The sequence below is a fragment of the Ptychodera flava genome, chromosome 1 (genome assembly GCF_041260155.1).
Source record: "Ptychodera flava strain L36383 chromosome 1, AS_Pfla_20210202, whole genome shotgun sequence".
Lineage (NCBI taxonomy): Eukaryota > Metazoa > Hemichordata > Enteropneusta > Ptychoderidae > Ptychodera > Ptychodera flava.
In genome coordinates, this window is record NC_091928.1 from 7,985,301 (window position 1) to 8,057,389 (window position 72,089).

The 72,089-nt window shown below is 37.5% G+C and overlaps 1 protein-coding gene across 1 annotated transcript; it reads left to right on the forward strand.

Moving 5' to 3' along the window:
* The first annotated feature begins 9,897 nt into the window (after positions 1–9,897).
* Positions 9,898–49,864, forward strand: LOC139130568 (ankyrin repeat and SOCS box protein 3-like). The gene is made up of 14 exons (XM_070696348.1): positions 9,898–10,025; positions 31,078–31,295; positions 32,246–32,404; positions 36,891–37,049; positions 37,705–37,892; positions 39,798–39,911; positions 41,070–41,267; positions 44,190–44,340; positions 44,534–44,695; positions 45,420–45,529; positions 46,111–46,165; positions 46,496–46,524; positions 47,152–47,242; positions 49,045–49,864. Exons 8-13 carry the CDS (start codon positions 44,313–44,315, stop codon positions 47,182–47,184), a joined length of 417 nt encoding a protein of 138 aa, XP_070552449.1. The 5' UTR covers positions 9,898–10,025; positions 31,078–31,295; positions 32,246–32,404; positions 36,891–37,049; positions 37,705–37,892; positions 39,798–39,911; positions 41,070–41,267; positions 44,190–44,312; the 3' UTR covers positions 47,185–47,242; positions 49,045–49,864.
* The last annotated feature ends 22,225 nt before the right edge of the window (positions 49,865–72,089 follow it).

A 72,089-nucleotide genomic window follows, 5' to 3' on the forward strand; every position in this document is an offset into this window, starting at 1 on the left:
TTTGCATCATATACCGGGGCAGACAATTCCTACACTAAAGCTAGGCTACATATGATATGAGTCTGTTGGACTCAGTTTGTACTGCCTATCGCGTCAAATCTAGATATATAGAATTTAAAGGGGAAGTTCACCAAGGATGATTTTTACATATGTGCTAGCTTTGTGGTCACTTACCCCGAAAAGCTATTTTCGCCATTTATAACTTGCACGATTTTTACAAAAACCGATAGAAATAGTACAGGAAGTTGCCCATGTAATTTGAATCATGGGAAAAAGCGCCAAGCTTGGAGCTTGCATAATGTGACATGGAAGGCACCATTTTCCCATGGGTATGGCATTGTCCACTCACCCATGCTTAAACCAGGCTGTGCGTATTTACATAACTTTTGTTTATACTGAGTATCCTTGCATTAACGATGAATCACTTATAATAAACTGCCCACTGTCACATTTTGTGTTGCTGTGTACTACTGTGTTACTGTGAATGGACAATGTGGGGGCCATACCCATTCGAAGATGGTCCCTTTCATATCACATGATGCATGCTCCAAGCTTGGGGCTTTTTTCCCATGATTCAAATTACATTGGCAACTTTCTGTACTATTTTTATCATTTTCGTAAAAAATCGGGCGAGTTATAAATGGTGAAATAGCTTTTCTGGGGTAAATGACCACAGAGCTACCACATATGTGAAAATCATCCTTGGTGAACTTCCCCTTAAATATCGTTTGATCTCCATGTACGTGTTAATACATATTACAGGCGAATATATACGTGTTATTACATATTACAGGCGGACGACCTTGTAAGTTCACCAGTCGACGTTTTAAAGTACAGTTACTGTCTAATTATGCAAAGCTCCCCGTGAATATTTATGTTGCAGAATGGTATTCCACGTCGGCGTAGTGCTGAATTATCTTGTTTGCCACCTTACACAAACAATTCTGCACATACATGTACACGTACGTTGTACAAATCTTTCAATTCTCCGACAAATTATTTTAAAGGGACATGACGTGTCCTGTTCACACAAGGTTCGCGAAGTGTAACAGCCATTGCTTTGTTAAACTTTAAATTCACAAGTTTCGTTTTAGTTTGTAGATCTTTGTGTGATAAAATGTGACCTGTGGGAATATATATTCCCACTGCCAGATCAATGGCGTCATAATAATTATGTTACAAATTTAGGATAAATGTAGTCATTTGACTATATAAGCCGCCGATGCACAACGTCACAGGGATGACCGCTATGTCAGATCAATTACAGTTGTAGGCACCCGTTCAGTAACTTCACAGTGATGAGGTCGTTGCGCTCAGTCACGTCTCTCCTTCATGTTAGCTCCTGGCAAATCGGTAATAAGCCTAGCAACAGCAAGATCTTTAGTAAGAATTGTCAGTTGCACTTTGGCTTATATAAATTTTTCTCAACAATCATTGATCTCCTAGATCACGACCACTCAATGTGATTGTTTTTACAATATGTATGATTAATGAGTCCGTGCTTCATTTGTTAATTAGTGTGTCTGTGGTATTTTACAAGAGTGATGGGAGTCAAAATACTGGAAAACCATGAGAAATTAATTAATATCTTACCGTTTTATTAAAACTAAACTTCAAATGGTTTGTTATTCTGTGGTGTTATAATAGCTGACCTTTGAATAGTAACCTTTGTGAACCCTGCTTTACTTTGAGTGCCGACACAATAAAGGACATAACATTATTTAAAGTTGCTTCCCCCTTGTGATGGAAATAACCTGTTGTTGCAGATAGGCTTACGCACATCCTGGGCCATGCCATTATTCTAGTAAATACGATGACAATCGTTAAATAAACTGCAAATAGTCAGCATGTTAGATCTGTTTTGGGTTAATCTGAAGGTTATAGTACATCTCAGGTAAACAGTGGACGCCTTTGTCACTGCTAAAAGACCGGTTTACGTCCGTGAATAATAGCTTATGAAATCTTTCACATTTAAAACACATGTTCATAATTTTAATTGTTTACGTCACTATGTTAGGAAGAATGGGATGTTCAGAAATTTGTCTGCTATTTATACATTTTCAAGAGTTAAAAATAGTGAAATACCACCCCCTAAGAGCAACAAACACTGCGTTTTTAAGTCATACATTTGCTTGTGTGGTTGTCATGAGAAACCATTCAAAACCCATGCTATTAATCATTAAATGAACAAATTGATTAAATATAATGTTGATTAAATTCTGACACCACGATGGGTTTTTTAGTAATGCATGCTTAAAATATTATGCAGTTACTTCCTCTTTTTATCATTTAAGCTCAGTGCAAATACAATCCGAACACTCTTGGTGTATCATTAAAGAGATACATATTCACAAAACCTCGGTATGTAAAGCAGGTCCGGTCTATCAAATCACTGTAAATATTTTAATTTATCAGTTGATTCAAGAGTGTGATCTCTTAAGAATCCACTGGCAGATAGATAACTATACAACGCAACTAATTAAATTAGTCGGTTTTGGTTGTAAAAATAAAGTTACCATAATTCCGTCTTATAAAGTTTCATCATACATTCAAAATTGATCTTGTTTAGTTGTGATTTCATATTGTTTGTTACAGCAAATTCTAGTCGAAATGTGTTGAATTGAGGGCGCAGATACATGTATCTCGACGTTAACGGCCAAACTGTTTACCGGCGGATAGGCCAGTTACGGGAAACTTGAGTGTGCGATAGGCTGGGTTGACAGTAGCTTTTGATGTGCTCGAGATCGGATCGGCATGACACAGATCCATAGTGTTAAAATAAAACTCACTGACAATACACGCCTAGGTGATAGTAGACAGAATCGCATCCTACATGACCAAGCTAGTGGATGCATGTTAAAATGAAAATATGGCGATCAAATACTTTAGCGTCCACAGACCAAGGTAGTTTGGGACATAGGCCAAGCAAGATGACCAAGTGATATGTGACACTCGTTTAAATTCTTTGCCTGTGTGAGTCAAAGGGCAGGCAATCGAGATGCAACTACTTACTTAACTGACATACAGGTTTCCCCTACGCCTACCCGTCGTCAACGCCATGACAGGATGACAGGAGATACAGAAACGCAACAAATATAAAATTAGACATCCAGCCAGCGCATCCTAGGTGGACGTGGTCTATTCAAGCCAAACGACGCAGCACCACACCTACTGTATGTTACGCTCGTATTTAAAAGTTTAGCATCAGGTCTGAGTAGCTTGTGTTGCGTGACGAAGTCCATACAAAATGGGAAACGTTGGAACTGGCGGAATATGTGGACAGAAAGATAATATAAACAGAAATTGAAAGCAAAAAGTAAAGACTGACTCCCGAAAACGTTACTAAATTATTCGTACCAAATCTTAAAATTGAGTTCATTAAGTGGAAGCGCCGGAGAATATATGAGACACGAAGCAGCTGAATATTTTCTCTGTCTTCTGTTCTAATACGGCAAATTTCGTCGAAAAGAGGAGATTATGATCAAATTATGAGAGGAGGAAGCTTTAACGATAAAACGTTAACAATGAAAAGGAGGAGGGGATACATGTATCTCAACGACAACGGCTTGTTTGGCGTTGAAGACGGGTAGCGTAGGGGAAACCTGTATGTGCGAAAGGCAGGATTGACGGTAGCTTTCGATGTGCTCGTGATCGGATCGTAATGACACAAGTCTATTGTGCTACAAATGGAACGTGCTGCCAATAAACTACTAGTTGATAGCAGACAGTATCGCAGCCTACTCTACCAAGCCACTGGATGCATGTTAAAATGAAATAACGTGTTCAAATATTTGAGCGTCCACCGACCAAGATAGCTTAGGTCATAGGCCTGCCAAGATGACCTAGCTGATACATGACGCCAATAAACCCCTGGCCTGTGTGAGTCGAGTGGGCGGGCAATCGAATTGAAACGAAGGTGGTAGATAATATTATAGCAGATACAGAAACTTAAGAAACAGAAAATTAGACACCAATCAACTAAAGCCTAGGTGGGAAAGGACAGATTCAGGCCAAAACAATCCGATTGGTAGGTAATCGTGCAATAGCGCCACACCTACAGTAGTTTATGCTTGCACATCAAAGTTTAGCATACAAGCGTCTTGGTGGCTTGTGTTGCGTGACGAAGTCCATACAAAACGTGAAACGTTGCCATTGGCACAATATGTGGACAGAAAGATAACATAAAAAGAAAGCAAACTGTAAAGAATGACTCCCGAAAGCGTCACTACGTTATTCGTTCCCATTCTTGAGTTTATGAAATGGAAGTGCCGGATAATATACGAGACACGAAACAGCTAAATATCTTCAGTTCTAAATAGGGCAAATGTCGTCGAAAAGAGGAGATTATGATCAAAGTTTGCGAGTTGGCAGCTTTAACGATCAGCAAGTTAAATTTATCATTCATTTGACGCCAAATTGTTTCGGTGATAACGGTGTACAGGTTTGATAACTCTTTATTCCACCGTGACAACACCTGCTTATGCAGCAGGAAAAATTCGTCTATATTCGCAGCTTCTATTGTGTCCAGAGTCATTACCAAAACAACTTATGTTTCATTTGTACACGTCATGAGGTAATTGCACCCTACAACAAATGTGCATTTCTGTTTTCGCCTTGTTTAGAAACATGCTTCTGAGCTGTACAAATGTAATTGTACCACAGTGTCAGTGTACTCTCATACATCGAAGTGTTTTGGCAAATTGAATATCAGTATTTCAATTATATGATGTGACCTGCTCGACACAGAGCCTCTAGCTCATCAAAATCGATGTTCTTATATGGCAAAGGACATATCGCGTCCGTCATATAGGTCAGTGTTCACATTATTGTTTTTAATCATGAAACGTCCAGGTCAATCAAGGGAATAGTCTCGATCTGAGGTCGATGACGGCTAATATCATTTCCATGACATCGATGTGACCTTAAAATGTCACCTTCAACCATAATCTCAAGTGTGAAAGTGCGACCTCTCTGAGAAAATCCTCGTAATGTTTACAAATATAGGCATATACTTTGACCACAACGGTGTAGTATTTCTTAAGTTGCATCATATGTAGCGGGGCAGCCCATTGTGTCTCGTTGAAACATTTTTGACGGAATGTAACTTAAGTTCTGAATTTTTCATAGGTGATTTTCTTTTAGAGAGAAAAGATAGATTACAGAGATTTGGCGGTGGCCTTCTCACTTATATCAGGTCTAGCCTACCTTATGATAGGAGACGAGACCTTGAACATGATGACCTTGAAATTTTGTGGTTGGAAATTAAACCACCTCATACTCGAAGTTTTTTGTTTTCTTCCATTTACCGACCACCTAACACAAACCATGATACAGATGTTGCTATTGTAAATAATTTAGAAAATGCCTTCCTTGAAGGTAAAGAAATGATTATTTGTGGTGAGGTAAATATTGATATTCTTTCTGATCATGGTGTAAAGCACTTCATTTACCAGTCTCTTGTAATGCTTGATATGACACAGATAATCAATGGTTACTCGACCGCCTTCAAAATCCTGTCTTGATCACATCTATGTCACCAACCTTGAAAACTTTTTCAATTCTAGCATCACTAGCATCAGGGAGATAGGTCTATCTGATCATTTCCCCATTCTTACGAGCCGTAAATCGAATGCTTGTAGTGTCAAGTCAGGTTCCCGCATTTCTGTCAAGTATAGATCTTTTAAAAAATTTGTTGAGTCGGATTTTCTCTCCGATTTGAGAACTGCCCCGTGGTACTTACTCTGACATAAATGATGTTAATGCTGCATTTGAAGTGTGGATTTCTATTTTTAATCGTGTCTGTGATTGACACTGTCCTATCATTGAACGACGGGTAAAGCGTTTTAGACAACCAAAGTGGTTTTCTGTTGACATTTTAAACACGGTAAAGAAGCATGATTTGTCTCTAAAACGTGCGAGAGTAAACACATCTAACGCGATTGGACCTAATTTGGGATAATTGGATAGTGAAGTAATGTCGATTTAATCTACAAATGTTTTCTCATCTGCTTTTCTTTTTATATTACATACTTCTTTTTATGAGTAAATTGCAATATTGCAACATTCAGCTATATGGCATCTAACACTTTTGAGAATTTGCAAAATATGAAAATCCAATTATCCCTAATTAGTTCCAATCGTGTTATCTGTGGATTTTTGGAATGATTACAGGCATGAAAGCAATAGAGTTGTGCATCCCATAATGCGTGCAAAGAAATTGTATTTTACAAATACTCTTACAGAGAAGCAGTCGAACCCTGCGACAATATGGCGTATTTATGATAGTGTAATGAATCCTTATGTGTCACGCAGTCCCACTTTTACATGTGGTGATGTTTTCTTAAAAGTAATATTGATATTGCAAATGCTTTCAATCAGCATTTTACTGGCATTGGTAGTTCTGATAACCCGTCAATTACTGTTAACTTTGAACAACTTATGACTTTTGTCAAACATAAATGACTAATATTCCAAGATTTAAAATTCCACTTATCAAAAAATGTTTTTTCTTATTTATTAAAAGCGAAATCAACTGGTGTGGATAATGTTAACTTTAAATTGTTAAAAGTTGGTGCTCCTGTAATTTCTGATATTCTCACTTATCTGTACAATTTGAGCTTGCGGTTTTCTGTCTTTCCTAACGTTTTCAAGTGTGCGAGAGTTGTTCCTTTATACAAAAGGGGAGGTAATGTTAGTAACATGTTAAATTATCGGCCGATTTCAGTTTTACTGGCCCTTTCTAAAATTCTTAAGAGACTAGTACATAATCACCTTTATAATTGTTTGATACGTACAAACTTGCTTATTGACACACAATCTGGTTTTAGAGAAAACTTTTCCTGTCAAACGGCGTTAATAAGTCTCACGGATGAAATCTTGCAGAATATGGACAAGGGGTATATGAACAGTCTTCTTTTACTTGATTTATCTAGTGCTTTTGACCTTATCAACCACAATATTTTATTGCAGAGACTTTCTTGTTATGGTTTAGCAGAAACTGTTGTTGCCTGATTTACGTCTTACCTTTCTAATCGCCAGCAATTAGTCAGTTATCTTGGTTGTTCATCAGAGAAACGTAATATTACAGCTGGCGTCCCACAGGTCAATCCTAGGTCCGTTGTTATTTTTGCTTTTTATAAATGATTTATCATTATGTGCCGATACTTCAACTTTACACAAGTATGCAGATGATCAAAATTTAATGGCAAGTGGAAAATCTATTGATGATGTTATATTCCGAAATCTACTTTAAATATTCGACAACGGAGTTTTCATTATCGTGCAACTAGATTATGGAATTCACTGCCAAATGATATTAGATTAGCTTCGACTATTGGAAAGTTCAAGGTGTTCTGAAAGAATATATAACAAAGAACATTCCGCTGTAATCTTATTTATCTATTCTTAATTATCGAGTCCCGGTGAAAATTACTCATTTGAGTAACACAAACGCTCATTAAAAGTGTAAATAAATAAATAAAATAAATAAATAAATAAATAAATAAATAAATAATAAATAAATAAATAAATAAATAAATATTTAATTTCACTACTAAAGCTAGGCTATATGTGATATCAGCCTATTGGACTCGGTGTGTTCTGCTGATCGCATGACCAAACCTGATAATGAGGATTCAATTAAACATCCGGTTTCATCTCCATGCACGTCTTATTACATATTACGTGCGATCGGCTTTGTTATCAGCTCACCTGAAGACCAAACTAGTGTACATATGTAATTATGCCAGGCTCCCAATGAATGTTTATGGTTACAGCAACTGGTATGTCATGACGGTGTAGAGCTGAATTCTTCGCCATTATCCTTACAAAACACATTTTTGCCCGTTCATGGACGCATATGCTGTGCAAATCTTTCTGTTGTCCAAAAAGTGCTTTATAATGGCCTGACGTGTAATATTCGCCAAACTTATAAAAGTTTAACTGCGAAGAGCAATATCCGTTGCTGTTTTAATCGTTCAGTCCATTCGTTTTCGTAGATAGTCTGTATCTTTGTGTGTTCTACTATGACTAGCAGAACTGTCTGTGTACCTCATATTCCATTTTTACTGCCAGATCAATGACTTCATATAAAATTATATTACAGGTTTCGGCCAAATGTATATAAGCCATCGACGCACACCGTCACAGGTATGAAGTTTGGCCGCTCTGTCACAGCAATGATAGTTATAGGAGCGCGTTAAGTAACTCACCACTGATGGGCATTGTGCGCAGTCACGTCTCCCCTTCATGTTTAGCTCTTGGCAAACGCTTTGTATTCGCCTAGCAACATAAAGATCTTTAGTCGGGATTGTAAGTTGCACACTGACTTGTACAATATTTTCGCAACAATCATCGATCTCCTAGGTCACGACCGTTTAATGGCTGTTTCGTACAAATATATATGATTCGATGGCTTCATGCATCATTTTTAGTTATATTCCTGTGCATTTTACATGGGAGAAGGAAGTCAAAATACTGGAAACCCATTCGGAATAAAATGATCGTCTTACCGCATTTAATTTGATTGACCTATTAAACCCCATAGGTTTGTTAGACTGTGGCGTAATGGTAGTTTACCATTAATTGAAACTTAACCTTCGTGACCCCCCTATTTACTTTGAGTGTCGGCACATTAGGACATAATATTATTCAATGTTGCTTCCTCCTTGTGATCACAAAACCCGTTGTTGTAGAAGACAGTAATGCAATTCCGGGCCATGACAACTGAATACCGCTTATCTTATTTACGATGACAATCGTTAATAAAAGACTGTTAATAGTCAGCGTGTTTGATCTCTTTCTCTTTAATCTGGAGTTATAGTACACCTTAGGTAAACAGCAGATGCCTTTGTCGCTGCTAATAAGACCGATTGAAGACCCTGAAGAATACCTTATTATGTCTTTGTTAGATTTAAAAACACATATTAACAAAAATACATTTTACTTGATCACATCACTTTATGAGAAGAAATGAAATGTTTAGAAATTGGTGTGCTCTTTTTACGTCTTCAAGCATGTTAAATATTGAAGTACCACCATTTTCGCGCTACTACTACTGCGTGTCATCTCATACTTTGTTGGTGTTGTTGTCATTAGAAACGATCCAAAACCCATACTTATTAATCAGTAAGTAAACAAATCGATTAAAGTCTTTTTATCGCGACCAGTTTTTAGTAACGCACATATGCGGCTTAACGTATTTTGCAGTTACTTCCTCTTTTCGTTTTAGCTCGGTGAAAATGAAATGCTAACACTTTTCGTTTATACGCATTAAAGAGATTGTGTAAATTACGAAACCTTAGGAAGCAGGTGAAACAGGTCCGGTCCTAAATATATCGGCAAATAGATTTTATATTGTCAATCGATTTCAAAAGTGTAACGTCTTAAAGATGCATACATGAAGATGCCAATGCAACGCAACTAATTGAAATAATTTCCTTTGGTTAAGAAATAAGTTGCTACGATTTCACCTTTCCAAGTTTCAATATACATTTAAAAATAATCTTTTTGCTTTGATTTTGCCTTCTCTGTTACATCATGTTCGAGTTGGAAATATGCTGAATTGATTCTCAGGTACTGATAAAACAACTAAGATGGCTCCTAACGGCATGTTCGTACCTTTGATGGACATCATTTGTAGGTTGAAGAGTTGTTATTTCAATCGCAACATTTTCACATGTTCACGTGAAATATTAGCCTAGTGAGACTCATCTGTTAGAACTAGGATGCACCAAGCCACTTTTAAGAACTACTCAGGTTCGGTCTAATACACGGACAACCTCGAATAATATATTTTGATTGGTTGAATGAAGCGTACCAAACCAAATTAAGGTCATACAAGGTACGTGTATTTACATAGTCGAGATATATACTGATACATCAGTGAACCATTGTTTTTTCTGCTTGAAGGGTTAAACAGTTGAAAGATACAGCCTGCATAGTCTATTTGTTAATGCTGCTGAGATCGTTGACCGTCATTCACAGACAAACACTCCCCAGGAGAGGCAACAACGAGACTGTTATCTGTAAGTAATGACTTAAGGCACTGCATCATGCGGGCCAAATTTCATTATAATCTTTTCTACAGGTAAAAGTATTCTGTGGCCAATAGCACTAATGCCGATTGGTAGTGATCTTATTTGTGATGGTGACGATGTTGATGATGAGGATGGTGGTGATTACGAGAATGAATTTGACGACACCATCATTATTATTCACCTTATAGCATCAGTATTCTCACCTCTTTGTAAATTGGTGCCTTTAGCTGAGTGATGTTGATAAAACTGCTGTCTTGCCCCGAGAACAGGCGCTGTACCATGTGGGTAATAATCTGATAGGGAATTTACTACGTTTTCACCGTTGCTGAATAGTTCTGCAGTTCGAAAGAATCGTCCCTGAATGAGCTATAAGTACAGTTTAGCGAGGTGTTAATTAGCTCACGTGTGTCTGTCTGTCTGTCTGTCTGTCTACACAATAACTCAAAAACGCCTGAACAGATTGAAGTCAGATTTGATACTTAGGTACCATATGCTACTTGCAAGAACTGAATTGAATTGGGTTTATTGACAGGTATATTGAAAAACATAATACAATTAATCCTCGTCAGAGATAGTTACTCTGACAGTAGACAGTATACACGTCTAGTCTTATCAGTTGTCTGTCTGCCACTCCGCGTCGTGTGCTCAATTGAACTGCTGTCAGAATATACAATGTGTGTCTTTGTTCTTGTGTTCTGGTTAGTGATTATCGTTTGGACTGCAAATGTTGCATAAGATCTCCTTGTTCGTTGTTTTGTCACTTTAAAATGAGACAGGTAAAGGTACTATTGTTTTACACAACTTCATAACTGTAAAAAGGAATGCAGTAATACATGTCAAACTGTATTATTTCTTGCGTCCAGTAGTGTCTGATAAATGTCATCACATGTCGAGTCATCAGCAGTCAATTTCAATGCTTGATAACTAAGTTTGTAATTTTTTCAAACTCATTTGTATATAACACATCATTCATTTCATTCAGGGGACACATTAGCAGGTCAAGTTGTTCTGTTGAGTAAATGCTAACATTTTCTAGTCTGTTTTACTGGATATCCAACATTCTGTGAAGCGTACTACCATTAATGAACCTGTCGTAAAACACGTGAGCATATGAGTTCATATCTGGTTTTCTGATTGTGTGTGTGTGTGTGCGATAAATATGTACGATAGACACGGTGCATATTCGAGTACTTCATGTCCTTTACTACATGCTGAGTGGTCAATGTAAGGATGGGCAATACCTAAGCATAGACTACGTAAGTGTGGAGATGTGGACTTTACCAAGCGGTTTTGATTGCACATGTCTTTCGTTTTGATTTCGTTATAACTAACTTGTTTGTTTTAATTTTCCCTGGAAACCATTACTCAACAGCCATACCAACAAAAAGCAATTGATATAATACCATTGTTACTATGCTTTGCGTGCCAACGACCAAAAGTGGCTTAACTATTTTGCAGTTGTTCCTCCTCTATCATTAACTAACATTTTGAGACACATGGGCTAATATCATAGCGATGGATGTCTGTCTGTCCATGTGTGTGTGAGTGTGTGTGTCTGTCTGTCTGTCTATTTACACGATAACTAAAAAACGCCTGAACAGATTCAAGTCAGATTTGATACTTAGGTACCATATGCTATTTGCAAGAACTGATTAGATTTTAATTAGTGTGGCTTGCATATTAATGAAGTTATGCAATATCATTTTTTTCGGTACAATGGTATCCCTAGACATATATAAAAGAAATACTGCACAAATGTTCATGAAACTTTTTACAGATGACAATCTCAGAACATCATGATGATACTGTGCGTGCCATGTCAATTATCTGCTCATTTGCATATTTAATAAACTTTTGTTATTAGTGATATAACTCTGAAATTCCTGCACCAAACGTGATGGTATGTGCAACAAATATTGATATGATATACATTTATTATACTTAGAAGCATTGGGCAGTGTCAAGTTAATAAATAGTTCATTTGCATAATTTATGAATTTTAGTAATTATTCATATAACTCCGATATACCTGCACTGATATCTAACACTGGTGTAAAGCGTTAAGTAGTATGAAGTTAAGTAAGGGTTCATTTGCATATTGACTTATATCTTTGTAATTAGATATATAACTCTAAACTACGGCACCCATTTCTGTGAAATATGGTGATCATATTAATATCTAATTGTACTGACAAGCATTGGTTAAGTTAATAAATAGCTCATTTGCATATTTTATGAAGTTTTGTTATTATTCATATAACTCCGAAATAACTGCACCAAATGTGATGAAATTTGCTGCAGATACTTTGTAATTAGTGATATTACTCTAAAGTAACAGCATTAATTTAATGAAACGTGCTACAAATGTTGATCCGATGGATATATAATTGTCCCATGAAGCATTGAGCAGTGTCACGTTAATTTACAGTTCATTTGCATAATAGATAAAGTTTTGTAATTAGTTCCAGAGACCAGCTCTGGAACTGTTAGTTTTTGCTCACTTTCCTTCTTTCTTTCTTTCTTTCTTTCTTTCTTTCTTTCTTTCTCTATTTCCGGTTTTACTACCATAGAACATGCTATACACAAATTTTACCATAATTACCCAGAATGCATTGCGACACGCTTATGACGTCATCGCTCAGCTCGGACGGGTTTTACGGGCATTTCTTGTTTGTTTATTTATTTATTTTTTATTTGGCATTGCTCAACTATCATATTGCGTTCAGTTATTAATAATTCTAGCTTTATTTCGCTTTGTTTTTTGTTGCTTTTTGATTTTATTTTTCTCTAAATACTCGCCGTACGTGGCGCTATACTGTTTCGCCCGAATGCTCATGAAACAACATGGCGGCGCGTATCGATCGCCTCGCTCGCACAGAGACAAGAAAAGTAGCCTTTCCCTAAGTTTACAAGCGCGGCTGGGCACATCGTGTACCTAGGCGAGGTGGGTGTGCTCGAAAACGATGATCAATGCAAAATTTGGACTCAAAATCGGCTGTTTTGGCGGAGAAACTGCCCGCCGTATTTCTGAGGAGCCACCAGCGGTTTTTCCTATAGGCTATATCAGTCTGCGGGGCTGTGGTGGGAGGCCGTTTAACGCCGGTAACACACAGCCCTGCCATGCAGAGCTAGGCATTCATAGTGAACGTACTGTCTGTCATGCACCGGCATGCGTTGGCTGCACGTAAAAGCAACTCAACTTTCCAAGATCAAATGGTCAGTATCTTGTGAAAACAGCGACATAGCAATGAAAATTGTTTTAGTCTGTGCTTTTAATCAAATGAAAATGCATGTGGCTCAATTTCAACGGCCTAGGTCCGATGTTTCCTCTCGTCTGATCATCGTCGTAAATGACACGCCTCTTTACGGCGACAACTCAGCGCTACCCGTCAAGCGATTGATTTTTGCGTAGGTCAGCGGAGCGAAAATTATTGCTCTGGCTCGCGAGAATGTCGTCTGATAAACATTTCCGTGCGTCGTCGCCCCGTATGTATCTGTTGCGTTTTTAACCGTACATGTAGGCATTTGTAATCTGTGTACTGTAATTCCCCGGACTGCCTTGCTTTTAGTTGTATTATGGTGTTCACTGCTATCAGCCCTGAATATTAAAATCAAAGCACTCTTTCATTCTGCACCTATCTTTGTCACACATTCTCTTGTTTCTTCCGCTGCTCTGGTCTCTGGAACTTCGCTTTTGCTTGCAAATGCTTTCTAGTTACTGATTAAACTCTAAGAGTACTGTGCGAAGTTATATACATATAGTGATAAAACAGATATCTGGTTGTTCTGTTAAGCATACTCCCATTCAGTCTGATTTTAACCATTTGTTTGGGCACTGTGAAGTCACTCCTGTTGAGCTATCGACAGTTACAGAATAATGTGAAACCTAATCGAATATTTATCTAAGCAAGTTTTAAATTTCAGGTAATTTCAAGACAAATGAATAGATTAATTCAGTAAGATTTCATACATTTGGACAAGCGTTCACGATTATTTGAAATATAATAGAGAGTGTGAAACAGTTCCTGTAAACACGTTCGAAGTTTTAACAGTATATTTCTAGGACGGTGATTCCGTAAGAATGTATATATTAGGTAAAAAAGTTCGGCCCCGGCTACATTGGTCAATTAAATGCAAATAACATCTATAACAATGGCAATCCATTTCCATGCGGCGGCAATGACAAAATTGTGCCCGATATTACTGCTCAAAAAGACATTACCAACAGTTGAAAATAACAAATTTTTACCTTTACAAATTTTTACCTGACACCGACAACTTGAAACTCAACTCATTGTTCGGGTGTAATCTGCTCTTGATAGCTCAAGAGTGTTCATTAGACGCACTGACATTTATTGTAGCTGCTCGACAGCGACAACACTGTTCATTCCACACATGCTTACTCTGCTGAACCACAAGCGGCACTGAGAGAAAACACAAGAATGTTAGCTGCTCGTAGCGATAAGATTGTCTATTTTTGAAGCACTTTGTTCTACTAAAGCAGCTGGCTATAATGTACTTGCATAAAGGCAGTTAGTGGCGGTAACAACATTGTAGAATTACATTATTTGACAAATGCGCTTTTAAGTTCCTCTGAAAGCCAACTCACATTGGATTGGTGTGTAAGATCCATGAACATATTTACATGTCTTCTTGAAAACAGAGGACTTTACATCATGTACTAGATGGTATTACTGTATCCATCACAACGAGTAATTTGTTTGGTTACATGTGAGCAGGTATGAGTTTTTTATTTTTTCTTGTTAATCTAATAACTAATTTTGCCCAACTGTCTAGTTGATAGCTAAAAGCTGCTTACTTGAAATTTTTCGCAAATTCAAAGCAGACATGACTGCACCTAGTTAGACTTTATTATGTGCAGCTGGTACATCCGAGGTAACATTGATAACTTTTGACACTGCTCCATTCGATAATTTCTGAGTGAGATAAAGTCATGTTTAGCTCTTGATGCTCGCTGTCTGTCCATGGAGATCCATAGATTTTTGTTACATTATATCGTACTGGACAGACTTTCATGTCACTTGATATATAGATATAGCAGGTCGTTAGTGAGTCTGATTAGCTCTGTTGAGTGTGGCTGTAACAGTTAACAATTGTTAAAAAATGGGTATTGATTCCAAAACAAATAGCAAGAAAGGAAAAAATCAGCAAAAGAGTGTAAATTTAATTTAACAACGACTATCAACAGAAAATTAAAACTTTAACCAAACATTAATGCTGCTTTGGTAGAACAAAAATGCGCCTTTATCAAATGATAAACAGTATCTTATGGGTGTTGTCAGTAGTATAGTTTAGGGTTCAACTAACTATTTACGTGTCTAATAAGCAGTGTTGTCGGTGACAAGAGCTAGATTTATAGAGCTTTGCACAATAACTCAACGTACAAGTGCCTAACGAACAGTGAGCTTGCACTTGCGAGTTGCCACCAGCTCCTTGTACCTGGACATCAGATGCTGTTGACTTACTATTTGTCCACGACAGCTTTTTTCCCATAAATATTTCTACGATAGAGTAGGTCTGTTTCATGAGTTGGTGGGTGTGTGTAAATAAGTCCGCATAACAATGAATTTTAAATTTGACGCCTAAACCAAGCTTGGTCAGTGATTGGTAAGAAACATTGTTCCACTTATCAAAAACACCACCATTAAGTATAACATTATCAGGTCCTCAACGCTATTTAACAAAATCAACATAGCTTGAGCATACATAACTTCTCATTAAGGAAAACATCACGTAAACAGCTAATCAAGAGGCTTCACAAATGCGGTATCCCAAAACAAAGCATAATCGCATACAAAAAGAAACAAAACAAATTAGTGAAGGCAAGACTTGACAAACACCGAACAGAAACGACCCTTTCAACAGCATCTCCGACACAATGTTGAACCACAGACAACGCCAACGATGCAGTGACAGCGTTTTCAACACATTTTAAACATTCTAACAACAATGTTAAAAGAGCAAAGCAATCTAACATGAACCTAGAACCACATAAAGTCAAGCGACTGATGGTCAATATATCTTGATCAAAACATAAATTCTAAAACTACAAACCTCAATCAAGGATGATAAAAAAACACAAAAGACACATAAATGAAGGCAAGACCTCAGAAATAAACGAACTAACGCCTATGACGCAGTGACAGCGTCCCCAACACAAGCTTTGGCAAGTCAAAACATGAACATTCTTTCAACACTGTTAGAAGAGCACAGCAAACAGACATAGACCTTTGTAACAGATATAAACGATCCAGCTTCGTCACACCACGGCACTCTCCTTACATTAATTGCTAAATACTATATAGAATATACAATGTATCAAACAAACAATCGATCCAAAAGTGGTACTGAAACCTTACAAGCCAAACACTCAACACACACAAAAACTATAAACTAAACACAATCAGTTACTTGATGTGTGTAGCCACTTTCTCTTTATTTATTTAAAGGGCCTATGACATGATTTCCAAATTTTTTATTGTTTCCCTTCAAAAACTCAGCCAGGGGACCTGTCTATGGATTGCATATTGTGTCACCTCGGAAAGATGTGCGCGAAGGGCAAAATTTGACTCCTTCTTTGTGCCTGGTGATCAGGGGGCCTCTTCGCAACCGAGCCAGGCAGCGGTATTTGCATATGACCAACAGGTAGAATTGACGTCATTTGTACCGCGCTATGGTAACGAAAATGTAATTAGCGGTTCTTGCATAAATTATACCACAAACAAAGTCAGCTATATAAACAGTGCTGACAGACGCCCAGTAAACATGGGCAAGGAAGCCACACCGGCGGTCTAGCAGGGACTTATCAAGTTGCTTCCAGCGAGGAGAGTGACCATAATTCAGAAAGTGATTTCGAGGGGAATTAACTTGAAGGCGCATAGGCAATCCCAGGCATCCGGGACGAGTGGTTCCAAATCAGAGTCAGATTCTGACTCTGAAGAACAAAGCGCGAGTGGACAAAGCAATTATTATTATTATTATTATTATTAATCTTTATTTAAACTCGATAACTCCATAGGTGAAACACCTCTTTCGTGGAGGTCGAATACACAAAAGAAAGTCATAATACACTTTACATCACAAACATGAATACACAAAAAACACAGAAGTACAAATATATATTAAAAAACTACGAAAAGGCATCAGACAAGTAAGTATTATACAAAAAGTTGTTACAAGATTTCTTAAAATTAGTCAGTGACTAGTCAGTGACATATAATGCTCGGGACAGATTTGAAAGTACGATGAGGCTACGTTTCATTTCTTTGTATGAAATAAGACAGTATCAGTCTCAGTTTGAACTTTTCACGGTTGAATTAATTTTATAAAAGGAAGCGATCCCGCGCCTGAATGTTCCGAGTCAATGCATGAGGTGTAAAAGACTGCTTGCCCGTATTAAGATAAGTCGTCGGCTCAACTTCGAAAAGCCGAAAAAAGTCGAACCAGTTGGGCTAGGGGTACACGCCCACCCGTAACTTTTACTACGGTTTTATCTAGGCAAGGGGGGGGGGGGCGATACACTATGCAGGACAGTGATGTAAGCTAACTTCAAGACCCAAAGAGTGATTTTACGTTTGGTTGTAATGGGCATGTCATAGGCCCTTTAACTTTGCTGTTTTGTGTCATTTCGGGCGTTTTTTATTGATTAGAATTGTCTGTGCAAGTAGCAAAATAACATAAACAAAAATAATAAAGAAAAATACACATAACTGAGAGAAAATGCTTTTCGTATGGTTGAGGACTAGGTTCCCTTCACCTGAAGGGGCAGCATGGACCTGATAGGCACTGACAACGTCTAACCCTTGTCAATCCTGGCGTACTTGAAGTTTGCCAGCAATGTTAGCTGTGAGTTTCGTACAGCCTCTGTTTGTTCCCCCTCATACGGGCTAGCCGGCATGTGGGTATTTTTTTCTGTTTGTGTAGGATTTAATTTAGTGAATAGGTCAGCATATAAAAAAACTAGACTACAGTAAATCAAAATTGGACCACATAATCTTACATGGATAGGCCTATACTAGGCCTACATTAGATAAACAATAAAAACAGTTAAACACCACCGGCTACTAGCACGTACAAAGCTGAGATCATGGTATGGGCCGCGGTACAGACAGCGCGAATCCTTGACCACAGGAACGCTAATCCTTACAAACAGGCGAAGTCTGTCAATTTTTGTTTTAGTGTTATGTCCCATTGGCCAGAATGTTCTGAACATGTGAATGCCAGACCCTTGTCCTCGTTACGGGAAAGTTCCATTAACTTAGGGATACCCTACTTCCCTATTTAGTTATCGAGGATCAATTTCACAGACCTGCCTTTCCTACAATGCACTACAATGGCACGAGCTGGATAAGATAAACAAAACAATGGAACATTCACACCTTGGGGGGATTAAAAGTCTTCTGTTTGTCACCCGAGTTGGTCAGGCAAGGACCCGGGTATCAGGTACCACGCAAGTTAATGAAGTCTTTCCCTAATGATAACAACGGAGAAAACATCAGTTTTGTGGTCATTCAAGTAACTTAAACTGGACCATCAAAACATACCGTACCGATCGACACGATGGCAAGCTTAACACTAGTCGCTGATGTGTGATGCATACCATGGAGCATACAATGTCAGCTAAGACCGTGTGGGACATACGCGAGTGCGTTCATGTATGGCCATGGTTTGAGGGACTGTGGGTCTAAAATACTTGAAATTCTCGTGAGTCGCAACGCATTTCTTTTCTTTTTCAACAAAAAATGGTAACTTGGGTATTTTACGACATAACATGCACTTTTAATAGTTTGCTAGTATCCGTTTCAGGGCTCAAAATTAGCGGTTGTCCTGAGTTCTCAGACAACCAACTTTTGCCTGGGGATACCAAAATACATGAAATTGTAGCCCACATGGACTAACAAAGGCCGGGACAAAAATTCAGTCAGTACTTGGCGTGCCATGTCTGGTCCGTCACTTTGGAACGAGCTTATTTGCAGTCAGTTGGACACAGTAAAATGAGTAAGGCCAGATTATGACTATGTTATACAAATTACAAAGACAGCCGTGCAGTGCGGTAGTGAAACTTTGCAACCAAATTTCAATATCTCAACTGATGTACTTTGATGACAGGCACAGGAAATGATGGCCAATGAACACGCATATATTCATTGCATTTTGATCATGATGTATCAATCACAGACAATATGCCTCCTCCATACAGAAAGCCAGTGGTCAATTTTAAGCCCTGCTACGGTATGTGTAGTCGTGCTGAGCAGGTCGTGGTCGTTGTCATGACGACTGTCAAAATTTGCGTACAACTCTGAATGAAACAAGTTGTCAATAGGTCACCAAATTTTGAGTATCACTGTTGTACATTAAGTCAAAATTTCTGATCACCGATATTTCGTTTCAGAACTTACACGTTACGGCTTTTTTGGGTTACATACTCATCAATACAGCTATCCTTGATAACCCTGTCTGCGTGTCCAAAAATGCTAAAAGAAAACGGAAGAACTATGTAGCCAGTGATAAAAGACAATAACCTTTGCACCAATAGTGCCACACAGCATAGTTAAGAATTGAAAAAAGGGAGGGAAAGAAAACCGCGTCGCCGCATCACTTTTGCTGAATGTCAAGGACCAGAAACTTTTTTTTTGGGGGGGGGGGGCTTTATACCTGTTTCCTTAGATATTAGCGGTAGGTGTGCAAGTATTCATATCAAAAGACTAGATAATTCACTTCATGGGCAGAATCTTGAAAAATTGCTCTTCCTTGTCTAGAAAAACAATAACCCTAAACTAAAATATGCATGGACTACCAGCCATTGTCACTGGGCTACCAACTTCAGTAAATGGTAGCCCAAGACTTAGTGGACTATCAGGCAAAAAAGTTAATTTCAAGCCCTCAGTTGACAACGGACACATCGTTAGGTGTCACCGTTCTCAAAGTCGAGAAAACTCAGTCGTTGTGGACTGACAAGGTGGGAGTACAGAGAAATACTTAGAAGGGCAAGTGCAGAATTTTCTTTGCTTTCCTGCCAGCCTGATCCGAAGCATTCTTTGAAGGTTTATCGCCCTCGTACACGCTGAATATTCATTGATCGGTGGTTATCCAGTTCTTGGGGCCTGAACCGGATAGCCACCACGTCAAAATGTGCATGGGCAAAAGCTGGAATGTCAGTATCAGGTAAAATTTCGTTGTGTTGACTTTTTATTGCAGATGGTGGACTTTGAGTTGTAAGTAACAGATGAAATTTTTGTTTATGGCGCTTGAGTTTTCGGTACGTTTTGAAATTTTGTTGTTGTCACCATTTATTTTGTCTAGCACAGTGTCGGACAGTGAACGAAGGAGTTCTCAATTTAGCGTTTTGTAACTTTACGAGAGAGGAAACCTTGTGAACCCTATTGACAGCTGCATTTCTTAGGAACACTGTTAATAGGTTAGGGGTGCATCGAACTAAACGATGAAATGCGTCACTCATTAGCGCAAATATAATCGCCTTCATCAGATAGTCTTGTTTCTGATGTTGGCTCAGAAAGCATTTACCCGACTGTCATATTAGAGTACGTACAAATCGATAGAATTCCTGTGTTGCACTGCTTTGCGTGCTAACACAAATATGACTCATCAGCGAGTTAAAGTACCAGTCATCAACAGAGCACTACAAAGTCGTTAGGTCACACGACTAGTAATGTTTCACATCTGATTGCCACTCCACCTCTTACTAATACCTCGGCTAACTCGCGCGCAGCCGAACAATCAGTGCTGGGGACAATGGTCAGAAGACCACTATAGAAACTCTACGTCATGATACAACTGCTAACCATGCAACCGCCGTCCAACTAGCTCAGGTGCTCGATTTAGCATTTGGCGTATCTCACAGGCCTGCCGCTGGACAGGACACGCTCATTAGTCCTCATCGTCATTTTGTTCATCCATCATCAACAAGGTGAAACAGGCAAATCCCCTAGAGACATTTAGGCTCCTGGTACAGTCTATGAGTCTAGAGTTCGTTGGTCTCACTTACGGCTACCTTGAGAAAAAGGAGGAAAGGTACCAAAGTTTGACAGTCTGACAGTGGCGCAATTAGTCAGGGGTGAACTGGAAATCATCGATTCTACATATCTGCCTATGTTACATACAGAACGCAGCCACAGATTATTACATCTGCAAAACTTAAGGTAAAGGGCGACGAATTCGGACGCGCACATGCTTTAGAACATTTCTGCGCAGATTTAACTCAAGCCTGCCGCAAATGGGTTATTTTGTAGCGCATGTATTTAAAATCACCTGTCATTGTTGAAATTGCGCTTTTTACCTAATTTTTTGACCCAGCCTCTTAGAAATACATGTAACCTTTAACCTTGTCATATTTTGACCCCCTAGGAAGCTGGTTTTTATTCAATATGAGCACAAATTAACATTTCTCTCCCATTTACATGGCTCATATTACCCATTCACCTGGAGATATTGTAAAAAGTAGCGTGTGGACACCCTTTTATTAAAAGTGTAAACTAAATAGTATTATGTCAGGATTTTATTCGCCAAGTTTGGTCAAAATGACACCATTCAAAGCGACAGGAAGAAAGTTCGAAAATTATGTAGTGATATAATTTCGATATCGTCATTTTGTAATCGATACTTATGTTAAATTTATTTACAAACATCATGAAAACTATACATTCGATAGATATGAATCTTAATTCTTGGTATTTATTAAATTAACTCATTTGCTAAGCGTTTTATAATGCTTTCTTTAGTTTAAGGTAGTGACTCAGTTTGGTTGACACATATTTTCAATCAAAAGTTTCACATAGAAAACAGGTCTCACATCCAACATGTGGTACATTTTCTAATAGGTCTATATTTGAAGAAGGTAAAAATTTTGTTTAGTTGTCAAACATGCATTGGTATGTTTGTTTAAGTAAAAACATGTGATTTTGAATTTTTTCACTTAAAAGAGTATAAGTAAGAATTGGCAGCACCCCTAAGTGATCTGTTAACGGCACTAGACAGCTGGATATACAGGGGGAAAAACCGTGTTTTGGATTTTTGAAATTCGCTTTTGTTTCTGCACAGTGAGCCTTCGAAGTGTGAACTGTCGGATTTTCGCATAAATTATCGGCTTTTGTTCACGTTTGTCAAGTTATCGTCACTTCAGGGGGGGGTTATCAAAAATCTAAGACACGGTTTTTCAGGTTTATTCATGAAGTGTTAGCATGCGAAGAATCGGGGAATCCGCCCACGCGTCGCCGACTTACACTCATTTGAAGGTGCGCATACATAGCAAAAATCGGAACTGAGAAAATCGACGATTTGTGTAAACGTCCCATTTTTCACACAAAATCGCCGAAAAAAGTCGGATTTTTGTGCGTTTCAAAAAAAATTATTCGATCTGGGTCTAGGTTAAATATTGGGCATCAGGTTAGAGAATTTCTGACAAGTCCTAAACATTAGTTCGCCTAAAAATGATGAAAATTGTGCGTAGAAACGTGAGGCTGGTCAGCGTAAGCGGTGGGTACTATTTACACAGATAAACACTAGAGAGATAATTCAGGCATAATCTGTTTGTCAAATACGTATCTAGCTTATAATTATATTAACTGTACACTGTTTGGTAACGGTTAGAGTCTGGTTACAAGACGAGAAAAGTTTAAAAAAATCATACAGCCGGAATGGTTTACAGGTCTGCGTTCTGCCGACGACGCGCGCTCGCTCTCTCGCTAGCGCTCGACTTCCGGTCTCACAGCCCGTAATTTATGCACGTACCAAGTGTGAAATGGTTGCCCAGTTCATTTTAGTGCCGATTTTTGTGCCTATAGTACAAGAGGTCACTTGCTTGCTTGCTTGCTTTCGGAGATGAGACGACCAACTCTCGATGCTCTAAAAATTCTGTAGTTGAGAAGTTCAAGGAATGCGGGAAAGTCGCACTTGTTTTTGTGGTTTTCACATGTGATCTGCTGCAGTCCTTTTGTTCACCATAAAAAATGACCGGGTTTTCGTGCGCTATTTCGCTTTTCGCTTTCCACTGTGACATGTACTATTATGGCCTCGGGTATGAAACCAAAATCAACTTCAGTTACACGTAAAAGCGATTCTTCATGACTTAAAATAAACGACTGAGGCGATACTCGACAGATTCACTCATTGTAAAATTGAAACGGCGACATATCGCGACACCCAGCGACACTCTCTTGACCACAGATAGAAATTGACAGGCAACGATCGTGAAGCGACGTTTCGCGTACGTTGCTGTGCTCTAGACCGACATAACAGTGTCGGATTGACAAATTGGACAAACCATGCTTCCTACATCCATGGACAAACTAAGTCCAAGACAGGTGCAGCCAACGGAGCTATTCATCGAAAAAGCTATTCCAGGAGCAATTTTTGAGGGCAAGGGAATTTTAATTTTGCTAGGGCAGGGGACATGTTTTTAGGTGGTAGGGAGCAAATTTTAGTTTGTTTTGTAGGGCAGGGCGGATATCGGTTGATTGTCCTGGGGACAGGGCTTGGCGAACATTTTTTGAGGGGAATTGTTTCCAGGGCAGGGGAAATTGGCAATTTTTTTTTCGCCACAGGGCGAGGGAGCTTCAAAAATTCACAGTGGGAAGGGAAACAGGCAAAAATGAGGAGTGGGTAAAAATGAAGTTTGAGAGTGGAGAGTAAGTCGAAAAATTTTCTGTGGGAGGGCAAATTATGAACAGCTAATTAATTACCCTCTTGACTTAAATTTAGTCAGTTCACATTATTTGTCATGCACAATGTATCTTATCATAGTAGGACCTTTTTAAAACTGCATTGTTCGTTGGCTGCACCTGTCCAAGATATGGGCTGCTGTTATAGAACCATATTTTCCAGTGAAGATTAAATAGATTCTCTTTGGACGGCAGTGTAATCTATAGCCCAGCGTAGGTGCTATGTGTTCCGCTACAGCTAATCGCCTCGCTCACCCCAACCCTGCAAAGACCCGTACGTAGGGTCGGTGACTTCAAATCCATTTTGGGACTTGATAAAAAGCCAATTACTGTCGAAATTCAGCGTTCTTGGGCCCAAGTCGTATCCCTGCCTACCTCAGCTACTCGATCGCTTCCAAAAATGCCAGTCTTTTATTCACTTTTCGTAAATAACCGTCGATGTCGGCAACTCTCTCGCTAGCCCTGTGTACGATGCTGTGTGTTAGCTGTAGCGGCCAACACACAACATCGCGTCCATCAGCTTTCCATTTTGCTTCTTCGGCCCCCGTTTGCGTTTTCTACACTGCTTATACTGCCGGCAGTCATCAGCCATGTTGGATAGCGTCTCTAGCGTCGCATGCGCAACATGGTGCGTAAAAATTTACATAATCTCCTCAAGGTATAACGATAAGCTAACAGTAATCCGGACCGTTAAAACAAAAAGAAAATAATAACTCGCACAGTGGTTAGAAGGCCGTGTTTTCACTAAAATTTAAGACATTTTCAGTACAATGTTATCTCACAGTTTTCTCTAATACAAAGATCATATTTCAGGGGTTCAGAATAAAATAACCACAAAATCGCTAAAATTTACAAAGGAACCCGAGTCACTACCTTAAGTGAATTATATCATTTTTATTTATTTCTAACGACGCCATTTTAACTTCCGTTTCCATGGAAACGAGCGTGGTGACCCCATTTTTTTATTTCATTTTTGCACTTGCACAACTTCAAAGAATATTTGTGCAAAGTTTCAAGAAAATTACACCACAACCTAATTTTGACGTAATTCGTAGTGCTTCACCTTAATGCGGCTTGCACGCACACACGATTGGTTTGATGTTCTGAATTTTCATGGTAGTGTTTTAGATAAGATACAGTGTGAAGAACTCGAGTGGAAAAATTCTTTCGATCAGTATGAAAAAGAAAAAAGAAATACTGTCCCCAGACACCCTAAAATCAGTAAAACAAGAAGACGACAGCATAGTTAGAAGAACACTGACAAGATAAGTGACATTTGCTACATATTTAATTTCCAGACTCTGAGTGGGGAGATAAATGCTTTAGACGTCACATTTGTAACAGATGTCGCAAATTTAAGAATACCAGAGAACCACACACTGGAAAAGATTGTCAGAACAATAACAGTAAAAAAACTATGGCACCAGAGGCAGTTGCCGAGGACTGACTGGAATACAAACCCACTCCATCTGTTCACTCTTCATCACTTGCAAGCATGAGTAATTTTTGTCCATCAATTTCTAGTCTCCGTCTCCCGTCAGCACAACCACGTTCGGATTTTCAATTAGTGTCTACAGTTTCTCATTTGCCTATTCGCAAGCCCATCCGATTTCGGATACTCGGGACACCTGGTCCCCTACCCCAAGTTTGAACACATCTGCACCTCTCACTGTGTTCAGATCACCAACAGCGATTGATCCAAATCCATACCCAACACATGGACCAACTGATGGGTCCTCTTCATGTCAGACTAACTCAGAAGACCATAACTTTAAACAGAAATTACTTGTTGAAGAAGTATAGTTTTTACTTCAGTCTCAGGCTTGATTCAAGTCAAGACTTGAATACTTTTGTACGACACGTAAACAGGTGTATCTGCCAGGATCATCCAATTATCGCGTTTGTTGTCATCCTGTTGCTACAAAACTGAATCTGCCACTGTGGCAACCATTACTTCAAAACTACCATGATTTTATTCGCAATCATGCTTTGGCATACCAATTTGCAGAGGACATCGAACATTTCATCACAACATGTAGTGGCTGGTGCCACTGCAGGACCTTTCACAAGTAACCCACTACTTCCCAACACTGTACCAAAAAGCTAATTTGCCTCTCTTTGCCGGGGTGGGTAAAGTAGGGTGAAATATTGGGGGCAAACTTTGACCGGGTAAACACAGTACTGTCTACTTCTATCATTTCACTGCGGTATCATAACATGAAAAAACTAGTAACTTTAACCATGTTTTACCTTGTGATGACAGTGTAGTACACGCAATTTTGCCTGGCTTTTGATCCGGGGGCACAGGCAACTAAAGTACCACCTTTGTCTAAATACTTCATTGGCAATGCAGTATGACAAAGGCATTTGTCTAGGCTAAAATACAGAGAATAAATGACCATCTTTGCCCAAATTAAACCCCCCTGATGTAGAACACTGAAAGTAGCTGCTTCTATATGCTGACAAATGTCTTAAGTTTGACAACATTTGTCTAGGCTAAAACATGACAAATAAATGACCACCTTTGCCCCTACTTGTTCGCTCTGTGTATAAAGTTACAATTACTACTTTTACAGGGTTTGATTATGCCACGAATATGCTAGGTATAGGACTTTCTCTATCCAACGTTATATGCCTATATAAATCTCATATCATGAATTCCTTTGTGGAGTAGTATAAGTACTTAAGGATAGGACAATTTGCCTGTATGTGAAAGTTGAAAGAAAGTAAGACACATATTCACATATTTCTTACCTTTTCAATAATCAGCAAAAGTGGTACTTATATCTCCTGCACGTAGGTAGTCAAAGATGTGAAAAAGGTACTAATGTGAACAGAGAAGCAGGAAGTATTATGTCTTCAAAGATGCTACCTTGACATATTTGCCTGGTACTTTGCTACCCTGTTAATGTGCTTTTTGGTACAGTGCAATCAGTTGGTTTTGACATCGCTTCGGACCGTTCACAAGAAGGATTCAGTTCACCGTAGTAGGTTGTTATGGATTTGAGTTTCCCGCCAAACTTTGCAGGTAATGACGGGATTTCGTCAGACTTCTATGATGGATATTTCATAGCACTAACTTACCAATCGATCGATCAATTCACAGACCTCATTAAGCAGAAAGGACCTGGTTGTTTGTTATTCAAACGAGACTTGCGCAGAGCATATCGTCAAATATACATTGATCCTAAGGATTACAATCAATTAGGCTATTGCTGAAGTGATCTTTTTCATTTTGATGTTGTTTTTCCCTTTGGACTTAGATCAGCAGCTTTAGCTTGTCAACTCACCACTAATGCAGTTATATATCTATTTAGACTAACTGGTTATGTTGGAATCAATTACTTGGATGATTTTGGAGGGGTGGAGGTGGCAGAAAAAGCACAGGCAGCCTTCACTTCTCTGGGTAGACTTCTTTCACAACTTGGGTTGGAGGAGGCACATGACAAAGCTTACCACCTTCAACATGTATGGTATATTTAGGCACATAATTTAACAGTAACAATGACTATGTCTATCCCAGCATAGAAATTAACTATACTTATCACAGAGTTAGATGACTGGTTCAATAGAACTTTTTTGTCTAAACGCCAGTTTCAATCTTTGTTAGGAAATTACACGCAGTGTCAGCCTGTGTGCTGTCAGGCAGGGTGTTTATCATGTATGCTTCAAATATTTCGAGCTTGATACAACTCGCCACGTATCTACTTAGATGCTCAGTTCTTTGCAGATTTAGTTTTGTGGCGTACATTCCTACCACTGTACAAGGGTGTCTCAGTTATTCCACATCATAAATGGAGCTCCCCTGATGCTGTTTTCTCAACAGATGCCTGCATCACATGTTGCAGGGTTTTTTTACAAGGGCGTGTATTTTCATTCCATTTTCCCTTCGGGTATACTGTAACAAAATATACACATTAACGCACTTGAACTTTTAACAGTACATGCAGCATGCCGCTTATCGTGTCATTTATGGAAAGGCCACTGCATCCAATTTTATTGTGATAACATGTCCACTGTCACTGTAATCAATTCAGGGCGTTCTGGAGATGCTCACATGCTACAGTACTTGAGAGAGCTGGGCTTGTCATGTCACTAACAGTTTCGAACTTCGAGCAGTGCATCTTTCACGTCAAGACAATCGCATTGCTGATCATTAAAGCAGATGGCACATCTCGGTGTCTCACAAGATGCATTCCACCAGTGTTTCTACCACGTGGGGGATGCTCCAGTGTCACTGTTCACAGATTGGCATTTTTCTTTATAACTTTCTAGTCCATTGGAACTTTTTATAGTGTTGTAATTTTTCTTCCAACCTATATTTCATGACATGATGGTCTGTTCTTCAACATTTAAACTTCAGCACTTCAAGCATCTGCTTCAACCGCAGGAACAATACAAAATTTACTGACCAGTGGAAAAGTTTCTCTGATTTTGTAACCATTTTGAGCTGACACAAGTTCCAGCCACCCCGCATGTAAATTCTGCATACCTTACATTTTTGTCCCGTTCTATTACATCAGTACAATCAACCAAGAATTAAATAACGGTGTAAGCAAACTAGATCTGCTTTAGGCCTCGAGTGCAGTGCACTTGAGAGCTCCAGGTTAAATTAATACTCAAAGGACTTCAGACAGTTCACACAAAGTCATGTGTACAAAAATTACCTATTTCACCTGCAATTTTGTTAGCTATACATAAGTGTTTAGATTTTTCTCAAGCATTTAATCATGTACTCTAGGTTGCCTTTCTTCTAGGGTTTTTCGCTTTTCTCAGAAAATCCAATATGGTAGTCCAGTCTCAATCACTATTAGACCCCAGTAAACACCTTTGGCGTGAGGATATCAGATTTACTGATCTTGGTCTTGAAGTTACTATCAGATGGTAAAAACTAATCAGTTACACAACAGAATTTGTCCTATCCCAGTGGCAAGTCTGCCGGGTTCAATTTTGTGCCATATGACAGCGTTCGCTCATATTTGCAAGCTCATTCCAGCTCGCCCGGGTGCAACTGCCTTTGTTTATTTTTCCAAGGGCGTCCTTGTCCCACTGAAACATAGGTTTCTATCTCCTCCCTATGTTCACTTTTGGGTGCAGCAGGTTTTAACCCCTACTATTTTGGGGCATAGTTTTACCGCGGGGGTGATTCCTTCACCTTTGTCCACCTTTGGCAGGTGTCCCTGGGGAGCCAATCAAGCTTCATGGGGATTGAAAATCATCAGCGTATTTACGATATTTAACCATCAATCCAGCTCAGAGTTGTTCTGTCAGATTGTTAATGAGAAAGCACTTGTTCAGTCTTTACTAGTTTTACGCTGCATCACTGTTTATAAATGTTGTTTATGAGAGATTATTAGCTCAGCATGCACCATTAGCTTAAAATTGAATCAGTAGCTTTTATATATATAATATAATTATATATATATTTTTTACTCGTTTTTGTAGCATCAGGAGACTCATGTTCTGTAATTTGTTGAAATGTCACTCACAGTGTTTATCCAAATGGGGCCATACCTATCGCTTCCAACCCTGGCTTGGCGTCTTGGAGCTGGTTTTGTCAAAACTCTTTGCTCAGGATTAAAGATTTTGCCAAGTTCCGCCAATGCCAGTGTGTGGTTGCCATCCTTTTGTATGTGCCCCATTGGTTTCAGCGTTCTAGAGTCAAGCCACTTATTTCTTTATATTAGTATTTTATTCTTTCGTTTATTTTTTATTTTATTATCTTAACACTTGTGTTTCATATTCTTATTTTGTGAACACTTTTTATTTATTATGTCTACATTATTGATTCATTTTTTATTCTGTTTACATTTTCATTTCATTTTTTTCATTTTCAATTCCTTCTCTTACTTAGTTTGCATTTTTTTCATCATGTACGAATTTTTATTTATTCATCAATGTTTATTTTACTATGGTTTTAATTTCCCTGTCTTTTTTGTTAACATTTTATATAGTTATCGTCTTGTATATAAATGATATAGCCTCAAGTTTTCTTGAACCTCGATTTTTTGTTTCAAGAAACCTCAACGCCACCTGCATTTTCGATCTTTGGATATGCATCATTCAATAACATCCAGGCCATATAAGTGTTAGTTTCTTCTCAAAGAGGCAAGCTTTTTTCAATTCCTCCTAACCTGAACAGCAACAGCCAAATTTTGTTCTACGACATACACATTGGTCCGTGGTTTGGTACACACTGAAAGTCCCTGTAAGCGTCAATATAAATGATATTGCCAACAGGCGCTTTCATCGTGTATCAAACCACTGGCTGAGTTACAGCACCTAAGGGAGCCTTCAGTAATTACAATGGGTGGGCCGTGGGCATTGAGGGAGGGTCACTTTTTAGAAAACTGTCCAAGGGGAGGGTCATTTTTTATAAACCTATCTTGGGAGAGTCACTTTGAACAGAAGCTGATTTTATGGCCAAACCTTCGATTGTGCATGTGATATTTCCTCAATAGGAAATCACCGACAAAATACATTGATTCTTTTAAATACGTAGCAAGCTTCACAATTTTTCACATACTTCTTTTCGCAATGGGAACGCTGCATTTGAGTCTCAAACAGAGATCTGAAAACCGATGTTTGGTTGTACCAGGTGTAGAAGTAATACTTTAATTCATAACTCATGATTATCTTAAAACCGAAAGCTTCTTAAGGGTAACACCTGGTAATATTTTAATCCTTTAATTAAAGTACATTGTATCATGATTTCCTTGAAGCTGATCTTATGATCACCTAAGATGATTGAAAGCTGTTTTCGCAATGTTTTAATTACGCAAATCATAAGAACAAAAAGGCAAGGAGATCCTAGATTGTAATGTTTATGTTTAACTTAGACAGCATCAAGCTACTCTAACATAAGCATGCGATGTAATCTTTGTATATCAGGAAAGCTGCACATAATCAATGCTGACAAATCTACGCTGTTAAGCAAGCGCTCTCAGTTGGCTTCAAAATGTTGCCACAAAACAAATATTAATTTAAATTTTAACACAATTACAAATAGAATGGTATGTCCCAAATATATAAATGAGAGTGTTGCTGAGAATCCTTTCACATCTGTCTGAAGATTGAAGGATGCATGAAACTTAAGTAACATATATTATTACTTTGTACTTCAAGTAGTTGGTGCTATTATTTATAACGCTCAGCTTTCCGCAATGAGCTCTCTCTCCTCTCTCTCTCTCTCTCTCTCTTCTCTCTCTCTCTCTCTCTCTCTCTCTCTCTCTCTCTCTCTCTCTCCAAATATACGAGGGAAGAGTATGTCAATCTGATCAATGTCCCTAAAAGTTTGTTTATGTGTTTGTTAACCGTACCCATAATTTTGTATATTCCATCAGGGGCATTTGGGAAACGATGAGTTCAAGCAGTAGATTTCGGAATATTCGGAACACACGTGCTAACAGAAGGGTACATCCAGTGAGCTCAACAGACACGTCATCAAGTGAAAGTTCTCAGATATCATGCCCTAATACATGTCAGATATGGCACAAGGGATCGGACGGAGAACATAAGAAATATGTGACCACCAAAGTTAAATATCAAAAGCATTCTCAGGGTAAGCTTCATATAAGTACATGCGGCACTATGTATGTATGTATGTATGTATGTATGTATGTATGTATGTATGTGTGTGTGTGTGTGTGTGTGTGTGTGTGTATGTATGTATGTATGTATGTAATGTATGTATGTATGTATGTATGTATGTATGTATGTATGTATGTATGTATGTATGTATGTATGTATGTATGTATGTATGTATGTATGTATGTATGTATGTATGTATGTATGTATGTATGTATGTATGTATGTATGTATGTATGTATGTATGTATGTATGTATGTATGTATGTATGTAGGTAGGTAGGTATGTAGGTAGGTAGGTAGGTAGGTTGTCTACTGCTGGGCAAAGCGGCATCCTTTCCTTGTGTGGTGGAGTAGCGCCCTGTTGCTAACTCAACAACATCACACACAGCACTGGCTTAAGTATGACTTCTCTAGCAAATCAGAAGCTAGTTTTGCACGCAAATAAAGCATAACGCAAATGACAAACAATGTTTTGCTTATTATGATTGCCTAATCTTTATATTAATATTACTACTTAATGTCATCTGAAATAATACTGCCGAGTTTGCAAAAGAACTTTTAAAAACGTGATCTGTTCGTACACACTCAAAGACAAGAGACGCACTTGAATGCAGTCCAGGCATGTCTTCTGATATGTCTACTGACCTCTAATAAGTGGATGTCCCAAGGACAGTACGCTACTAGCTACCTAATTAAAACGTAAACATAATGTAACTAATTAAGAAACCACAACAAAGACGATTACTCACCAAGAATCGTTCCACAACTAAAGGAAATAAGGCTTGGAATTATACTGTAAATATGTTTTGCGTTGGCATTCACAGCTACATAGTTTTGGAAACAGTTGACTATGTCGCTAAATAACATATAACTGAAAATAGACTTTTTCATTTTTATATGATTTATCACTTAATAATTCCAGTACTTTACAAAAATACATATGGTGACGCGATGAATAGCCTACTCATGAAGATTCTTGACAAGAATAGTAAAAAGGACAACAAGACGCAGAAAATAAGAAATCACGACAATTATCATACAACCAGAGTGCTTGGCAACAAAAGGCCTGGAATTGCAGCTGGTAAGTATGCTGTTTGCGGCATATTACTAAACTTGCCATATCATTACCACACCCGATCCGGAGTTGATGACACGTAACTTTCACTCTATAATATATCAAGTTACTTTTTTGTCTATTACTATTATTGTCTAATGTATTTTAAAAGATGCAAGGAAGTTGACAAAAAAGTATATTGTATGAGCTTCTTAAGTGCTTAAGCTTGATATTCCCTAATCAATAAATACATATCGACTGGGTCAATTGGATTTTGCTAAGGCATATTCATTTTCCGTTCGACTCATAGTATATGATAATGGCACAATGTAATATGACTGTTAAACAATTAACTGATACATTTTTCAACACATTTTTCATCACTAATTATTATCTATCAGTTAAGGTGAGGCAAATTTCTTGCCATCGGGTGGGACCTGGTCCTGCTGACGCCAATCAAGTACTTGTGTCCCCTCATAGGGTTCCAGTCAGTCATAATTCACTACCTTTGGATTTGAATTGTGACTCCAATGAATACGGAAAGTGACGTCCGAGAGTCTGTCTATAATCAGGAACGGTCCTTCCCATCGATTTGCTGTTAATTTATTGGATTTTCCTGTCGTTCAGGTTTCAGCATGAAGCCATACAAACTGACTGGTTGCCAATTCCCTTCCATTCTGCCCTGGTTCATAATGTCGCTTCTGTGCAACTGCACTTTTCTGCAACACAATTCTAGCTCAGCATGTGTTCATTGTAATTTCTCTCTCAGCTGCAAGGTACAATCAGTACGCTCGGCTGGGTCGATCATCAAGTCCACAGGTCACTATGGGGCAAATGACCTTCTAATTGTTCAGTGAAGCGCTGCCATCGTTTAAGCTCTGCCATTGCTATTGTCAATAGCAACATACTTTTCAAGATGGTGGCGCCCAGAAAGAGAAGCAGCTCTATCGAGTTACAGTACTTATATACCACAAAACAGCTGCAAAAATATTAGGCAAAATGCAGAAATGACATACGGATGCATTTGTTTTTGCCAGATATACTTCCAAAGATAATGTCGGATCATTGAAATACATCTCCAGACTCGATCATACAACCAGTGTTCACAATATCGCGTAAGGCAGGTTGACGTCGCCGAACACCAGCAATACAAATGCAAACAATTGAACAAATTATGTAAGCATTCGAAAATCGAAAACCTCACAACTGAAGCATATTATCTCCGGACAATATGTGTAATTTTTTTATACACATAGTGGTAGCAATAAGCGTAATGAGGTGAGCGCTGTGAACGGGGTCGGTAAAGCATTGCAGCCGATGGAAAGGCCGTTGTTAACTATAGGGTATTTGTCATGGAAGTCGTTTAATTACTTGTGTCTAACGATGTAATCTTTAAAAAAATTAAAGCAAAATTTCAAAATCTAAACTGTACAATTGTAGTGCACCACATCAAGATAATTGGTGTATATTTTTTTAAATCAATGGCTCGTCCAATACGTCACTCACTGAGCCCTCGTCCATACAGGGCCGTATAATAGCCCTATAATAGTTTTGTATGGGGCAGGAGTGATAACGTACATCGCCAAAGCAGGAAAGTAAAATGTGAATTTGGATAAAACTAATTACACGTAACCTCCAAACATCGAAAATAATATCTATATAACACAGTATCTAAGGATTATAGGTTTAAATGTTTACATTCAAAGCTGATGAAATATATATCTTGAAGCAAGCAATTGGCACGATAGCGGTGAAGAATTTATAGCCTATGCCGTCCAGCTTCTTAATGCAGGAAGACTTAAGTATGGATAGGAATTCGGAATAATTTTTCATCCTTTTTCCGCATTTCAGCTGGGTTAAACTTAACTCAGCTTTGCACAAATAACCAAAGTGTGCTTCCAATATGGCCACTAATTCATCATGCTACATCTCCGCAGGTAAGCCATAAATACGGGGAAGCAAGTTCTCGGCACTGCCTGCAAGGATAACCCCTTTCTACTGCACAGAGGGTAAAAGTGACAATAGTAGTCGCGCCAGGAACTGCGGCCATCATATTTGTCAGGCATAACAGCCAGCTTTTCCTGCCTGGCCTCTTACTTGATTGAGAGAATCCTATCTTGTCGATTTTCCCGTCTGCCAGGCAGGTGGGGTCCTCTATATTGACTGCTCTCTTCCTCAGCCCATCACTGGATCAGGACGGGCATTCAGTCTGGCAAAGGAGGACATGTAGCTATATGAATTTCCAGTAGGAAAAGCGCCCTTTCTGTAGCTACCTTCATACGCTGCTTTGTTTTCGTACAACTCAGCCTGGGGTCTCTCCAGTGACCACTCCTAAGATTTGGCGATCTCAGATAGTCATTACTTTCCTTTGGTCTGGCCCAAGACATATGGTGAATTCTGTTCTGAAGTGCGCCCTCTCTGTTCTGTTTCACGAAACTGCTTTCTGGTCTGTATAGGGACTGCATGCCCATTCTCTCTTTGTAGCGGGTTTCCCAAATTTAACCATGGCCTCACGTTATGGTTGCTTGTGTCTAGAGCACTGCCTGAAAAACTGCTGCCAGGGAAATGATAGTCAGTGCCTTTTACTTCATCTTTTTATGTGGTTTCTCTGCTCATTTTCCCACGACCTCCAGTGAACGTGATAACTGTCTCACTTTTATCAGACTGCTCGATTTCCGTTGCCATAGCCATTACTCATATGTCTGTATGTGACCTCAGTTAATCACACCTTTCGCCTGCATAAATTTCTCTAAATCCTCAATAGATTTTAGCCCAGTGTTATCGATACCAATTATTTGCCTTAGTCAAAATATCATCCCAAACCGCCACCTCAAATGCGCCACTTTTTCTTACTGGCCGTAGTGTCATGAATTTGGTTCGTACAGGGCTTTACACAGTGAGTGTATCCTAATAGGATAAGTGGTAGCCGGTCAGAGTAATAGTACACTGCTAAGGAGTCTTATAAGGGTTTCTGACTTAATGGTTCCCGCCGGCGAAGTTCTGCTGTAGTTAACGGCCCAACCCAGGTCAATAAAACATTGGAAGTCGTTTTGTACAGCTATCTGCCACTCGGCTTATGGTTAAATGCAGCATTCAACAGTGTCTACAACAACAGTTTACTGCTAAACAGCTACACTTATATACGTTTCTTTACTTGAACGTGGCTCTGCACCACACTGCTAGGAAATGTTTGGAATGCCAAGTATGCCCACTGGAACTATTCAGCAACTGAGTACTGGTACGAACTGTCTTTCTGCTTAAAGACAGTCTAACAGGGCTACAGCAGCAACACCAGAGTTCAGGGTGTTACTCTGGGAACACGATCCAAGTCCTTAACTGGACTTACCCTAGCCCTCCTCTCGATCAGCAGGAATCTGGTCTCAGTGGAGTTGGCTGTTGGCACACTGGCAACTGGAGACGTCTGAGATGTCTCGTATTCAGCAACTACGTTCTGCTACTAATCTCTCAGTCCAGAGTTTACTGCTGGGCATTGTGGCATCCTTCCCTTGTGTGGTGGAGTAGCGCCCCGTTGCTAACTCAACAACATCACACATAACACTGGCTTAAGTATGACTTCTCTAGCAAATCAGAAGCTAGTTTTGACAAGAACAAAGCCTTAAGCTAATGACATACAATCTTGTCATAATGATTGCCTAACTGCATATTTATATCCCTACTTAATATCATCTCAATATTAATATTGCCACCTTTGCAAAAACAACTATCGGAAGAAGTGATACGTTCCTACACCCTCAAATATAAAGAGACGCACTGATATGCAGTCCAAGTATGTCATCGGATTATTTATTATTGCCTAAATACATGGGTTTATGTGCCCGAGAGCAGGTTACAATTTGCCCGACGCCAGGAGAGCAAATTGTCCCCCGAGGGCACATAGACCCATGTATTTAGGCAATAATATTTTTATTACATGCCGCTTCAAAGCTAACGCTATATGACATTTAGTTACAGGGCATTCAGGCATTTTAAAGTAATTTTACCATAATCGACCAGCATCACACAGATTTTTAAGAAAGGCAAAATAGCAGTGCGCGCATGGATATTGTACATCTAGCGCTAAGCGTCAACTTTGACATCGAAAACGTTGAAGAGCTTCAATCGACCGGTAACCATGGGAACCGGTCAGTACATCGTTCATCGGCCCGCTAACCCCCCGGATGTTCCTATTCAAATCAATGCACAATTTTGCACTCACATCGAGGCTTATGATAAATGTCTACCGACTTTTAAGTGCAAGTCGAAAATACAATACGCTACTCCTTACTGTAGTTAAATTGTGAACACAACAATTAACGGGCACTTAAGTAATGACGAAGCAATAACAAAGCAATTAATCCCAAATAATCGTTACACAATTAAAGAACATAAGTCGTAGAATTCTACTGTAAATGAGTAATGCGTTGGCATTCCCAGCTTAAATATAGTTTTGAAAATAATTGACGCTGTCACAAAATGACATTTTCTTATATGATTTCTAATTTAATAATTCCAGCCAGTTACCAAAATACATATGGTGACGCCATGCATAACCTACTCATGAAGATTCTTGACAGGTATGATATAAAGGACAACAATTCGCAGAAAATAAGAAACCACGACAATTGTAACACAACCAGAGTGCTTGGCAACAAAAGGCCTAGATTTACTCCCGGTAAGTATGCTGTTTGTGGCATATTACTAAACTTGCAATATCATTACCACACCAGATCAAGAGTTCATGGCACCTAACTATCACGCTAAAATATATCAAGTTACCTTTTGGCCTATTACTATTTTTGCCATGTATTTTCAAACAATTCCTGGAAGTTGACAAAAAAGTATACTGTATTAGCTGCTTAAGTGCTTAAAGCCCCCACTCAATTATCAGATTTATCTAATATAAATATTAGTTACTTGATGAAATATTCAATAGAAAACAAAGAATGACAAACTGTTAATGGGCTATTGACACATTCGCTAATGCGAGAACCTGGGATTGAGAAGGGCGCCTTCAAGCTTGATATTCCCTATTCGGTAAATACATATCGATCGGGTCAATAGGTTTTTTCTAAGGCATATACATTTTCCGTTTGATTCATAGTATACAAGATAATGACACAATGTAATATCAATTATTTTTGTCTGTTAAACAATTAATTGATACATTTTGAACACACTTTTCATCACTAATTAAGAGACTTGGCGCTGATGTTCCTGTTCGCCTTGTCCGGCTTTATGTATTACCTATATGTCATTATGTGGCTTTAGTTAAAATTAATAAATACGAAGACCATTAACATGTTCATTTAATTGGTTAATACTTTAAGCCCCATGTAAAGACTGCTGTAGTGATGGGGTACAGAGAGGCCATAGTCGTATTGATGCAGCCATTACTTAATGACGGAAGATATGGCAAGTCTCTCTGGCAAATATGCTAGTGGTATGTACACAAAAGACGAATCACGGCGTAAATACAACACAATGCGATGCACCAGCTTTTCTATAACAGCAGAAGGTAGGATTTCCTAGTCCATTTAATTGGAAAAATGTTGTTTTATGATCATTATACAAGGGAATAAAAGCTAATACTAAGTATGGAAACATCAATGGTCGAGATTGTTCGGTGTACCTCTGTCATCTACATACATACATGCAAACACACATGAATATATACAAGATATACTTACATACGTATGTACAAATACATGCAAACATGCATGCAGCTACGCACACATGCATGCATGCATGCATGCTTGTTTTTGTGCCTGCTTGCGTGTATGCATGCATAGATAAATGTATGCATACGTACGTACGTACTTACGTAGATAAGTACGTCTGTACGTGCGTGCGTGCGTGCGCTTGTGTGTGCTTGCGTGCATGCATGCATGTATGCATGCATGCATTCGTGCATCCATGCATGCATCCATCCCTCCGTCCAACCATGCATGCATCTATCAATCCATCCATACATGCATCTATCGATCCATCCATCCATCAATCCACCCATCCATCTATCAACACATACACACATACATACATACATACATACATACATACATACATACATACATACATACATACATACATACATACATACATACATACATACATACATACATACATACATACATACATACATACATACATACATACATACATACATACATACATACATACATACATACATACATACATACATACATACATACATACATACATACATACATACATACATACATACATACATACATACATACATACATACATACACATATAAATACATACATACATACATACATACATACATACATACATACATACATACATACATACATGCATGCATGCATGCATGCATGCATGCATGCATGCATGCATACATACATACATACATACCTACCTACCTACCTACCTACCTACCTACCTACCTACCTACCTACCTACCTACCTACCTACCTACCTACCTACCTACCTACCTACCTACCTACCTACCTACCTACCTACCTACCTACCTACCTACCTACCTACCTACCTACATACATACATACATACATACATACATACATACATGCATACATACATACATGCATGCATGAGGAAAAAGGCAGGAAATCAGACGATTGGCATACATTTGCATAAATTAACTCTTCTTTATCACGCAACTGCTCAGTTGACAAACTAAAAATGAACCTTACCAATATTTATAAGTTATTTTGAAATGGAATGGGTATTTGCAAAAAATTATTTTTGAGCAAAATACGCCATTTTGGCGCAGCGTCCCCCCTTAAAGTTAATGTTTTTTTTATTTCCCACATGAAAAGATATAACGATTATTGTTGCATGGGAAATTGTTGTCTAATTTCTAATTTCTGATAATTGGATCTTTAAATTTTTGTCAAACTCTCAAAATTGTCAGGTGCCTTTTAGCTGAATTGTTCAATATTACAAATTACTCCTACAAACAAGCGTATAACTTAAAAGAAAAAAGATAATTTTATATTTGCAGATTAAACCGACGTTACTTCCCCATCAAAGTATACAAAATTATTTCCAATCGTATTTTGGTCTTCAGTTATATCAGTTCTGTAGTTTATTCTGCTCTGTACAACATACGTATTTTCAAAATGCTTCGTCAATTCTCGATGTTGTTTTTTTAGTACTTAGTAACAATTTTCGACCTAAATCTTATTTTATAATCCACTTTCGTTTTCACATGCATACTCATCGTTGACCATCATTTTTATACAGTGTCAACGTTGTGCTCTGTTTTCTTTGTTTGTATTCACGGTCAGCTGAAAAGTTTTAATTTGTTCTTTGTTTATGCGTTTGTTTGTTGCTCTAGTAGATTGCGTTAGACTCTTAACATTCGATATCACCGTCGTTATACTTTGTCTTCAGTCGCTATTGTTTCATATCCTTATAGAGATGGAAAACCTTGCTTCTCCTGTGGACATTGAGCCAGATGAGTCATTCATAGAAGTTGAAAGAGAAGTTGATTTTAAAATATTACTTAGGAAAATGGAAAAACGAGGTCTACGTAAGTCTAAATTTTTCTTATCACCCTAACAAAAACTTCAAGTAGAGTATTGGAAATAACGATTTGTAATTTTTTCATTTCTAATTTGTGTCCTTGAATTTAGTGTCCAAATACAATTTAACCAGCCAAAAAATTTGCAAATTTATCGCACCTAGATAGGAGGGCCGCAGACAATGTCACTGCCTAGTCGATTGAAGTAGTATAAATTAGTCATCCAAATCGTAATTTACGGTCAAACTTCTTGTAGGGCATGACCGAGTGTAAGCATCTACAGCTGCAAATTGTCAAGAGTTGAGATAATGTGGCTCTGCGATTGGATGCAGCTGTTAGGACGTCTAAGTCGCAATGTGCTTTTTGGTCGTCCGTTTCTCAAACAAACATTAATATAGAGCATTATTGAATATATTAATGATCAATCAACATGACAATATACGAACAAAACCTAAAAGAGTGCGCTAAATTCTTTTTGAACTATGCTTTTTGGTCATTAAATGAGAAAAGATGAAATGTAAGGAAAATGGAAAATTGACAATAGCATTGTGAAATGAGTAACATTTACATAAATCAAAGAATGCAGTCAGAATAATATTCCAGTAGCTAAGGAGTTAGATGCATTACCATTTATAATCGCATGCATACCTCAATACATACATATCTCAATACATACCTCCATACCTCAATACCTCCATACCTCCATACCTCCATACATACATACATACATACATACATACATACATACATACATACATACATACATACATACATACATACATACATACATACATACATACATACATACATACATACATACATACATACATACATACATACATACATACATACATACATACATACATACACATACATACATACATACATACATACATACATACATACATACATTTGTTCAGTTCTGTGTAGTGTATCTCATCTAATGTTTATCATTTGTATATTTTCTCCTCCTAAACACGCATTATCAATGCGTTTGTTGATTCTATGTGAAAAATCTTTCTCTTTGAACGAAATTTTGTTTCGATGGTGAAAGTAAAACCACGTTCTTTTAGTCCGATTTCCAAGTTGGATCAATTTGAACAAGCGTCTAAAAACCAAAATTATTCCGTCGATTATCTCATCAGTGAAATTATCCATCATTTTCAGGACCCGCAAAGTGTTTACTGGATTTTGTTCATCTCTCACGTCCAGTGATTCAGAGGAGCCAGACGTGTCAGTTAATGAACTGTTTAATAAAGTGCAAAATTTGCTTTCGAATCCAAATCTCGATCAGGACGGTGTCCAACAATTCTTAAATCAGCAAAATGAAAATAAGGAAGAGAGTCTACGAATGATGTTTTTGAGGTATGTAGTATTTTAGTTTTGATATTTCCTCGTTTTGTGTCCATAAATTCAGCCTCGAAAATATGTACGGTTAAAGCGTTAAAGCGTTTCTGAAAAGTGGTACATAAGGATCTTTTGGAAAGTGAGCAACGAAAGTTTATCCTTGAAATGAACCATTAAATATTATCCAAACGGTTTAATACAGGCAATTTTGACTCACATTTTCACATACGTGAGTCATTTTTTAGCTTTAACAATATTCTTGAAAGGAAAATATCAAAATTAATAATCGCCGTGCTCAATCGGTTCTTTGCACAAAACAGAGAAACGTTAACCGCAAACAACTAATGTATGAACGATGTGTGGAGTTGATTTCACTTTATTGGTACAATATTTAAACTGATTTTTTACCTTGTTGACAGACATTTGGCTAAAAAGGAAAGCTACTATTTAATATTTTAGAATATTTAGATAACTTTATATCTAAATGTTGCGCACCTCTTCAACTTTGAATCATTTCCTCAAATCAGAGATACATCAATCATTCGAAATAATCATTCCTTCATATCGCGATTTGTGTTAATATATGACATACATTATATATGGAAGACGTGTCTCACCCATATCACAATATCGAAGACTATTATCATACCTTCAAAGTTGTATTATTTCAGTAATAATTGAGAAAAATCAGATACATTTCTTTGTCGTTATGTGATTGTTAAGATATCATTATGATAGAATGTGTACATTTGCTTCAACGATAATTACACTTCAACCTGTAATCTGTAAACTGTAAACTGTCTCATATTGCTTCTTGATAAAGGGCCCACACTGATCTTGATTATCAATTGAATAAAACTTACCATTTTACATACATGTATGAGATCCTTTCATCCCTATTTCATGAACAAAGTGAATATAGTATTGTCCACGAACATAGTAGAGTAGCCAAAAACTAACATTAGACTACCCCGAGGAACTAAATGGAAATTCAAAAGAAACACCGCCATTAGATTGTGAATAAAACAACATGTTTCTCAAATCAGAATTTAATTAATTTCTCGGTATGTATGAATGTTCCAAGTTACCTACGAGCAAAATTGCACAGCAAACTAGTTATTGCATTGTGAGAAAATATTCGCAATATCGAAACTTATATAAAATCGAAGATTTTGTTATCAAATGAGAAATTCTACATGAATTTTTTTAGGGCACCAGAATACTTAAGGACCATAATCGCAATTGAGGATATAGGCAGGCAGTGGCTGTTAGCGTAATCCAAGATCAATATACTAAATACATTTTCAACGTTTTTTTTATACCTCGAACAAGAACAGAACCTTATTTTCAACTTATGATTCAAAGCTCTCATGGAGCATGTACTGTAGCCGGTAGATGACTAAACGACCATTCCAGCCCCGCGCCCACAGAAAAATTGACCAATTTGGGATTATGGCCCGTCAACTAATTCTATTGTTCCCGATGTTTTTCCTCAAATGTTGGGTTAGTCCGATGTACTTGACACCTTTCGGGAAACTTTTACCTGGTTGGTCTAAAAGGCTCTTCCGATAATTTGGTATGGCCCCTGGGCTGTGTATTTAGTGATTTAACAGTAGCAAAATAACTTACAGAAGGGGGAGGTCAACAAAAACTCAAAAAGGATATAAGTAAAAGACTAAAACAGAAATTCAAAGGAACAGAAAAGGTCGCACCCGGAAGAAAATAACACGAAAAATAGAGTCTGACAAAAACTTAATTTTGTTAAGGACCTCTCATCGCACATAGAAATATGAGCTCTCAACAAAGGCTTGAAATTCATTCCAACACCACAACCTCGAAACAGAAAAGACTACTACGTTAAACCGATCGTTGCCAAACAAAAAACACACATACAAGATTTAAAGGACTTTATACAGAAAACTAGGCTAGACCCTATTTGTCGCTTTCGGCGAAAGCTACGAACAGGGTCTCGGCTAACGGAAAACAGAAACTGTCCGAGTTCCGAACGATACAATTCTCGTCACACTTGACGTTGTGTCTATGTACACACACACTATGCACGATGAAGCAATGAAACTAGTCGGCAAAGCCTTACATGAAACACAAAACGTTAAAAAAATTAAAAACACCCAAGGAGCATATGTTATCTATGCTAACACTCATACTCGAAGGGAACTATCAACAAATCTGCGGATGCTCAATGGGCTCCCCATCATCCCAAGAAATAGCCAACATTACATTCTACGATCTAGAAAGGAAAATCATCCAACAGAACGAGACACGAATAGCTCTCTGGTACAGATTCAGAGGCGGCATCTTCATGATCTTTTACAGAACACAACTTAACCGAATCGAATTCTTGCCAAAATCAATAAGCTAAACCCGAAATTCGAATTTTAATATGAAAGTTCGACACAAGAGGTAACATAGCTTGATTTAGTCATTTTCAAAGGCCAGAGATATAACAGCAAACACATTGCTGTCACCAGAACACACACAAAAAACAACAGAAACATTCCAATTCCTACACAAAAGTTCATGTCACCCTATAGCCACGTGATGTTGTAAATATGTGATTAGGTTAACAGTGGTCAACGACAGTGGCGTTGTTGGGTGGAAACCATATAATTGGAACAGCCGATCGTTTGCTAAGACGACCTAAAGGCGCCAAGCTTATCTTCTTTTTAAGTAGTTAACTATGCATAACCAATAGATGGGGTGCAGAACGTAGTTTCAGGCAAAATCGACGGTTTGCACCTCGTTAAGTTCAATGTGGGCGCAGGGCTGTCATGACGAGATTTGCGGTGCCTTCTCATCACCTTATCGTCTCCTTAAAGTATAGTGTACTCACTTGTCAATTAACACAAAATGCAGAAAAGTAAGTTTCTTTCGGCTGTAATATATTGAAATGTGTATTTATTGTGCAACTTTCTCATAAAGGTTGTCCGATGCTGTCGCGATGATATTGCCGAAGATTTGATTAAGGAGGATGCAAAAGTTAATCGTACCGACCCTGATTGCCGTACTCCCTTACAAGTGGCTGCAGCAAACAACCATGCAAAGATGGTTGATTTGCTGCTACGGAAAGGAGGTAACAATATATAGCTCTACCATTTTTTCAATGATACTTCGGAGAGGGCGAATGAGATTTTAAAGAACGGGCGATATTAAAAGAGGGAAATTTGTGCATTGTCATTTTCCCTAAAGTTCTCTTTTGTAAAAACAGTTAAAGACTCGTGACAAATCCATTTATTAAAGAAAATATACATTCCAATTATTTTCAGCTGTTATTTCTGCAAAGTCAAACTGTCGCGGCCAAATGGCAGTGCACTTCGCTGCGGCGTATAATGCATATGAGACTCTAGAAGTTCTCCACAGACGAGGAGCTGATATCCATTGCAGAGACAGCCAAGGCAGGACACCCCTAATGATTGCTGCTATGAGAGGTATGTGTAAAAGCCATAAGTTAGATTTTTCTGGTAATGTCAAATGTAAATTGTGGCAACATTAATACTTAAAATCATCAATATTCTATAAAATATGGCTGTCCAGTCTCGACAGATATCGTTTTGTATTACTAAAACTACCATTGTTGGCTAACATGTACCTACTGGTGGGTGTATGTATGTATGTATGTATGTATGTATGTATGTATGTATGTATGTATGTATGTATGTATGTATGTATGTATGTATGTATGTATGTGTGTGTGTGTGTGTGTGGTGTGTGTGTGTGTGTGTGTGTGTGTGGTGTGTGTGTGTGTGGTGTGTGTGTGTGTGTGTGTGTGTGTGTGTGTGTGTGGTGGCGTGCGTGCGTGCGTGCGTGCGTGCGTGCGTGCGTGCGTGCGTACGTACGTATGTATGTATGTATGTATGTTTGTCTCTATGCATGCACATGGTATGATATGGATATTGTGTATGTATTGATATTATTTAAGTAAATTGCATACATGTGCTGCAGGTCTTATTACGTCACTTAATATATATAATTATCTATTAAATCTCCCCCTCCAAATCTGTCTGTCTGCCTCTCTCTCTCTCTCTCTCTCTCTCTCTCTCTTCTCTCTCTCTCTCTCTCTCTCTCTCTCTCTCTCTCTCTCTCTCTCTCTCTCTCTCTCTCTCTCTCTCTCTCTTATCCACCAATCCATTGTAATTTACTTAATATATTCAGCTTGCCGTGAAAGTACAGAGTTGCTTCTTAGTTTCGGTGCAAATGCAGAAGACGTAGATGACTACAATGAAATTGCTACCAAGGCTATAGCCATTGATGTGTTACGTTGGGTACGTGTTTTACTTCTCGCTTTTACGTTTCACAGATAATCGCTAAAAAGTGTTGTGTTAGAAGAGGTGGTTCTTTTGTATTGTGTTTTAATCTTTCTAACAAAGCCGCCACTACACTGTTGGTCCATGGCTATTATTATAAAAGGCAAAATATCTATAGTTCGAATGTTTTTATGATGCACGTAAGTTGGCTTGAAGAGAGCTTCATCAATATGTCCATATGAATTTGCATAAGAGCATTCTGTTGATCCATTCAGTACGTAGATTCTAAGTATCGAACTTGACAATATCTCGTACTTATTTATGTAGTTCATGTATTCTCTTGACCTTTATCTGTGGGGTTAATTGTTACCTTGTTTGCAATTGATTGGCACAGTTTGTTAGATAGCTCGATCAATTCATACATGGTACTATATTTTTCTCCTCTTTTTGTGCACCTGGCTTTCCATTGCTACACTGATAACAATTGCACATTGAGTTTTCAGCCGTATTCTCCCTACTATGAACTTCATCGGTGGTGAGATCTGTCTTACTAACCTACAAAAGCAAACCATTTTTCCCTTTGCAAATATCAAAAATAGGGTAAAGGAGTCGACATTGTTAACAGATATCAAGAAAGTAAGGGCAATTTTTATGGTAAGTTATATAAAAAAGCGTAATTAATTCCACAAAATAGCCAACAGCTTTTACGTACTTGGCTTTTTTATTCATTCTCTCTTAATATAGCTTTATTCTTCTATTGAATCAAAATTATTAGTAAGCATAATTTTTTTTCAATATTGTAGAAAGCGTTAATAAGTCATCCATGCCGATGCTGTATTCTTCTTGTTGATTTCGAAACAATATTTTAATGCATTTTATTTTTGGCTGCCCCTATATGAAATCATTGTACATATTTCAACTGGTTAAGCATGGCTGCGCTAAGATGACATAATGTTATGAAATATATTCATCCGAACTTCTTAGGTAACGGAAAATACGAAAGCTCGAAACAGGTAGGTTTAAAAATTTGTTGTCTTGATCATTCTATTAAGTTTTCTCGGATAGTTACCTTTAACTTAAAACTTCACTAGCAGAAGTTAAATTCATCACACGTACCACTACCGTATATTCTTCATTCCGTATAAACGTTTCAGTTATCAAAACTTTTCATTTATTAAATTGTATACAGCTATTGCACCTTTGTTTGCAAACATAACAATACGGTTCTTTTTTTTGAGAATAAGGAAAGTAAACTGCGTCAAATTTTTATTGTATGCCGAGGTACAGCTTTGGAATAATTTATGACAAGTCAATTATTTGTAATTAGTAAAGTCGTTCGCTAATCATTTTACCCGCGGTTTTAGTCTAACCTTATTAGTAGACTCAAAGTACAGAACATAACTAAGTATTGACGTACAGATAGTAAATTAAGAAGTCTGTTTTCACATTGGACTGGTGCTTTGGAAATACTTGTATAAATAATTGTACTTGACTTGACTTTGAGAAAGATCAAAACAATGATAAAGGACATAAAATGAATCCGAGTTCGCGAAATTCATATTACATAATGATTATTCGCTATATCCGAACAAATATCACATAACTTTGATATTTAACTTCCTTTTCTACTTATATTTAAGGGAACAAGTTCCCACACCGTCCTCCATACTTGAAATATGCCGCTGATATTTTCAGTAGATCTGTCAATGATATGTGGGACAAAAAGCAAAAGTGAGTATTGTTTAAGAACAATGAAATTTCAGAATAATCACTTTGAAAATGTAGAAAAAAATTATACAGGCTCATTTAAATCGGCATAGTTACTGATTGCTATTATTTTGACACGTAACAAAGCCCATGCCTGAGATGTCAATATCAGCTAACTCTTGGAGAAACAGCAACAGGTGACATGTTATTGGAACTGTTAATGTTTGTATCATAATCGTTACATTAATACAAACACAGCTTTCAAAATCCTAAGGTAAAATCTGAATATATAGCAGATAAACGCTAAAAATCATAAAAAGAAACAAACAGTGCACACACAACATACACAACTTTTTTAAAGTTAAGGTAAAGGGCGACGAATTCGGACGCGCACACGCTTTAGAACGTTTCTGCGCAGATTAACTCCAGCCTGTCGCAAATGGGCTACTTTGTAACGCATGTATTTAACATCACCTGTTCATTGTTGAAATTGCGCTTTTACCTAATTTTTTGCCCCACTCTCTTAGAAATACATGTGACCTATAACCTTGTCATATTTTGACCCCCTAGGAAGCTGGTTTTTATTCAATATGAGCGAAAAATTAAGATTTCTCTCCCATTTACATGGCGCATATTACCCATTCACCTGGAGATATTGTAAAAAAGTAGCGTGGTGACACCCTTTTATTAAAAGTGTAAACTAAATGGTATTATGTCAGGATTTTATTCGCCAAGTTTGGTCAAAATGACACCATTCAAAGCGACAGGAAGAAAGTTCGAAAATTATGTAGTGATATAATTTCGATATCGTCATTTTGTAATCGTTACTTATGCATAAATTTCTTTACAAACATCATGAAAGTATACATTCGATAGATATGGATCTTAAGTCTTGGTATTTATTAAAATTAACTCATTTACTAAGCTTTTTATAATTGCTTTCTTTAGTTTAAGTGAATTATATCATTTTTATTTATTTCTAACGACGCCATTTTAACGTCCGTTTCCATGGAAACGAGCGTGGTGACCCCCATTTTTTATTTTGTTTTTGCACTTGCACAACTTCCAAGAATATTTGTGCAAAGTTTCAAGAAAATGACACCACAACTTAATTTTGACGTTATTCGTAGTACTTCACCTTAAAGTTAGATGCATGAACCTCTGGCAGAACAAGGACTTAAAGGTGATGTCAGTTGTTTCAAAACTGGTAAGCACATCTTGCCTTACATGTGGCACCTGTTGTACATCAGTTTAAATGCCATGTTCAGAAGTGTCACGAATTTATGCCTGCATCACTGGTACCATCAGAAGTCATCTCCTATACTGATTAGATGTGTGTACTCACCAATTAATAACAACCTTCATACAAAGCATTTTAAAAAGGTGAATGAGGTGAACGCTATATCTTTTAAGAATCCAGTATATGCTATAGACTTGCGAAGCTAACCAATATACCAAAGCCTGCCAGTGCTGCTAATGACGCAGCTTTTCACTCAACACAACCTGGTCTGTTTATTCCTCTACTTAGAAAGCCTTTACGAAGAGTAAAGATGCGCAGAAGAGGTTAACATTTAGTAAATTAAGTTTAAAACCCTGTTTTAAAATGCGTAAGTAAGCTTGATATGGTATGAACGCTTTTTCGATGGACAGTGAGAGTATAATACAATAACATTTATCTTGCATGTATCCGCCGAGTAGGGCAAATTTAAAGTTCACGAAATGAAAGCACATATAATTGTTTCTTAATACTAACTTCATGTTGCTGTCGAAATAAATCAATGTAATTTTTTGTCAATATTTTTACTTTTTTCTTTTTGCCCTAACAGACGTTCATTGCGCTGGGAGTTTTGTTTTCACTACGTATTAATTATTCTTTGGGCTGTAGTAGCACTTCTAGATCTTAAGAAAAATGCTTGTTATGAATTTCCCGATGATATTATGAAAGTATTACTTTGGGTAAGTATTTTTCTTGGTTAACTGTTGACTAAATAGCGCAGTGACCAAAAAGACACTGTTACGGAATGATAGAGAAAAATGATTTTTCTATGAGGAAACCTGTTTTCCTCGAGAATACTCAACATTAATTTGGCAAACGTATCATAATGTCTATTGTCTGAAGTGCGACTGCCCTTAAAAAACCTTGATGTAAATTGGTAGAGTGTGATTTAACTTGGAAATGATCATAACGATTTTTAGGAATAAGTGGTGCCTCTTCCCACATTGAGACTGATAATTTAAAGCATTCGACTCCATCATATATGTGACTATACAATGCTTTATTCTATTTACAGATAACTACCATCTCGTCTTTGATTTTAATGTTTGCATGTAAACTATATAAACTATATCTTCACTATAGAGAATTTAAAGTGAGTAAATATTTTTCAAATTGACCTCTAAGTGTACGTGTTAATTTGTATATTTATTAGTCCCTAATGTTGATTACGTCTGCATGTAAATTTCTGAATCATGTTTTCCTGCCCTAGGATTCTTAGTGAGAGTTTTATTTTTTCAACACGTAAACATCTATTTGATTTCTCCACTCTAGTATATTTATTAAACCCATTCATATCATTAATGCAAGCTGTCTTTTAGTCATTGGTAAATTCGATTGCAATGATGAATAAACATCTTGTATGTGTACTCAGTCATGCGTAAAATAATATGAGTATTCTTTCAAATGCCAAGGTAAATATATGCCACCGACAGCAAAATGCTTGGTTTTGCTCTGTTTGTATGTGTGTGTGTGTGTGTGGTGTGTGTGTGTGTGTGTGTGTGTGTGTGTGTGTGTGTGATATTCAATTCGTTGTGCCAACTTCCGGTTCGTTCTTGTAAGGATTGGAAAAAGACGAAGATAGACGAGATTAAGAAGGACCGAGACGAGATTAAGGACCGAGATACAGGGAAATTATGTAGTCACAAGCTATGGCCTCATGAGAGTCAGTGGTTTGACAGTCATTTGACGAAAATGGAGAAAATAAAGTACAGAGACGTCACTAACCGTCACCGGTGTGAGAAGGCTATGAAGTTCATTCATTCTATACCACATCATACTAAACAAATAAGTAGAAGAAGGAATTCGAAATTGCAGAGAATGATGAATTATATAGTCGCTATTGTCTATATATCGTATTTCCAAATTTCATTCTATCAAAAATAAACAATACATAAGGTCAGTGTATTCAAAATGACTGCTGATACCGATGTCTGAAATATATTGGGATCAATCACCAATAAATAGTCTGTTAGGGGTATCATGATACATTTATTTAAATGTAATTATATACTTAAAGAACAAATAATGTGTATGAGTAATATATCTGTATTTTCGTGAGAACGTGCAAACGTACGAATTCACACTCTCAAGGTCTACAATAGTGAAACGATAAAATCGTAAACATTTAGTCTTTTTTTGAAACACAGCCATTCTACAATAATGATGAATAGATCATATGGATTTCTCAATTTATCACTTAAGCTAATTTCAGGAAATAAAATGAAATCCATGAATCAAAATACGCCCCTCTTCAACAAATGTTGACACACAATATTTTACAACACTTTTCTGATCTTTCCCTTGATTGGTTAATTGAATTTTGCACAAACTTATTATTTTAAAAGGAGACAATAAGGTATTTCAAAACAGATAACACAGGATATTGCTCTTCATTTGAAATTCAAATAGCAATATATAACATCTAAGTCGTTACGCTAGCAGAAAACCTTGCATGGTGACATCCTGCTATCATAATTGATAACAAAGCGAACAAGAAAATATTCCCTTGAAAACTTCCAGGAAAAGAAAAGAAAACATGTTAAATTAAGGTAGAGACACACGTTAGATGATACTTATTTTAATCTCACTTTTCCTCAATAAATTTCACGTTTTGGACGCTACACATTATATATTTTCTGTTTACCCTATATCTCAACATTATGAAAAATATGTTTATTTTCCAAAATCACTGTGTGTGTCCATTTCTCTCAAAAATATGCGTTTTTGAGTTTTTTTACCTAAAAAATTAGGTATTCAATGACTATGGCGACTTGAGATCTTTGAACAGAAATCAGCAATTGAGTACTATGGGGAATAAACGGTGTCCCAGACTTTTTCTATTCCCTTTTGTTCCAGCACAATAAGGTGTGAAAGTAATAACTCCAGGTTTTAGAATAAATTACCGGAATTCGTTCACTTCAGCAAGAATTTCTCTTGTTCCATAATATTACCGAAAATCTGAGACATAGTTTTAGAGATATGTATTGCTACTGTGACCTGGTAAAAAATCAGACCGATCTGTGCACCCTACTCCAACCTAATTTCTTTTGAAGTTACGCTTGTCAGGCCAAAATCGGAAGAGAGATATAATCAAAGAATTGTGTAAACACCCCATACGTACAAAAATGGATCGTTGATATGACTTTCCGGGCGATTTTTATTCATGTTCACGAACTTGCATCAAGCAGGAGACTAGATGTTTTGTATTTTACATCAAATACCCTTCTGAAGATTATAAATGGCGAGAAAATCAGGAGAAACAGACGCAAACTGTTGAGATGTACGAGTAATGAGGGCGGTTTATTTACATAACAAACACAGCCACTGCTAATCTGCTTTTTCTCAAATTAGAGTCTAAGCTTGTTACCGTAACTGTAAACGGTTGTCAAGCTCTATCAATCTGTTTCTCTTCAGTTTAGAAGTATCTTTTATGCCCATCGGAAGCGAATTGCGATATTTTACGTTTATGAGAGTCTCAGTGGACCACATTGATTTCGACATCGCGGTGTCACGGAAGCCATGGCTGTGACTATTCAAGTTCGTCATTGGGCCGTGCGCCTGTTGAACTTTCCCTGGTAGATGAAAATTTATGCATACACATCGCTTGACACGTCCACCAGTTTCATTCACAAATTTGTTCACTTATCGCCGACCTTCGCATCGGAAAAGAGTACTGTGGTAGACAGACTATGTTGCTGACTTTCACGTTGGAGAAATACTTCTGTGGAGAGAATCTGATAATCAACCAGCTTCCTCGTCAGAAGAAAGACTCGTGTCCGACATCTCATCTTCTGCCACGTTGCTATAGTACGACCCTAAGTCAGACAATCTGAATTTTGTTCTGGTAGCTCCAAGATCTATCTTACTCTCTTCTTACGACCGCGCTTACGTTTTACGCGTCTCTGCCTTCTGCTTGTCACTACAGAAGGCATTATTACTAACGTCACGCACACAAGACAGTGGAAAGTATGCGCATGCGCGTCGGACAAGATGAGCAAAATTAACATAATCTGTTGCCCTTGCGTGGCTATTCTAACTAATCCATACACAGTTAAGACAACCGAATATAACAGTACGCGTAGTTGGCAAAAAGTCTATTTTATTAGTATTTTAATCATTTCTTAATACAATATTGTCTCGACATTTTTCCTCTTGTAAAGGTCATACGGTACAGACTCGAATTTTGAAGTTAAACCAAAATCTCTGAAAAAAATGCATTAAACGTGTGTCTATACCTTAAGCCGCCATTAGGCAGTACACCCGTTATAAAATCATATATATCTCTTTTTCCTGGCAGTATTTAGTATCATAATTGTCCTTGCATAACTAAATCGCTATTAATCATTACTTCTAGGATTTTGTTTGACAGCGTCGTGTATTTGCTGCTTGCACTCTCAATTATCCTTTACTTTGTGGATATTGCCATGATTCCGTACGATGATTGTTGGCCAGAGAGTTCTACAAACAATACCTTCGCACAATCCTTGTCAGCAAGTTCTGCTTCGACTCAGCATATTGCCGCTGTTTTCTGTTGGTATTATCGGCATCTGCACAAGAACATTTGATTTTTCAAAAGCATTCTCCACGTTAGGTAAGACTAACCCTTAAAACACAGTTGATTATCCAAATACGGAACACTGTACATTTAAACGTAGAATGGGGGCTCGCAAAAAGTCTCGGCGGTGCATGCTGATAATTTACTCTGTAACCAGTGAGGTAATAATTTCATCCCGATAATTAATATGTCATTGTATACATTTGAGTGAACTTCGCCGTAAACGTTTGAGCAATCAACGAACAACTACTCCATACTTTTTCAGCACCTTTCACTAAAAAGTGCGTAAGAGCCAGGGGAGACATTGCAAAGATTGTTCTCCTGTATACAGTCTTTACATACCATACGGTAAGTATGTGATCTTAAAGGCTATGCCTTCATTGCTCTGCATTTACGTTGAATTGTTTGTCTGTATGAGTGTATTGTAGATCTGATTTTCATTTGATTAAAGTTATATCATTGACATGGATATATACTAACGGTTATCGTTAACGTTTTGTGAACGGTAAAAAATAAAACATTCACTCAGACAGGCATCGAAAGGATGATTACATCCTCTTTTGTAGTAATAAAGTTCCAAATACCATGTGGCGCAGCCAAAAGAAATGAGACGGGCAATTGACTGAAAGGTGGGTGTTTTATAGTTTCATAAGACAATGCTTTGCTATACGCTTGTTACATATGTCTCTAGTGGAATTTGTACGAGAAACGATTGTCTCTTAACATTCTTCAGTCCCAACTTTTCCGGTATTTTTCAGCATGTCTGGTTGGGTGTCTTGTATTGACGAAGAGGATAGACCAGTGACCTTTTCAGACATTCTTATGCTAATGTTCAGAATAACACTTGTGGATAATTACAATAGACAGGTAAGTGTCATTATAGAGCGAGATAGCAGCTGGAGCGTGTACGCTTTAAAGTTCATACTGAAAGAAAGAACCGGAGGTTCTGTTCGCTTAGAAGGTCATATGCATAGCCAGTACAAGAGAGACAAATATTGCAAACCGCTCGTAAGACAATGGAGCTAGAAACCATGGTCAGACAATTATAAGGCTTCACAAATTTACCTACAAATACGAAACTTATACAAACAACTTATACAAAAAAGACAAACAGGGAAAATTATGCAAACCTAGCAAAGCCTTTTGTAATGTCATTCGAAACACAGTGACATTGTAATGACCAAGATATTCCACGATTCTTGCCGTATAGCATTGTGCTACCAGCTCCGCTTCTTGCTCCACGATCGTAGCGAGCGATCACAGACAAGGAGAAGTCTGTGGAGCGACCAACAATGAAGTTTGAAGAGAACTCTTTTACCCCGTGGACTAACGTACGCTTGACTGAAAAAATAAATCAAAGGAAGGTACTACTAGCATCTGCTTCATTTTCTGTCACAGTATCAACGGATGCGCGATGGTTAGCTATCAGCCTAAGGCTGGTATGAGTCACGAGTGCTGGGCTATGACAACACCATATTCGTATTATAGCCCTTAGACTACAAAAGCAGAGCAGATAAGCGCGCGTGTAGACGCCATGTAGTAGCCGAGGCCCTTATTATAATGTACATCTAGTCTTTGATCCTGGCAAAATTTGCAGCCACCTACGTCTGTGTAGATATATTGTCAAAACAATAAAATGATAGCAATAAATGTATTCCCTAGCAGGACTCATAATGGACCCAGGCAATGTTTCCTTAACCACAAACCTAGCACTGCAGCTAAGCACGGTGGTGACGTCACTGTACAGACAAACATAGCCTGCAACAAAAGGAATTTTCCCGTCTAAAACGAACTTTCTTGTTAATGTAACTGCTTATTGTATTTTAGAATCTATTTATAACTAGCAGATATCAAACATTAACACCTGACCAGTACACATGCCTGGTTAGAACAGCCGTTTCATCCAATCACGTACGCTGGACAGCCATATGATTCAAGATTGTAGCTTGGTTCCATCAATTGCCATTTAGCAGAAGAATGCATAATCGTTGTCGTTTGCTTTTCCTGGATGAGGTCTGTAACTTAAGTTGGTGGTCAGATCCTTGAACACTTTGTAAATTGTGTAAAGAACTTTTAATCATATTCTGGACTGCTGACAGCTACATCTGAACATGGCATAATTTTGCGTGGCACCAGAATTGTCGTCCAAGAAAGTCTCCAAGCTCATGCCATATCACTTGCGCATGAAGGCAATCAAGGCATAGTAAAAACTAACGTCTGTTACGGGAAAAAGGGATGGTTTCCCAAAATTGATAGACAAGTCGAAGTAGCCACAGCCACAGAATCGATCAGAAGAAACCAGTCTGAGCCATTGCGCACGACAAAATTACCTGAGGAACCCTGGCTGAAAGTTTATGTTGACTTTTGTGGACCTTTTCTGTCTGGAGATTACTTACTAGTTGTAATAGATGCGAATTCCAGGTACCCTGAAGTAGAAATTGTCAAGTCGACATCTGCCCGAGCAGTTATTCGCAAGTTCGATAAAATGTTTGCATCCCTTGGTATGTAACAAGACCCTAAATCACATAATGGCCCATCTTTTACGAACCGCGAGTTCACATCTTTCGGTCAATACATGGGTTTTAAACACAGGAAGACACTTCCATATTGGTAGAAAGCTAACGGTCAAGCGGAGTCGTTCATGAAGTCATCAGGAAAAACTGTGAAAACTGCTTACCATTGAAGCAAGAACTCTACAAGTATCTACGCAACTACGTGCTACTCCTCATTCTAGTACAAAAGTACCATCCTCCTCACTGATCGACAGAAGGATGCCACAAATAAAACAACCTGAAGTCAGAAAACGTACTACGGACAGGGAGGTACGTAAAGAAGATAGTGAAGCTAAAAAAAGATGAAGTTCTACAGTGACGTACGCACTAACCCACGGAAGTCAGAAATGAAAATAGGAGACACATTGCTTGCTTAACGGAAGAAAGAAGGAAAGGTAGCCACTCCTTTTGATACAAAGTAATTACAGCGAAATGAAAAAGTCCAACCGATGGGCTTTTCAGTTGTAATTTTTATTTTAAGAGGTGGCAAACAAGTCCGATTTCGAATAGAAAACAACTGCGTCATGTGCACCGAACTGATTCAGACTCTTTTCGATCACTGAAATATAGTGATGCCATCACTAAAATGACAATGTGACGGTGTGTACACATTCATAACAACGGTCTGAAATTTACGCATTTCAATCAGTAAGCGTCTCCTTAGCTGAACAGACATAATACCTGTCCAGTTGTTGTCTTTTATACTAACTTTGGGCGGTTATGAAAGATAAAAATGGCAATAAATTTGAAAAAATAATATAGAACGCAGGCGAATGTGTGCATAGTCTCCACTATAATCGGATATTTAACGTTATCGATCGATATTCTTTTCTTCGACATTGATACAATGTCGTGTTGCCCACTCGCAGGTCTTTACCAGCTAACAATAGAGCCAAACTTAGCCAAGGTGCCCCTAAATATGCTGAAAATTAAAAGAATCACCAAAACACCCAAAATAGGTTTCTCGGAATATGAAACACTCTCGCATACTTTCGTCCTGCAGTGTTAAGTACCTATCGTTTGTATCTAGCTAGCTTTAATTTCCCTACTGTGTAATTTCAAATGACGATATGCAGTTCTTCACAAAGTATACAAAAGTGTTGGTATGCATCGGACACGTACCAAAGCATTTAACATAGAAGAATAAAAATGTAACGTTTTTTGAATAGCGTTATTTTATACGATTCGAAAAAAAAAACTATTTTTGAATCAATCCCGAAATAAAGTGCTTTCGGAGTGCCCGTGGTTAAACAGACATAATACCTGTCCAGTTGTTGTCTTTTATACTAACTTTGGGCGGTTATGAAAGATAAAAATGGCAATAAATTTGAAAAAAATAATATAGAACGCAGGCGAATGTGTGCATAGTCTCCACTATAATCGGATATTTAACGTTATCGATCGATATTCTTTTCTTCGACATTGATACAATGTCGTGTTGCCCACTCGCAGGTCTTTACCAGCTAACAATAGAGCCAAACTTAGCCAAGGTGCCCCTAAATATGCTGAAAATTAAAAGAATCACCAAAACACCCAAAATATGTTTCTCGGAATATGAAACACTCTCGCATACTTTCGTCCTGCAGTGTTAAGTACCTATCGTTTGTATCTAGCTAGCTTTAATTTCCCTACTGTGTAATTTCAAATGACGATATGCAGTTCTTCACAAAGTATACAAAAGTGTTGGTATGCATCGGACACGTACCAAAGCATTTAACACTAGAAGAATAAAAATGTAACGTTTTTTGAATAGCGTTATTTTATACGATTCGAAAAAAAAACTATTTTTGAATCAATCCCGAAATAAAGTGCTTTCGGAGTGCCCGTGGTTAAAATTGCAAGCATCTAGAGTTAACAGACTAACATGATTAAATTTAAACTGGTACCGGTGCAGATCTTTCCCCACGGATTTGCATAATTGGTCGTTTCTTCATTAATATTCAACTAAAATGTAATTTGGCTATGTTTAGGTAGTAAAATAGTGTGGTCTTCACAGGTTTCCAAGTATATGTAAGTAATAAAGCCAACTGTGATCACAAACAAAGTTTCCGAATGTTCGTCATTATCAATGTCCTCTTGGTCCGCCAGAGCCCAAAATTAGCTCTACAATAATCTGTATCTTGATAGGTGCAAAAACAGGTTTAATACAATCAAGTATATCTTCCACTGATTGCAACATTTTGAGAATAATTGATCTTCAAGACGTAAGTCGCATATCAGTTACATAAAATGTTAAAAGTTTTACATTACGAGTGGTGTTTGTATATTTTAATAAAAAAAATGGCCTTTAATTGCCAAAAGAGACAATTATCCTCTTTGTGTACACACTCAGACTTATTGTGTTAAAAGCTGCAGTCATGCTAGGACATGTAAAGATATTTCTTCATTTGTTAATAAAGCAATATTTTCGTCAATCAATATTTCATTTGTTCAGATCACGTTCAGATCACGTGACACTAATTTATAACTGATTGTCTGTTTGTCAGGCTTTAATGGAGCGCAACTATATTGCTTGCTCATTAATAGTTGGAAGCTACCAAGCCATCACTACAATATTGTACTGAGCGCATCGGTGGCTATAGTCTCAGAGAGGTTTGTGCGGTAAGTATAAAAATAACGAAAGGCACCACTAGGATTCAACGAAGTTCAATATTTTACATTTACTGTCGTCATCATCTTACTCAACCATGTGCAAAATAATGGTATATGGTCGTAAGACGAAGTACCTGATGTGCAACTGTGTATAACGTTATGGAGATCGTATACAAAGTGCCACCCAACGTGGAAATTGTCCTCAAAGGTAAAAGAAAATGACAATAGTAGCTTTGCGTGATTGAATTTCAAAAGATCTACCGAAGCTCTTCCTGTGAAATATATATATATATATATATATATATATATATATATATATATATATATATATATATATATATATATATATATATATATATATATATATATATATATATATATATATATATATATATAAGGGATGCTGGAGAATTGATTTTACAATGTCATCTCTACAACGTTGTTTCGTGAGTCGCGAAACTCACTCATCAGGAGACTAGACTGGAGTCTAGTCTCCAGTCTAGTCTCCTGATGAGTGAGTTTCGCGACTCACGAAACAACGTTGTAGAGATGACATTGTAAAATCAATTCTCCAGCATCCCTTATATATCTCGCTCTACTTTTGTATTGAGCACTTTGTATCGGACAAGTCGAACCGCATACTTCGTATATATATATATATATATATATTTATATATATATATATATATATATATATATATATATATATATATATATTATATATATATATGTATGTATATATATATAAAACACTACCGATATGTTGAGTTTATCACAAATTTTAATAACTGATCATTTGTTTCAGTGAACACAAAAATGTCATAGGTGATATCTTGATGGAAAAGGCAAATACATTTTCTCCAATTGAAGGACCAGTAAGAAAGATGGTAAGGCAGATTATGTTGTTTATAATATATAGATTTAAAATATCGGCTTTTTAATTTACAACGAATATCTCAGGTTTATTAATGGTTATTAAAGTCACTTCATACAATCGCCTCTATATCAAAGAGGGTATTAGATGAACGGCTGACTAATATGCAAATTACAAAAGACACATTCAATAGCTGTGTGTCATTTAATGGTACATTAAATGGTACATTGATGTACATTCCTTTGTAATTAGTGTAATCTGCTTATAGGAGATACATCTTACAAAGAAATAAGAAAGAGATCAGACAGGAGTGCTGGAATGTGAAGAAAGTACATTCTACAACTTTTGCTAAAGGCTGTATCGACAGAACAACGATGTCACTATATGTCAATGAGCCGCTTGTTTTCAGGGAAAAGAATGTGTAGTTTTATCTCCTGCCTTACTGTGCTATGCGAAAGTGCTGTAAATCTTAGCATATAGTTATTGATTACCTTTAACTGCACGCTTAAAATAGGCGCTGCACAAATTGACATCCCTGCAGTTACATAAATTTGTCGGCGCAATGAGATTATTATTGCGGTGAGAGATGGTTCATATAACCGAAAATGATCAATCAAATAACCGAAAATGATAAATCCATATTGGTTGAAAACCATTTGATTTTCACCCTCTTAAACACACGGGCCTGTCATGTAGCGCGATGTGCTGCATCTGTGAGACGGATTCTGTTCAATATTGGTACTATAAATATAAACAACACACTCGTTTTTATAGTGAGAACCAAGAGGTTGTTTGCTGTTATGGTACTTTTTCGCAAGAAAAAACATTGTATTTACTTTTACTAATATTAAATAACTTTCTGTAAAATTAAATTGACGATACGTTTCTAGAAATTATCCCATACATTATATAAAATTCTAGGGTAGCATACCAAGCCAAGGTGTGAGAACCGACTCTTCTGTACATCAGTCAACACACTGCACACAGAGAATTATCGCCCATCGCCACTCATTTGTACATACAGTACAGGGTAAGAAAGGGTACCACCAAAAACAGCCGGAAGAGATTTTTTATAATTTCGAGTATACTTGGTTGAGTAACACCAATGTACAAGGTTAAGACTCGATGATGACAAAAAGGTCAAGTACCTTCTATGAACATGAACTGCAAAGAGTAATGGTAGATACAAAGCACAAGGGCCGAAAAAATACAAATAAAAGAACACAAATTTACTTGAATAAGAGGTATGATTACCCTGGCATTATGAATTCATGGAAACCTTAGAAAAATGGTGCAAGCACTTCGTAAGAGCTTTGTCGAAAATGTCTTTAAGTACTTTTAAGGCTAACATATTACTTCGGAATTTTATAAGAGATACACAAATTGCTTTGTTATATAAACGTTAACAACACAGTTGTAGAAAATGTGAAAAGCTAGCTGATTACATTGAAATGACAAGTGCTTCATATCGACACCTTTATATGCTTGGAAGGATTATTCCGGGACAGGAGAGTGCAATTGGTTGTACTTGTAGGCTTATCAGTCACAGCTGCAACTCTTACAGAGCTGGTCCTGATTATTCTAGTTCAAATCTCTGCCATAGTCAGCAAAATAGACCCGTTAGCTATGTCAGTGGTTAAAAAAGATAAAAACATGAGAGTAACTTCATAGTCTACAGTACAAGCAATTATTCACTCAGATTATTGTCAGGAAAACTGTGGAAGAACACCTAAGTGAGATCATGAATTATACCAACAAACTTTGGAAATGTATAAAAAGAAAGGACTGAATTCATATAAAAAATACAGTTAGTGATGTTGTTGATGAGGTATGCACTGTTAGGTTACCAAGGACAATGTGTCCCGAGAGTGAGAAAATTTAAAGTAATCATGTCATTTAGGATCAAATGCGATCCTGATAAGGTCCCTGACCGGGTCAGAGTACTTGATGGACGAGTCCCTTACACACAGACCTTTCAGGCAGTACTGTTGCGCTCGTAGTTAGGGGAATTACGAGTTGAGAGGTACCAGCCTGGATCGTAATGCTTTCAGTAACTGAAGCCGACACACCAAGATGTAGATTGTAACACAACCTTGTACTTTATTGCAAGATGGCGACCGTAACGTTCACTGTCAACGGTCTGATCTCAAGTCTCCGTCTCCCCCTAGTCTAAGCTCTCTACAAAGTTAAATACATCTCTAAACTTACATAATTACAAAAGTTATCACGTGGTAATTTTCCCGCCAGTCTTTGATTGATTCTTAAGATTAAATAAGATCACACCATGGAATATCCCATTCTCGATTGTTCTCAATGAAATCTTAACCAATAATTAATTAAACTATCACACTATCTCTTATCTGCTTCTCGTACGATCTGAGTCAATGACCTTCACACGTCTTGGCCACGTGAGGGACGCTTCGAGATAAAATCTCTACAGGGAGGGGCGTTACACTCTCCCACCTTTTTTATAACCAGCGTCCTCGCTGGTCAAAACGAGTGACGAAGCATGGCGATAGCGGACAATTGCAATCTACTTAAAATAAAAAAAATACATTAATCGTAAGGCAGTGTGGTTAAAATACGCATAAATCACATATTTTACAAGTTAGCATAAAGTCATTCATTATTCGTGCACCTACAAAATTACAGACTAACATTAACGCATCTAAAATACTGACAAAATACTAATAAAATCACTAAAATACATCCAACCACAAACTCAATTTCAACTATTCTACATAAAATACAATCGACGAAAATCATTCGAAAATCGTAACATGTATCAATGATAATTTTCTTGAATTTGTCTGAAAGGGTGGGTTAACTGGAAGGGGGTGGACATTGAGAAGGATGACGTAATTTTGCTTGGTGTATTCTGATATCACGGTCAAAGGTTCAGGGAACCATAGTAACGACCGTTAGGCATCACTAGACTGTAGCAAATAGCAACTCCTGTGCCAATATTCGGGGCTCTTTCTATCTCCAAAAATCTTCATAAAACATAAACAACAAAAACAAAACATCGACACAAAACATCATCAACAACTTCAAAAACTCCAAAATAAAACGCGATAAACCTCAATATCGCTCTATCTCCAAAAACTCAATTCCTCAGGCCATTCGGTCAAATCTAAGGACCATTGTATCACTTACGGATCACTAGCACTGGCATTCCTAGCCAACTGAGGGGAGATACACAACAAAACATCCAAAACTCCTTACACTTACTTCTTCAACAACAACATAACTTCAACTTCATCAAAAAACAAAACAAAACAACACTTCGAAAAGAAAGACGCCTCGTTTGCATACAAGTCCAGAGTATTATCCTAATAAAAGAGTGGTTTCCAAAATACCAGAAAATACAGTCAACAAAACTGAAAAGTCATGCATCTTGTACGTTGTCGTCGCATTTTATGGGTGGGTGTATTCCGAAATTCTGCTTCTTATGATTGTCAGTTCATTCGTCACGTAATCAGTCCGTGTATTGCAAAGCCGACTGGAAGGTGAACCACAAGCATCGCTGACGTTGGCTGGTCGTATCTGTTCTAAACTCACACAATAACCAACTTCTTGAGCCATTTCTGTAGACAACCACTCTCTCGTCCGGTGTATCTTCGAGGCATGACGTTAGCACCAACATTAATAATGTCACATTGCCTACCTCGGACGTCCGGCACGCGTCCATGTCTGCAAGCCGCCTTCGTCTCCGGTCATAGTTCACCTCCATCCGCTGGGGTGCATCTTCGATGAGCCGCTACATATCACCATACATTCGCTCGTGCTGCTGGTTCAGTGGTCCTTCGTCGGGGTCTGCCATCTCTCTTGCACGCCCCTCGTTGACTCTACCACCAGATCTCAGAAACCTACAGCCGTGCTGCTTCAGTATACCCGGATTCTCCACCAAATTGTTGCGCTCGTAGTTAGGGGAATTACGAGTTGAGAGGTACCAGCCTGGATCGTAATGCTTTCAGTAACTGAAGCCGACACACCAAGATGTAGATTGTAACACAACCTTGTACTTTATTGCAAGATGGCGACCGTGTCGTTCACTGTCAACGGTCTGATCTCAAGTCTCCGTCTCTCTCTAGTCTAAGCTCTCTACAAAGTTAAATACATCTCTAAACTTACATAATTATTAAAGTTATCACGTGGTAATTTTCCGCCAGTCTTTGATTGATTCTTAAGATTAAATAAGATCACACCATGGAATATCCCATTCTCGATTGTTCTCAATGAAATCTTAACCAATAATTAATTAAACTATCACACTATCTCTTATCTGCTTCTCGTACGATCTGAGTCAATGACCTTCACACGTCTTGGCCACGTGAGGGACGCTTCGAGATAAAATCTCTACAGGGAGGGGCGTTACAGTACTACTGGGATTCCGACCGCGACCCCGTTTAGCAGTAACAATCTATGCAAGCTGGTTGATTAGTGTACTTCAACACAATTTTTAACACCCTTGCGGAATCTTCTAAGACCTTCATCAAAGCAGATGAAGCTAGGACTTTTCCGGATTTTAATAAACTTGCATTCAACTTCACCACAAACTAGATTCTATTGAAGAGGTCGATTGCTAAGGTCAGCAACATGTAAGCTACTGCCTTCAGCCTTTTGATAGTCTTGTCCGGGTGTATATTGTTTGACTATCTTCCAAAGAACTATTACTACTTGCACTTTGCGTGTCTTTGTCATATAGACCGAACAACAAAAGCCATTTAACTTCGGTATCAGCTGATGGACCTTGAACTTACTAAAACTTTTTCTGTCATGAACCTCTTTATCCAGCTCTAAAATATACCATTCATAGTCACTCCAAAGGGACCTGTCCGGCTCCACCACAACTAAGGGCAGAAATATATCAGACAAGAAAGCAAGTTCTAGATTTAAATTTTGGTGTCCATATAACACAACTTCAGATGTTCTCCAGCTGTAATCTTTCAGAACATAAAAAATTCTTCACTACGCATATTGTACATCAGGACTTTACTTAGGCTTTGTCCTTAGCCACGACTTAAATGGGCTCTGCGTATGGCAATCTAGACTGTCTTGAGTTAAAGTAGCATCGGTTTTGCAAGTTTACAGACACTGAATTGTATGCTGTTATACTGACTTTCTTGGCCAACACCCCAGCCCAACCAGGGTGAGTCTTGCCACTAATGACTGGGAATTTGTGAGTTTCCTCGAAAGGTGCACGCTGAGTATGGCCATGGCAACTCTACTCGGAATACTAATCATATGGAAAAAGGCCTTAGTGGGTATACCTTTCTCTAAGTTTATATGTAAATGTTATTTTGAAGTTAGGCGTTCTCTCATAAAAGGCACCAGCTCATTGATTGTATGACATGATTGCGCCAGTCCACGAGACCTGAAACAATGTAGGATCACCTGATGAATTCGTACTTTAGTGGATAACATGACAGCCTGAGCATCTTGGTCTTGGCGCAGCAGTATACATTGTATGAAAAAAGGCATGACAGAAATTTAGATAATGATCATAGAGTTTGAACCGGAAATTGTTAACAGGGGAGTGGCCAAGATATTCAAGAGACTGGAAAAAACTGTGCATATAACTTTATCTTCGTCGACAGCATCCTTATGGCTATCATTTATCAGCACAGTGTAGACTATATATGTATGACTTTGACTGCGTTTCCAAAGAGCTTTACATTGAACAAAAGCCTATAAGCAAAGTGTACAGCTTAATCCTCAGTTGTCAAAGGACCCAATTCAGAAGGTTCATAACAAGATATTAGTGATCAGTTCTGGCCAGTTGGACCATACACTTTGAAGAAGCTGCTTGTAATTCATTCAAGAGACATTTTCAAAAAGGATGTCACTCACCACACAGTATCGAAGGAATTAAATCATGACTACAGGGCCTAAAATGTGTTATAAGCCACCGCAGTAGAATTTTGCAGCATCACGTACCGCAACTGGTTGTGCCTTTATTTGATTGATGATCATTTTGTCAAAAAAACTAAAATAAGATACTCTCGCTTTTGCTATGCAGTTAATGCATGCAACAACAGATCGAGGTGGCACTGCGAGGCAGCAAGACGTTCAATGCCCTGAAAATCCGTATCAACTCTAAACTGTAACTGCTTTAAAGTGCAGCAGATGCATTGAGTGGGCATAGTTCTTGTGTAGTACCACCCTGACATGGCAAGTTGGGTGTTCTCTCCTCATATAGCAAGTGATGTCATCAGGCACATTTTCCTTCACAGAATGGCTTGGAATGAAAAAAAACACAACGTGGTAATTTTATGCCACTCTCCTGTTTTGATAATTGTTATTACCGGTCTGATATGAAAAATTAAATAAAAATAATTAGAGAATAAAATCAAATGAGCATACCATATGTGATATTTGAAATATACTATGTAAGTTGTACATATCGACCGTTCATCCAGTAATTTAATGCTAAACAACGGACGTCGATTGTGTTAGAGTTGATATGGAAGGGAGGTACAAAGACATACAGGCAGACAAACAGACAAACATAGAGGCAGGAACTGAGAGACGGAGACGGAGACAGAGACAGACGAACGGAGAGAGGTGTTAATTTTTGAACCGTGATCACTGTTCAAAAAATTAACCTCTCTATCAATCAGTGAACTGTATTTCACTATATCACTCTCTCCGATTTTATACAATGAGAGAAGTTGACATTCACTGTCCGATAAAAGAAAATGCCAGTTTCTACAGTATTTTGGATTATGCAGGATAAACAAAATCAAATTAGGTTAATTTGGTCATTATTGGTCCAATAATTTTTGCAAAAATCAAGCTGACTTTAGAAAGATCCTGTACAATTTGATCGATTCAAACTCACAACCTACGTACGACACTCAAGACATCTAGGGAAGACATCACAGTCGAAACCCGCTCGGGTAAATCCCCACCCTTAAAAAGAGAGGTTCAATGAAAGAGTTAAGAGGATATAATTTCTCTGATTACAACCCTCCATAACACTGTGATTTGATAGATATTATACAGGCTAACCTACTGTTCTCCCTTGAAGGTGTATTATCGACATAGGCGGACGATGACACAAATGAAGGTACACTTTTTGTGGACCTCGTCAAATATGCTGCCGCGGGGGTACCTGGTGGACTGTACCATTATTTTAGGGATGTCCGAAAGGTATGAGGGAATGAATATAGTCGATAGACAATTTGCCTAGTTCAATAAGTCAATATGTTCTGTCTTCTGAACGCGCGTGAAGTGGGGTGCCAAACGGCAAAATACATTACAAGACAATAAAATTTCCAGGGAGTGAATATGTCTCTCACATCTTCAGAAGAAAATGTGGCGTATTTTTCAATTGATCGTCACTGGTCACTTTGCCTTCAGCGATTATGGTATTCTTGCAATAATTGGAAAGCAACAATTTGTCCTTTGACCTTTTTTCAATCCTCCAAAACGAGATATGCAATTAAAACAACAACTACTGCTGCAAGCACACTACTAGTCCTACCATTCCCTTATCACGCGTATGCAGCCCCTCGCAACTGTCGGCCACCACTAAAAATAATGGTACATCCTGCTGGATACTTCTGAGGCAGCATACTTAACAAGGTCCCTTTTTGTTCGGCTTCAGGCAGCACGTGCACGACATTGCATTCGGGTGCAATCTGGGCGGATCTCTAGAGTTCAAGGAGAGACGACGTACCGTTGTGCTCTTAATGAACTTTTCCACCCAGTGTTATTGAATATCAGTGTAGTGTCATCTTGCATAACGATAAGTTTCAGCACAGGGCAGTTCTTGAGTCTATTGCTGGCGTATAAGACACACCTATTCTTACTGCCTTGTATCATATACAGCCATTGATAGCTAAACACAACGTGCGTTAAATTTTATATATTTTCGTTTTTCCCTTTTCAACATATCCTATCGAAGATATACATCGCAATTGAACGGACAAAACCAGGAACAGTAAGTACTTTCCCGAGTTATATATTCTCTGATGATTTCTTCCGGAAAGGAAGAGGGCTTGCTATGCGAAGTAGTAAAATATTTGCTGAAGGATACCACAAAGAACTGAATACCACACTAGAGCAGGTTGTCATTCAGTGTTCACAATTTCCAAGGATCGAATTATTAATTCTACATAGAGCCTCAACGAACGCTACAATTGTCAATGTGCTACTGATATTTAACATTCCTTTATTTCGGTAACTTACACTTGGCAAAATGCTTGATATACAACAATATTTACACATATACTGATTCTGTACATGTGTCAACTACGTTAAGTATACACGTATGTATACTAATAACATGCAAAACTACTGTGTACACGTGGTGTACAAAGATCCGCATTACGTATACTCTTGATCTGCAAAGATAAATGTTACGCATATCAACATATGAAATGTTCCATATACAAAGATATACGTTGCACTAGTACAGAAATTAGCGAGAAATTTGCGAAAAATTGACACTTTCTCGCTGTATTGCGGGAAGTAAGCGAGAATACATACTTTCTCACGATCAAACTGCGAGAACTGGGCTTTCTCGCATGCTTCTGCGAGAAAATGAATTCTCGCAATTAATCAGCTAGAACTATGTTTTCTCGCAGATGAGAGTGAGAAAGAAATTTCTCGCTGATTGATTGCGAGAATTTAGTTTCTCGCAGATGTTGAGCGAGAAAACACAGTTCTCGCCACCTGATTGCAGAAATTAAATTTTCGCTAAGTAATTGCGAGAAAGTATGTATTCTCGCTTACTTCTCTCAAAAAAGCGAGAAAGCGTCCATTTCTAGCAAAATTTCTCGCAAATTTCTGTACTAGTGTTACATATGCAATTAATATTGTCTTCCATTTACGTCGATACAAGGAAATATGCTGAACGCATATCTTGCATTTTGCCCAGTGTTACATGAATTCGACTGGTTTTCATTGGGCAAACGGAAGACAAAGTATGCACTTTATATAGTTTACATCTTTGGTTGATTATTCATAGATTGTTGAAAAAACAAGCATGATATTGAAAAGTCGATATGAAAATGAACACATGATGGCACACAAACACATATGTATATGTGTGGATATATATATATATATATATATATATATATATATATATATATATATATATATATATATATATATATATATATATATATATAATATTCACCTATATCTGAGGATTGCAGGATGCATGAAACTTAAGTAATACATTTCATTACTTTGTACTTGAAGTAATCTGTTTATTTATATATATTTCTATAACTATAATGACGCAGAGACACATAGTTGTACGCAATTTTCATAAAAGTAAACTTTAATGCCAGAATTACGATTGTTACACTCATGACCATTTGTTTTGAGAAGTCTCTTACTGTGACCGGATTAGTTCACCGATCATACTTCATAAAATGGCTCGTATTACTTAGCTAAATGCGAAATGGAAAGTTATCTTTGTTGTTTATGTATAACCAAATAAGCACAGTGATTGGTAACAAAATGTTTACATATAGCTTTTCTTTTTTCTCGGTAACGTCCGTCATATTTAAAGGATGACGATGACAAAGGAAAAAGAAACGTAAGTACAGTGCAGTTGAAGCATCCTATACTTGTACCGACACTCAATCCAGGTAATTCTAAAAGGAAGTCAACGAAAGCAAGGTAGATGTATGTACTCAAAGCAATAACAAAAAATAATAATTTTGTCCCATCGTCACCGTAGAAGGTAAACGCATACTGATAATAGTTAGCTAAATACATTTTTCTTTAATCAAAGAAATAACTCTAAAATACTAAAAAGTAAAACACGCTTTAAAACTTGCACGAATGCAATCTAAAATTCTGACTGCCTATGAGCATTTTAGGTAAAGTCCACTTTAAGACGCAACTTTGACTTACTGGCTTTATCTAGAGTAAAAACTCTGATTCCCATAAAACTGATTCTAAGAGAGTAGATATCATATGGTTATCTGCTATGGGTTACCTATTTCCTAATGGTTTCTTAATTTATGAAAATGAAAAATAATTTGGCGCAACCCTCTCTTCAAATCACGAAAGGTCTGGTCAATTTTTAGAAAAGGCAGCAATCATATTGTTGTAAAGTTCGGCTTATAGAACGCAGCAAGGCATGCCGTTTTAATCTGTGTCCAAGCAGCAACAATTGCGCTGTTCATTTGTTACAAAATGTTGACGATATCAGAATTTTATCATCTCATTAGTTTGGCAATGCGACCAGCACGGAAGTAGCGTTTTCGCATAACAATGCATGCAAAAGATAAAGATCAACACAAAAAAGCGGTGTTCATCTAACTATTTTCTTGTTGAGAGGTCCCTTGTGTATGATATAGCCTAAGAAATATTTAAATTTAAAGCAATATACTAACACAAAGTGAAAGATTTTATATTTTCCGTTAGCAACGAACGATTCAGCGTACATATATAGTTGAGACTTTGTAACACTAATAATTAACGAGGCAAAATTGATTGGAGAATGCAAGAAATAGTAAGCATTTTTAATGCTATAATGATTCAAATTGCTAAGTTAGAAATAACAGAGATTTTATTTCAGGAAATCAGAAAATGCTGTTTTTTTGTATTGTGGGTAATGTGGAAATCGCCAGTACTTTATAATTCGGTTATATGTGGAATGAAAAGTTATTTTCATTTGTGAAATTTACGCTCATTATAAACACAAAAATTGTGAACTACATTTCGATGAAGCGATTTCCTCTGACGGCATGCTAATCATTTGGGCTAAATGTGCAGCCGGGACGGACTTAAAATTTTAGGAATGCGGTAACGAACGCTATAATCGTCTGTCCCGCAAACACTTTCTGTCTCTAATATTATTCGAAATATATCAATTGTATTCTCTTGACCTCAAATAACTTTTGTTGTCATTCATTATACGAGTGGTGTTTAACATTCGATATCAATAATACTCAGTGTGACAGCAGGTGTTAGATCATTCTCCAATATTACACAGTTATCAGTCCATCAAAAAAACCTTCACTCTCGACAATATTTCTGTCTATACTAATAATTATCGACGCCTTACCAATGTCTTCTTCTTTATATTGTCAATCGATTTGTACGACCTTGCCTCAGTGGACAAAGGAGGAAATTGAAAGTATTCAGATCGTATTAACATAATCGCGATCATACCTATCCGTCATCATGTTAGTATGTACTCAAAAGAGTACCAGCAAGTACTAATTCGAGTGAATGTGGTTAATAGGATGTTTTTAGAGTCAGGTTTTAGTAACAGAATTGGAAAATAATTCACAGTATCGCATATGTTCCACTATCTTCCGATACGTAACAACATAAAGACAAAACTTGTAAATTAACTAATAATATCTAACCGTCTAGCGAGAAGTTGGGAATGACTAGATTATTGTTCTTGTGTGTAATATTACGCATAATTTTCCTATCTCCGATATCGCAAGTAAGTTCTATTTGCCGATCATGAAATCGCACTAGCAATAAAATGTCGATGATACAACCTTCTTTTTCTACTCCGGAACCTTCATCATTTGAAAGGCTTGTATTGAAGATCCAGAAGAGAAAATGGTAAATACTGTGCATTATATATATAAGTATATGTATATATATAAATATATATATATATATATATATATATATATATATATATATATATATATATATATATATATATATATATATATATGTGTATATATATATATAATTATGCATTTACACTTTCGCCAACATCCCAATATTTGAATCAAGAAAGAACTAAAACAAAATAAGGTTGAAAGACATTGATAATTAGCTATCGAAAATCGAAACATACAACTTCGAAATATCAGAAACTAAGCCTCGTCAATCGTCAAAAAACAATTAAGATAACATAAAATATTAACACCTCCGCTGATAAATGTTAGCTTTGAAGTTTTACTAATGCCATTTTGTCGTCGAGACCGATAATGGCATACTAATGTGATTATTAGGGAAAAACTATATTTATTAGCATTATTTGCGGCACAGTGTAGTCGTCAAAGCATGATATCCCTTTCAAAAATCAGCAATCTTTATTTAAAATTAAAATTCGACGAATGCAGTAGCAAACGCAATATTTGTCTCTGCCTGCAAACACAGTGTGTCTTAGATTATGTACGTACGATATAATTGTATTTTCTTGGTTTCAATTTGTTTTTATCGGCATTTAGTTAACGACTGGTGTTTATCATTAAATATTGATAATTATCATTGTCACAACTGGTGTTGGATCATCTCCAATATCACATACTTATCAGTGAGAATAAAACCACCTGTTGAGACGATATCAATGTATTTACAGATAGTTATCGACGTCTTACCAATGTCTTCTTGTTTACATTAGCATTCAATTTATAAGATCTCTCCTGATTGGACAAAGGAAGAAATTGTAAGTATACGGTATTGAGTAGTTTAAATGTAGTCAAACGAGTATTGAAATACACTTTTGAGAGAATTCGATGGGTAGTTTCAGTAAACCAATTGTAGAATTATTTCCTGAAACAATTTATAGGTAAGCCATTATCTGTTGCTCAAAATGTTGCGATGAGTAACAACACATAGACAAATAGTAAAAATTACAAAAGAATACTTGACGACTGCGAGGAGTGTGAGACTGACTATGGCTGGATTAATGTCACGAGGGTAGTATATAAAATTTTATAGACTCGCAAAATTTGACTTTTTAAAAAATTGCAACTCATTTCATTGTGTTACCTGTTGCACGATCAAACTACACTGCAAAATAAAATGTCGATGTTACAACTGTCTTTCTTTATTCCGAACCTTCATCAACTAAAAGGCTTATATTGAAGAACCAAAAGACCCAGAGGTGAGTACTATGCATTTGAAATATATATATTTTACAATTACATGAATACAAAACCAGATGAATCAAGAACGATTTCAAATAAAAGTAAAGTTGAAAGATTTTCATAATAAAGCTATCGCAAATCGATACTCACAACGTCGATATAAAAGACGCTGCGCACCGTCTATCTTCGAAACCGAATAAGATAACA

Coding starts and splice junctions, on each gene's coding strand:
- LOC139130568 (XM_070696348.1), top strand. CDS start 44,313: ATGGTTGATTTGCTGCTACGGAAAGGAG. Junction 45,530..46,110: donor CCATTGATGTGTTACGTTGG/GTACGTGTTTTA, acceptor TATCAAAAATAG/GGTAAAGGAGTCGACATTGT. Junction 46,166..46,495: donor AAGTAAGGGCAATTTTTATG/GTAAGTTATATA, acceptor CGAACTTCTTAG/GTAACGGAAAATACGAAAGC.